Genomic DNA, 72089 nt, shown 5'->3' on the forward strand with positions numbered 1-72089 from the left:
CTGATTTCTGTAAAATATGGCTACTTTTAAAGCTCAGAAAAACTTAAAAAACAGCCTATTGTAAACGATATTCTTATACTTTTATATTAGTTTATCAAAGTATCAAAAATTAAAGGAAAAACTGTATTTCATTCACATATGTGTTTTTTTTTTAAACTATGCAACATTCCTATTGTTGTCTAATTCGTATAATTTAACATACTAACTTTTATATTTACAATAATTCAATGTAATATTTCAATTTCCAGTGGAGCACTGCCCCATGGCCTGGGACGGGATCATGTGTTGGCCCACCACGCTGCCTGGAGTGCTCAGGTCATTGCCATGTCCTGGCTATATCGTCGGCTTCAACCCCACTGTGAGTTGTAATCACATCGGTACAATGTTTAAAAAGTCAGACATTCCAAGTTTCACTAATCAAAGTAGTTAATTTTACTTTAAAATACAAAATATTAGACCCTTTCAACCATTTGAACCGGAACAAGATAAACATTCTTAGAAAACATAACATTTTAAAGAGGATCAGTAATGAAAACATCAATGACGATAATTACCAATCCTACAATTATTAAGGGTAATTTGTTTTAACGCATAAAACTATTTGAATGGTCAGATAATGGTGATCAAGCAGCTTATTCTATCAGATAGAACCCCATACTTGTTATTTGTTTAGTAATTACTTGTGTCAGATGATGACCTCTTACTTGTTATGTGTTTAATAAATATTATGTGTCAGATGATGGCGTTCAAGCAGTTTATTTTGTCAGATGGAACCTCTTACTGGTTATGTGTGTGATAAATATCATGTGTCAGATGATGGCGTTCATACAGTTTATTTTGTCAGATGGAACCTCTTACTGGTTATGTGTGTGATAAATATCATGTGTCAGATGATGGCGTTCATACAGTTTATTTTGTCGGATGGAACCTCTTACTGGTTATGTGTGTGATAAATATTATGTGTCAGATGATGGCGTTCATACAGTTTATTTTGTCAGATGGAACCTCTTACTGGTTATGTGTGTGATAAATATCATGTGTCAGATGATGGCGTTCAAGCAGTGTACCGCTGAAGGAGAGTGGTTCGTGAGGTCCACAACCAATAAAACCTGGACCAACTACTCACAATGCTACAGCAGTAGTACAACAAACATAGTGGTACAATACCCGGAGATAGAAAACTCTTCTTTAATAGCTGTGAGTAGGCCTAGGCAGGCATGCCTTTGCATAAACTTTGCTTGTGTAGAAAATATTTTCATTTTTATTTCTTTCCTTGCAATTCAGATCTTCAAATCATTTCTTATCGTTGATAACTTATATTTAACTCAGTAAGATAAAAAGTGCTGTTTATGAGAGTTCAATTTAGTTTAATTTACCACCATGAAACTCTGGACAGAGTTGAACCAACCACAACTGTTAGTTTGCAGTTGTTTGTTGTTAATACTTGAGAGTTTAAACTTAACTGTTGACACCAATTTCCAAAGCTCTTTCTTAATTTTCTATTTCAGTCTACTGTAAGTGTACTTTTTTCAAAACAATGTCAAATGTTTGTTATAAATATTTAAATTATTTGTATTACGAAGGATTATAAAGAAAGGAGCGAGAAAGACTTGAAAAAATTGATTTTTCTCTTATGACGAACACATCTATGGAATAAATGATAACGTTATCACGTCATCAGAAGCTTGGATCAAACACTTACTACTAACTTCTTCACCAGGAAGTGTACAACTAGTATGTTACATACTGAAATGTAGTCGTAAATTTATTAAAACAATATTTCATATGTCCTTTTCATTTTTAATCTATCCTATTTATATATCTAACCTAAACAAAATCTAAATACTTTCTAAATCAAGGCGTACAATTCTTAACATAGAGGGGTTCTAAGATACAAGGACAAAACAACTTTTTAATGGTCAATAGTATAAACGTTGGGAGTTTAAAAACATTATTACGGTGCGTGATAGTAAAGTTCAAGTAGTAAGCTTAAGCTACACATATATTACTTGGTGTCCAAAAAGTTTAACTGAATATGTAGGCCTACAGTTTGCATGTTTAATTACCATTTACAATATAAAATAGTAAATTAATTGTCAGAATATTAAACAATAATTTGGCTCTAAAAGTATACTGGTTTTAGATTGTTGAGAAATATACTATGCCAAGATATAACACTTATAGTTAAATGTTGAAAGGCAACGTATAACCGTTATGACATCTCTATACTTTAAGCCTCTAGTTATTAACAATTTTTTGTTGCAGCAATATGTTCCTATAGTGAAGGCGGTGTCACATGTTGGCTACGGCGTGTCGCTGGCCACATTGATGGTAGCGTTCTGTATATTTGCAACTCTGAGGTGAGTACGAGATTATCACCAGTCTTAACTACAATGGTAAATGTATATAAAACAAGGAAAACTGTTAATTAGTTTTTTTACTAGGTTTGCCAAGCTATTTAACCAAATAATGAAGTCAATTTTCCACATTAGTATACATAGTACATATGACAGTATAACGTTAGTTTAGTACATTTCAAACCCATCCTGGAGAGAAAAAAAGTCCTAACTAAAACAAAGTAAACAAGTATGTCGTATATTATAGAAATAAAATAATAAATAAAAGGTCATATTCTAAATGTTTTATCCATTAACATTCCCAGTTTCCCACAATAATAACCATATTATATGTTGATATACATTGAAGCGGTTGTTAAATTATTATTCAATTAAAATACATAATTTTTAGCTATTAACGTATTATTTGTACGCCTTTTCTTATAAAATATTAGATAGTAGATTTATACTATTTAAATTTTCAAATAAGGCTGATGCGAGTTGTAACTTAAAGTCTAATAAAAAAAATCAGAAAGTATCTCACTTTTAAATGTCAATAAAATAGATAGCATATGACCTACAAAGTGTTACCAAAAGTAGTTCATATATTTCCCATTGATAGCTTATAACCACAGTTACCATACTTTGATTAACTAAAAATATATTTTTATCGTAATTAATGACCGTGATAAGTATGTTTGTCAAACAAACAACGCCAATGAAATTCTAATATATCTTTACTCTGCTATTCTTCGATAGTTTTAGATCGTGTATAATGATGTTCAGAAATTTGAAAAATGTGAAGGTGGAATTTTTATTGGAATGTTGCTCATCGGAAACCATGCATTGCTCCTTACTTCTGCAAACAATCCTTTCTCTCATACGAATACCTTAGTAATTACAAAATATTTTGCTGCTTTATGAAAACAACTCATTATGAATATTATCCACCCTTCAAATATTATTTTAACACAATTATTTTTAGTATTTTTTATACATTTAGGGAACATTAAGTACGACATAATAGTTCCTTTCTTCAGAAACGGCAATGTATTATTTATTATATTTTATCTTGACCCTGTTCATTAGAATTCACTTACAATAACAATCTAAATACAAACTGGTTTTAGTGTTATTAAGATACATACAGATCCCATACAATATCAGGTATGTACACAGTAGTAGGTTACAGCTGATGTGTTTTACAGGCGTTTAAGATGTCCACGCAACAAGCTACACATGCATCTGTTCGTATCGTTCATGTTGAGAGCGTTCACTACACTCCTCAAAGACTCGCTGTTTGTGAAAGGGATCGGGCTCCCATCGGACTTCACTGTCAAAGACGGAGAAAGCTACTTATTACATAGCAACCAGGTAAGTTCTATTGCCGTGTATAAAACACATAAGAATATCATGGCATATTTACGTTTGTAGCTTATAACAGTTAAGTACATACTGTAAAAGAAACATTTGGTGAATACGTAAGACATTTATATCACACTCGGTATTCCTTTTGGTAATTATAAACAATTGTCATTTACAAGAAATCTGTCAATTTGTATTTGCAATGTTTTTTAACGAATAATCGAGCAGTTTCTTGACGATAAAGTTGACATTATTTTCCTCCCAACTCACGTAGTGCCATTTGTCTTCCAAGTCCATCGAGGAAACTCTCTACAAATGACAGTCTTAAATCTCCCTAGAACAGCAACGATATGTCTGATGGGTGACATACAATAGTCATTAATGCTTCTCGTACAATGATTATCATAACCACCGGAGATGTTCGTAGCTTATAGAAATTTGGTTACGTTTAGAGATGTATTGATATTTTTACAGATGCTCTCTGACAATAGATAAATATTCAACTATATTCAAATAATCCCTTTAATACTTAGTAATCATCTCCTAAAACACTAAAATAATTTTCGTTTGTTTTTATCAGGTCTAGGTCAACCTAGACATTCTAGTATGAAATTGTGTAGTCAAAAAGTATTTATAAAAAAAAATCATCAATAATGCAGTTTATGTGATGCAGGAACGTGTTTATAATATTAACTTTACTAACTTTAGGCATTAATGAATTATATATTTTAAAAACATCTTACCTGTGACATATGCTATATCATTCCCTGACTTATGTAACTTTATGTTGGAGGTAGAGGTATACACTTCTACTAGTATAGTAGTAGTAGTAGTATACTATAGTATAGTATAGTATAGTATACTAGTATAGTAGAGGTGTATAGTCAATGGCTATATTTATGATAACTGGATCATAATAAACTCCAGAATATGTTCCACATTCTGGGGTTTTTATGATCTAGTTATTTTTTAATCATCTATTAATTAAAATTTATTTTATTTACATAAAATAAATACATTGTATAAACTGCTTTTTATTCCATTCAGGCCTATATAATGGCTTTAGTTAAATTATAAAGATATTAGAGCATTCATCTTATAAATGAACTACATTATAAACAACGTCCACATTTTCACCACTGGTAAAACGCTGTTTCATGCACTAACCTGTACTGTATGTATAGTTTAGTTGGCAGTGCAAGATGCTGGTTTGTCTCTGGCAATACTTCATCATGGTCAACTACTCGTGGATCCTAATGGAAGGACTGTATCTACACAACCTCATATTCGTCTCCGTGTTTTCCGACACATCGTCCATAGCTCTCTACGTCGCCTTGGGCTGGGGTAAGTAGACCATCACGTGTTTGGTGTGATGGAAATCCAACAAATAGTTCAACAAAATATAATTACCAAAAGGGAAAATATGTTATTCATTATATGTTATTCATTTTATTCTGTATCCAATAAAGCACTTTTCTATTCTGTTCTATCCTATTTATTTTATTTTTCATAGTGTGTTAGACAATTCTGGTAATTATTTGATTTGTAATAATTAAGTTTACATCATTTTACAGTTATTTAAAATAAATCTTATCCATTATCAGTAGCATTCTATGTAGTTGTAATACATATTTTATTTTTTAATTTATGGTTAAATTGTTTTTCAGAACCGTGGCATTACTTAAACAGGTTTAATTATGTAAGCCTGTAAAAATATGTTTCTCTTTTATCAGTTTTAAACTATTTCTAAATATAACTATTGTAATCATAAATCATTTAGTTCTACTTACCTTGCAAGAGAAGCTTCTGAAATCCTCTTATGTATTTATGTAACCACATTGTCGAGTCAGAATATTAATTTTGTGAGAGATACGACACAATATCTCCTTTCTTCAGAAACGGCGATGTATTATTATATTTTATCTTAACCTTATGAACCTGTTGCATATTCGTGCAACTATTCTATATAATATAACTAAGATATATTATACAGGGTGATTCAAAAAGGACTTTACAACTTTGAAAATTCATATAAATCTTATTAAACAAGGTACAGAGCTGGTTTTGGTGTTGTTTTAAAGGAAAACACTTCAAGTTTTTTTACCATAAACTAAAGATGTTCTATGTGACTTACGTTGGATTTGGGGAAAATAATTATTTAGGTATGAAAAAATTGTGAAAACCGTTAAAAATTTGAGAGAAATTTACAAAATTTTGAAAGTAGGGCGTTTTTTGACGGTGAAGGAGTGCGATTTTCGAAAAACGCTTAATAGTGTCTTGTAGGAAATTTAATTCCGAACCTACGTTTTTCCCTCAAATCTTTTCTAGCTCTTACCGTTTTCGAGCTATAGCCGTTTGAAAAAAACGCGTTTTGTCGTTTTCAGAGGTCCGCCATTTTGGATTTTTAGGGGGTTTAAAATTTGAAAATGCAACTTTTTGGAATTTTATTGGTGGTTTGGGACCAAGAACTACAAGTGTGCGAAATTTCAACTCCCTAGCACATCTAGAAGTGGGTGTATCACACTCCTTCACCGTCAAAAAACGCCATACTTTCAACATTTTGTAAATTTCTCTCAAATTTTTAACGGTTTTCAATATTTTTTCATACCTTAATAATTAATTTCCCCAAATCCAACGGAAGTCATATAAAAAATATTTAGTTTAAGGTAAAAAAAACTTGAAGTGTTTTCCTTTAAAACAACACCAAAACCAGCTCTGTACCTTGTTTAATAAGATTTATATGAATTTTCAAAGTTGTAAAGTCCTTTTTGAATCACCCTGTATAGAGGGTTGTAAATAAATGTTTAACTGTCCATAAATAAATTGTTTGCACGGACAGTAAAAATTTAATCATACTTACATGAATGTAAGAACTCATCGACATGTAACTATATAATTTTTAAATTTACACATAAGAAATTTTTGAGCTATCTTACAGTATATACTTTACTCACATTTCTGTTTAGAGAAAACCAAAGTAATATTTAGAGATATAATAAGGTAACAGCTTTATGTTAGATCGGATAGAATATAAATTGTTTCTTAATTGACAAAATCAAATGAAAAATTTCGTAACGTCCTTTTATATCGTTAAACAGCTTAAAAGTCGGTAAAATTGTATTCTGTTCCTAAGCCCATGTTGCTATTCAGTACTGATTTGCTCTTTTTACTCTTTATTAACAATCTCTTATGGTAATAAATTGATATTTGTTTTTGTCGGGTATCTATTACTGCGCTTGGGATATCTTTGATAACCTTCAAAATGACTTTCGTTATGACCCTTACAATGAATCAAACTTTAATTCAAGGAATTTTATAAGCAGCATTGACACCTTTAATATTTTTACTATAGGTAAGACTTTACTTACTTTTGCCTAAAGGTGTCAAAATGTAGTTTATGCTGTACATTTTTCGAGCTACTTACAGCTCGTCTTCAGCAGCATTCTAATGATTTTGTAAAACCCCTAAGTCTTGTTCACTATGAGGCGGACATAATTAAATGTAAAGTCTTTGATTATGAAGCCATACACATTGACATTAATATCATCAGTGTGACTCATTTGTTTGTGTCAAGGTCTACCGGTGTTATTCGTGGGTCCCTGGGTGATAGTAAGGGCTCTACTAGAGGACACGCTATGTTGGACAACCAACGACAATCCTTACTACTTCCAGCTGATCAAAGGGCCCACCACAGCCTCTGTCTTGGTAAATAACTAGAGTTTTATTTATAAATTTGTTACCTATATCATCCATATAGGAAATAAGCTATTACCGTAGTACTAATGGTAAGACCTGGACCCGGGACTGATTTACTTTTCCGTTTTGAGGTTCCTAGAGGCCAAAAACACCATCCGTTCGAATATATATATAAACTAGTGTAGTTTGCTTGTTTATGAACATATTTTGATCAAATTTGGAAGATGAATTTATTTCTTACTAAACTATTAACATAAAAACACTTTTATACCCTCCCTGTTGCAGCAAACCTAAGAACTTGTCAAACTAATTATATTTAGAGAATAAATGTGATATTTTTAAGGAGACGTTTTAGTGTAAATCCAAATAGGCAAATGGAAATTCACTTAGTCTACAGGTTGGCTGCGGCGGGGTATTAAGTTTTCTTATAATTGCAAATGTTATTACAGTAATACCTTAATTGCTTAATAACGCATATATCAATACAGTAAGGACTACGGGTATGAAAAGTATTTGAGTATTTCCTAAAAACATATCAAAGATTAAAAAAAATCCTTTTAACTTGATATATTCTTGGTTCATCCTCATATTTCCAAATCATGATTACTTCACAATCCTTATGGTTAACTTTTATCGAATACATGAACGGAATTGCGGAATTGAAAATAAAGGTTTATGCTTACCCTATGTCAACTCAATGTTAGATCGTAATAGATTGAGATTAATTAACTAATCAAAATTATTCTTGTTCAGATCAACTTCATCCTGTTCCTCAACATAGTTCGAGTGGTATTGTCCAAATTATTCTTGTCTAGATCAACTTCATCCTGTTCCTTAACATAGTGGGAGTGTTTCTGTCCAAGTATAGTCTGCGAATCGCAATAATTCTTGTCTAGATCAACTTCATCCTGTTCCTTAACATAGTGCGAGTGTTTCTGTCCAAGTATAGTCTGCGAATCACAACAATTCTTGTCTAGATCAACTTCATCCTGTTCCTTAGCATAGTGCGAGTGTTTCTGTCCAAGTATAGTCTGCGAATCACAATAATTCTTGTCTAGATCAACTTCATCCTGTTCCTTAACATAGTGCGAGTGTTTCTGTTCAAGTATAGTCTGAGAATCACAATAATTCTTGTCTAGATCAACTTCATCCTGTTCCCATAGTGCGAGTGTTTCTGTCCAAGTATAGTCTGCGAATCACAACAATTCTTGTTCAGATCAACATCATCCTGTTCCCATAGTGCGAGTGTTTCTGTCCAAATATAGTCTGCGAATCACAACAATTCTTGTTCAGATCAACATCATCCTGTTCCTCAACATAGTGCGAGTGCTTCTGTCTAATAAACACAATTATTCTTGTCTAGATCAACTTTATCCTGTTCCCTGACATAGTGCGAGTGTTTCTGTCCAAGTATAGTCTGCGAATCACAATAATTCTTGTCTAGATCAACTTCATCCTGTTCCTTAACATAGTGCGAGTGTTTCTGTTCAAGTATAGTCTGAGAATCACAATAATTCTTGTCTAGATCAACTTCATCCTGTTCCCATAGTGCGAGTGTTTCTGTCCAAGTATAGTCTGCGAATCACAACAATTCTTGTTCAGATCAACATCATCCTGTTCCCATAGTGCGAGTGTTTCTGTCCAAATATAGTCTGCGAATCACAACAATTCTTGTTCAGATCAACATCATCCTGTTCCTCAACATAGTGCGAGTGCTTCTGTCTAATAAACACAATTATTCTTGTCTAGATCAACTTTATCCTGTTCCCTGACATAGTGCGAGTGTTTCTGTCCAAGTTTAGTCTACTAATCACAATAATTCTTGTCCAGATCAACTTCATCCTGTTCCTCAACATAGTGCGAGTGTTTCTGTCCAAGTATAGTCTGCGAATCACAATAACTCTTGTCTAGATCAACTTCATCCTGTTCCTTAACATAGTGTGAGTGTTTCTGTCCAAGTATAGTCTGCGATTCACAACAATTCTTGTCTAGATCAACTTCATCCTGTTCCTTAACATAGTGCGAGTGTTTCTGTCCAAGTATAGTCTGCGAATCACAATAATTCTTGTCTAGATCAACTTCATCCTGTTCCTTAACATAGTGCGAGTGTTTCTGTCCAAGTATAGTCTGAGAATCACAATAATTCTTGTCTAGATCAACTTCATCCTGTTCCCATAGTGCGAGTGTTTCTGTCCAAGTATAGTCTGCGAATCACAACAATTCTTGTTCAGATCAACATCATCCTGTTACCATAGTGCGAGTGTTTCTGTCCAAATATAGTCTGCGAATCACAACAATTCTTGTTCAGATCAACATCATCCTGTTCCTCAACATAGTGCGAGTGCTTCTGTCTAATAAACACAATTATTCTTGTCTAGATCAACTTTATCCTGTTCCCTGACATAGTGCGAGTGTTTCTGTCCAAGTTTAGTCTACTAATCACAATAATTCTTGTCCAGATCAACTTCATCCTGTTCCTCAACATAGTGCGAGTGTTGCTGTCCAAGTATAGTCTACTAACCACATTTATTCTTGTCTAGATTAACATCATCCTATTCCTCAACATAGTGCGAGTGCTTCTGTCTAATAATCACAATAATTCTTGTTCAGATCAACTTCATCTTGTTCTTAACATAGTGCGAGTGTCCCTTTCCAAGTATAGTCTACTAACCACATTTAGCCTATTCTTGTCCAGATCAACTTTATCCTGTTCCTTAACATAGTGCGAGTGTTTCTGTTTAAGTATAGTCTACTAACCACATTTATTCTTGTCTAGATCAACTTCATCCTGTTCCTTAACATAGTGCGAGTGTTGCTGTTTAAGTATAGTCTACTAACCGCAATTATTCTTGTCTAGATTAACTTTATCCTGTTCCTCAACATAGTGCGAGTGTTGCTGTCCAAGTATAGTCTACTAACCACAATTATTCTTGTCTAGATCAACTTTATCCTGTTCCTCAACATAGTGCGAGTGTTGCTGGCCAAGTATAGTCTACTAACCACAATTATTCTTGTCTAGATCAACTTTATCCTGTTCCTCAACATAGTGCGAGTGTTGCTGTCCAAGTATAGTCTACTAACCACAATTATTCTTGTCTAGACCAACTTCATCCTGTTCCTCAACATAGTGCGAGTGTTGCTGTTTAAGTATAGTCTACTAATCACAATTATTCTTGTCTAGATCAACTTCATCCTGTTCCTCAACATAGTACGAGTGTTGCTGTCCAAGCTACAGGCGTCTATATGTGAGGAGACGCGCAGATACAGGTACAGGTGAGAGTTTTCCGATTCCCTCTCCTTCTTCCTTTCTTATCTCTCTCTGTCTGTTAATGCTTTACACGTTCTTCTCTGTGACCCTTTTAGTGTGACCTTCCTTAAACTGTCTCGGATTAGCAAACATGTCTGTGTTAAGTGTTAATTTTACATTTACAGTATATAATTGGCTAATTGATTAATAATATTTTTAGTATATGATTACGTGGTTTGCAAAACACTAGTGGTGTATGCGTCTAGTGTTAAACAAAATTTCTTTTTTATTCAAGTCAAAATAAGATTCTTAAGGGAAATGATACTTATTTGTCCAGCCTGGTAAACTATGTGTCAGTGCAAACCAAAACACAAGTTGATATTAAAGATTACTATTATACTACTTCAGGCAAAGAAAAGAAAATATTTATATTGGACTCAACTGAGTACAAATATAGCAATAGACTATTTATCACGCCGTCTATGTAAATAATATCCTTTTGGGAAACATTTTAATATTACAGGAAACAATTAATTTTAGCTATCTGTAAGTTGATCTATTTTTTTATTCTAATTTTCTATAAGTATAAATATATGTATCAGTAGCTATTATATGTATCTGTAGGTATGGCTATTATATGTATTGTATATTATCTGTATCTGTTATGTATCTGTAGGTATATATAGTCAATGGTATTAGTTTGTAGCAGACTTATAGAGTTACTTTAAGTAGTGAATGTCTGGTAGACGGTGGGCCAAGTCCACCCTGGTGCTGGTGCCGTTGTTCGGAGTCCACTACGCCGTGTATCTCACCACCTCCTACATAGGGGTGGAGGGGAAGGTTGAGCTGGTGTGGCTCTTCATAGACCAGGTCTTCGCCTCCTTCCAGGTAGGTACCTGGAAGATACCTAGGTACCCGCAACAACATCTAGATTTAGGCCTTACTGTTACTCGTGCTAAATTGTATTTTCACTTCTGTATAACTTGGACGAAAGCAACATATCATTATTCTTTCGTTCAAACGGCTTTACTAATCCTTATCTTGTAGATGAATAAGATTTTTATAACGATAAATACTTGATTCGATTAAGGTGCCTTACTAACTATACTCTAGTCTAAGACAACGGCAAGGCAAGTGCACAAGGGTAAACTTATTTATGTGCAGCGATAATTTTTTCTGTAGTAAAATGTTTTCTCATAAATTGGTTTTACACTAAATAAAAAAAAACTATAGACAAAATAATTAAAGACGTTTAGAACTCAACAATATTAAAATAATTTGTAAGTTAATTCTTAAATACATTTGCTTATCATTATCGTAAAAGACATTTAAGTTTTAGAGCTTTCGCCCTATTTAATACTTTACAAAACATCAAATTAACTCACAATATATTGCTATCCATCACATACTCTTACCTAGACTATAGATGCCATTGAGAGCTGTCTGAAAGTTTAATAAACAAATTGATTGCCCTGCAATATTACTCAAATAACATTAACATTAGTTCATTATTTAGTTATGTGTCCTTAATGTGTTGTCAATTTGCATGATGTTTTCTCCTAAATCTTTTGTTTTAGTAAAAAAATAAGCACCTTATAAGATGAACTATACATTTAATTCATTCCGGTATGTTTTTTTCTTGATGGTATTATTTATTTTAATCTTGATTTGTTGGCTACTCATCATGTAAATAAATTTATACACAATTTACAAAAAAATTTGTAGGTATATTTCGAGTTTACTTCTAAAACCATCGTCAGCCTCTGTTTTATATTTGTTGTTAACAGAGGCTGATTTACACATTTTTACACATTTTTTTTTGTAAATTTATTTACATGATGCCAACAAATCAAGATTAACTATACATTTATATCACAAACAAACCAAAAAGAATCTTGCATCTCACAGGTTATTGCATTTAGTTGTTAATATTCATCATTTGAATAGTTACTAACAATATGAGTTAGTTGTCATTTGAATAGCTACAATTAACAAAATATTAAGTTTGTTTGGATAACATTTTTATAACAGTTAATTAGTTAGGTTTCGGAATGTGATGTATAACAAATTATTATGATCTATCCCTCTATTTAAAGAGGTTTTAACATAAAAATTTTATTTACAAAACATCTCAAGTCATATGCATACAAACATTGTTTCTCAAATGAAATTGCAGTGACTAAAGACAAAAACAATAACAAATAAAAAAACATCGGTAGCGAGTAGTTTCTTCTGAAAATATAAAAAATTAACCTGTTTTTTTTTCCTACGACCTACACTATCTGTCGTTGAGCAATTTAACGCTCGTATACGGAGCAAAATACTCCAATCGTTATCGATCTAGCTCCGGTCCAACGCTAGGCAGCTCTAGCATAGTACTGGTACTAGGAGAGCACACCTCAGATTGGGCCTACTTAGCATATTTTGCACTAATGGTCAGACCTTTCTGTAGATAACATTCTATGGATGACAGTTGTTTCTTTATTTCTCATTGTTTTTTATTTAAATTAGTAGTGATATGAAATAAATTTCCAGGGGTTTTTCGTAGCGATTCTCTACTGCCTCCTGAATGGCGAGGTAAGGACAGAGCTGGCCAAGAAGTGGCGTAGATTGCCGTCTTGGAGGTCTAGGACGGACCACCGCGCGTCGCTACCCCTCAACTCTCTGTCGCAACACGCGGTCAAACGTACTTGCCTGGGCAGTGTGTTCAGCCGCCGTCCACGCCGCTACAGGCCGCACGAGAATGGCAACAAGCGCGGCAGTAAGTCTCACGGTTTATATTACGGCTAGCATAGTATGTTATAGAATGGCTAGCATGGCCATGTAAAGTAAGGCTAGCATAGTAAACCAAAATATAAATAACAAACATATGTTACTAATATAAGTAATTGGATTTTATATATAGATAAATAATGGTAATGAAAATTTCTCGTCTTATTTTTGAATTTAATGCAACAGAAAATTTATAGCTCGACTTAAGTTTTTTTTTATTAAAACCATTTGCATTTTCATTTTTTTTTCTAGGGAGGGGTTCAGACTAATGCCATTAACGGTTTATTCTATTACCAAATAATGCCGATCCATTTGTTAGATATTGATTACTTAATTAATTGATAGCGCAATGACACTATATACATCGATAACGACAAATGGCCGTCAGACTGAGGAAAAGATTTAGCTTGGAATTGAACCAATGAACCTACAGATTCGATGTAGGGCATTATAATCTCTTGTATACTTACACAATATAAAAATAATGAATATCTAACTCAACATCATCATGCTAGATGCTTGAGACGAATGTCATTTATTAATAATCATATCAATAAAACAAAACTCAATAGATCTAACTGCTCGTTGGTTTTAATACATTTATTTAGTGATGGGGGTATTAGCTGTAAACTTATTCCTAAACGTTTGGTTCAAACTGCGTAACTTCTCACTTGGTTGAGTTATACTTCACAATTTCTTAGAAATAAAAAAAACAGTTAACAATGTGTCACATAATCCAATGTTCAATTGCAGGTTCGGCAGACACGTGTATGAGTACGTTGGTCTCAAGCGTCACAACGGACGTAAACACTACGACGTCGCTGGTGTCTCAACACAAGAAGTCAATGGTATGTTTCATAACAAGACAAAAAAATAAAACCCCTACTGATGAGAGATCTAAGAGTGTCCACATGTGTCGCTGGATTCGTATTTAATGTACAACACTGCTACAATAAACTTGTCATATTTTTTTAATCGATATATATATATATACACTGGTAACAATACGACATTGTGCTTGGTTATGTTTTAGTGAATTTTTAAATCGAGAATAGCTGAGTTGAGGATTCTGTTTAAAAAATATACGATGGAATATTTGTTTAGGTAAGTTTTTTAACATTGATTTGAATTATTGAACAACCTGGATGGATGAGGAGGATTAAACCTAGAGAAAACCTTGATTAAAACCTAACGTTTGATTAACCTTGACGTAAACAGTTTGAGTGATGTTTTCCAATATTTCATCTGCAAAATTAAAAGTTATTGCATTGACATACTCTGCCATTATTATAACAAGTTTCTTATCAAACGTACCAGATTAATAATTGAAATAATATGGTATTACCATAGCTGGTTATATACCATTTTGCTCATAACGACTAAACTCCCAGTCATATTTCACATTTAGGATATTGTCGAGGAGCTTTCTTTTGATAACGACAAATGCGGAATATTTTTCCTTGCCTGACCACCCTTCTGTTGGAAAGCTTGTTGATTTATTGAAGGCGCTCAGCACCAACGGGCAAGTAACTTGTAACAAAACTGACTTACCAGCTAAACTTTCCGTAGTCTGAGATATATTTGGTTTAAACAAGTGTTTTCGAAAACAGTATAAGCCGTTGCTTAGCTTTTATAACATTAAAAACGTTGTAAATTGTAATATCAACAGAGCAGAAAAAAATAACTTAATATTTAAATTTCTATGGACTTTGAAATATAAACAAACATGACTGTCAAATTCACTTCATTTCACAATTTCACACAGCTGATTCGCACACATTGTCTATTCTAATCAATTTGTTAATCATGTGGTGGCTTTATTTGCTCTAAATTAAGATTGTGCCAAGGTCTATAATTTTGAATTGCTTAACATGTGTTAGGATAATATTCTTAAATATAACTTAGGCGTTTCTTCAATCAAAGATATGTAACACAAATGGACATTTTTTTTGTTCAAAAGAGGTAATGTTTACACAAGTTTTTGTTAGGCAATGTGTTAAATGTCCACCTTTTTGGGCTAGCTACCACTTGTCTTTTCTTTTATCATCGGTTTCGGATAGTCAAAAAACTACACTAAACTTCACATCTAATTTATAATCTGAAGAGTGTATGTTTGAGTGTATGGTGAAGAGTGTATGGCTTACACTTGAGTACGATGATGTTGGAAAAATACTTAATTTTATTATAACTTCTTTTTTTGCACTTGAATTAACTTGTTTAGGTACCTTTTCATTATTTTAGAGGTAATTGTTTACTATACAGCTGCTTAAATTAAACCAATGAGACTACCATAAAGATAAGTTTTGCCATTGACTATTAATACACTTATTCACTGAGTATATAAGTTTTAAACCTAAATTTAAGATATCAATAGTTAATTGTCGTATGCAGTTTACTTTTGTTACTTGTTAAGTGTTTAACTATTATTTACTATCTATAATCGATGGTAAGTTTGTAAATGTAAATGCAATGAACTATGGAACGCGTGAAATTAGATCTAAACAAGCTGTTCGTATATGTTGTTTGTTGGTGATAACCATACATGTTTTGGGGTTTTAACAGTGATTTTTTTTTTTTGCTAGCTGTTAAATTTATATAATTTGCTGAAGAGGCAAATAAAAGAATAACTTGGGCAAAACATCACTACTTTTTGTTACTTTGATGTCAACTAATTGATTTGTTCCTTCATTACAGTACCCTGTTGAAAGATTAATTTTCACCTACTGATTTTAAATAAGTTTCGGGTTTTCAATTAAATACAATTTAAGTAAGCGTACATTTCAAAATTGAATCATATATTTTCATACGTGCGTCAGGGATACTTATTTTGTACAAGATAGACTAATAAAATGTTTAACATTTTTATTTAGGTTGGATTAAAAAATATAGGCTATAGTTTACTCAAGCGATGCAGTTGATTGATTGATTGATTGTAAGAGGGTGGACAATTTTTTTTTTATGGTCCAAGCACGTCAACCGAAGCTTATTGTGCATCCCGCTTGCCACTAAATGGGTAAGCCTATGCCTGTGTCCATAACTAGGTGCAGGAGCTTTTGCCCAATGTTAGCGTCTGGTTCCTCACCTGGCTGCTTTAGACCAAACAGAGCCCTTCTCCTAGCCCGTAGTCCATCGCAGTCCAGAATAATGTGTTTTGAAGTCTCATCGGACTGGTTACAAAGTCGACACTCCTGCTTGTCATTGACAATTCCTAGAGTGTGGAGATGTTTCCTGAAATGGCCGTGTCCAGTGATAAGAGCAAGTACCTGCTTGACCTGCCCTCTCCCCAGCTTTAGCAGCCAGCGAGTGAAGAGGGTGCTAGGTTCTGAGAGCAGTTTTTTGCCAAGTGATTGTCCAGGATAATTACGCCAACGCTCAATATGATGTCCCCTGGACCATTTGTTTATTACATGTTTAGCAGCCGCTTTGCTGATGCCACAAAATGGCTCTGGTCCAAAGAGTGGCATGCTCGCACCTTTTTTTGCCAGCTTGTCTGCACTCTCGTTGCCGCCAATGCCTACATGGCCTGGGACCCAGCCGATAGTTACAGAGTTCTGTGATGCAAGTCTGCAGAGGGTGTTGAAACACTCCCAGACCAGTTTTGAAGTGACTTCATTTGAGTCAAGAGCTTTGAGAGCAGCCTGACAATCAGATAAAATCACTATCCTTTTGTCTTGGTACCGTCTGGCTAGTCCTAGGTTGGCACAAGCCAAGATGCCATCGATTTCTGCCTGGAAGATGGTACAGTATTGTCCCAGACTTCCTGATAGTTCTGTTCTGGGTGATCGACAGTAAACCCCAAAACCAGATTTTCCATCGATTAGGGAGCCGTCTGTGTACCAGACGAAGCTCTCCATATCTTGGAGATGCCCTTCCTGATGTTTCCACTCATCTCTGGAGCGGAATTCAACATTAAAGGGTTTGGTGAAAACTGCTTCCTTGCTTAGGAAGTCCGAGGTCATGTCAAGCACAGGACACTCAGCCAAAGTCTTAGCAATGGCGCAGTGGCCTGCCCCTGACAGGCCTTCCCTCCACAGATTTGCAACCCTCAGACGGTAAGCTGCCTTGAGGGCCTCAGATCTGATGAAGATGCCCAGTGGTAGCAGCCCAAGAGCGACTTCTAGAGTAGCTGATGGACTGCTCCTGAAGGCTCCAGTGGCCTGTAGCGTGCCGAGCCTTTGCATACTTTCTAGCTTGGCTATGACAGTTACCTGATTCACCTTTGTCCACCAGACTAGTGAACCATAGGTAATCTGAGGCCTGACCACAGCCTCGTATAGCCAGAGTGCTATGTGGGGTTTAATTCCCCAGGTGGTTCCTGCAAACCTCCTGGACGTCATGAGCGCCCATTTGGCCTTGTGCAGCGCGTTATTCAGGTGGTTGTTCCACGTCAGCTTGGAGTCAAGTGTCAGTCCTAAATACTTGACCGCACTCGACACTCCCAGCTGAGTAGTGCCAATTTTCAGCCTGGAAAGAGAATCCAGGTTCTTTTTCCTGGTGAAAGGAACTACGACTGTCTTAGAAGGATTAATGTTGAGTCCCTCTCTGAGACACCATTGTTTAACACATTGTAGGTTGCCGTTCATGACGTCAGCTACAATGTTTGTGAATTTTCCTTGTACCATGAGGACTACGTCATCTGCATAGCCCTGGACAAAGATGCCCTTGCTGGTGAGTTCAGTTAGAAGACCGTCCACCACAAGGTTCCACAGTAAGGGTGAAAGTACACCTCCCTGTGGACATCCTTTTGTGGGTGCGATCACAATTTTTTCACCAAGAAAGTCGGCTACGGTGCGTCTTGAGTTAAGCATAGACTCTGTCCATCTACACAGAGATTGCTCGAATCCACGCTCACAAACTCCCCGCACCATTGCTCCGTATGTTACATTGTCAAAAGCTCCTTCAATGTCCATGAAGGTGCATAGGGCTATTTCCTTAGCAGCCAGGCTGTCCTCAATTCTGCTGACCAACTCGTGCAGAGTGGTTTCGCAGGACGTGCCTGGCTGGTAGGCGTGTTAATTGCGATGAAGAGGTGTGTTGAGAAGTACACCCTTTCTTATGTGCCTCTCCACCAGCCTTTCCAAGGTCTTGAGGAGAAATAAGGAAAGACTGATAGGACGGAATGATTTAGCATCAGAGTAGTCTGCTTTTCCTCTTTTGGGAATGAAGACCACCCTGCTGAGACGCCAGGCCTGAGGGATGTACCCGTAGGCCAAGCTCGCTCGGAAGAGTTCACATAGGAGGAGCTTGAGGGCATCCGGTCCTTGCTGAAGCATGGCTGGATAGATGCCATCTCCCCCGGGAGACTTAAATGGACCAAACTTATTGATTGCCCATTTAACTTTAGAGAGAGTGACAACCCTTCTGGCTGTATTCCAGCTTTCACGATCAGTTCTCGGCCAAGAACTTGTATTCGTGCAACCGGACACTCCTGTGTCGTCACTCTCAAAAATGCAACCAGGGAAGTGAGTCTCAAGGAGAAGTTTGAGACTTCCTCCAACCCCAGTGGTACCCTCCTGGTACCTTAAGAGATCCCAAGAGTCCAATAGGTTTGGACGCTAGAACCCGCTGAAGGCGGGCCGCAGCACTGAGACTGTTTACCTCCTGTGTAAACTGTCTCCATGAATTTTGTTTAGCTTTTTTTATTGCAAGGCTGTATTCTGTAAGTGCCCTTCTATATGGCTCCCACATACGGCTCCGTTTGCATTGGTTGAATAGTTTCCTGACACCCGCCCTCATGCGAGTCAAATCCGCAGTCCACCATCTAGTGCTGGTACTGCGTTTTCTCTGTCCCAGAGGGCAGTTGTCATGGAAGCAAGTGATCATTGCGTCCTGTAAGTCGGTCGCAATTTGGTCAATGTCTGCAAAGCAGCTGACCCTCCTACTCACGGATCCCAACTGGAACTGTAGGTCAGAGTTATACTGTGACCAGTCTGTTCTCCTGGGATTACGGAAGGAGGGGGTGACAGTGTTACTTAGCGATGCAGTTGAGTTTATTCCTAACTCAATTATTAATTATGGATTTTTAAATATTTTATACAATGAACTTAAAGAGTCAACTTTTTTTCTTTCGCGTCCCCCTAGCGTTTCAAGGCAATGGCTAGTTCACTAGTAAAATAATTGAAATATTAGAACTGGTTAAGTTATATGATAAAGTAATGTTCTCATGTTTTAGGTCCCAGATAGTGCAGATTCCGGCTACATGGAGAGCCAGCTGACGTAAAACGAATATTCAACATTCGTAGAAATAATTAAACACTAAAATATTTACTGAAAAGATGGTGTTTTGAAGATCAATTTGTGGAAAGAGTTCAAAGTACTTAGTTCGTAAACACTTAAGTACCCAATTAATTCGACCGAAATGTTACCAAAAGAAAGATGAATGCTAAGGAATGTGAGTCTCGTTGCAAGGAAGAAAATACATGTTTTGAGATCTCATGGTTCTTTACTAACAGTGTTTTAATGTGAAGTGGTTTTGTACAATAGACATTAATCTATTTGGTTAGTTATAATTCAGTATTTGCATGCCAAATGTCTAAGACAAAATGCACTGCTTGTGATGTTTTAGCACCTTGACTATTATATAGTTTTTGTTTAAATAACGTGATATAACGCTTAAGAAAGTTCTTTACAGTCAATACACGTATTGCTAAGAAATTGTATCTTAATTTCTTAAACTGTATTATTCAAACCGTGCCCTAACCATTTGGCTTGAAATGATCACCTAATACATTGGAATAGTTAATAATAATAGCATAATTGTCCAAAAGCTATAAAATAATTACGAAATATTATATTACGTTACTAGTCCGGAAAATATGTGTTTACTGGACGAGTATGATCGTTCCCTCACGAGACGACATTTTGGACGAGTGGCGTACGGTATTTTCGCCATAGTCTAAACCAACCTAACAGTAAAATAAAATTGTACAAATCAGTTATATTTTCCCACCGACAAAAGGACTTTGTGAGAGGTTATTCGTTGACTTATTGCCGATAATTATAATCAGCTGGTGTCTAGTAAAAATGCAATACAATATAGTAACGTATGTAACGTATTGATTATTGGTCGGCCGCTTAGAAAAAGACCTGCGCGCTAATGTTAATTCTAACGCTAGATCTTTTTCTTATCGACCGACCTATAAGCAGGCGGCAAACACCTGTTTTCCGGACTAATTTCATGAGGGAAAAATTTGTTAAAACAGCAACTAAAGCCAACATGATTGTTGTTCTTACTTATTTCCATCAGGTCGTTGTTAAAAGATTATTTTAGTTTACTTATTAAATTGTGTACTATTTGAGAGAGTTAAAGTAATTTATTTTTATACTCAAAGCTTCACGGAGTACCTGCAGTTGTATTAGACTATGAATAATTGTTAAGTAAACCTTGATGTGTATATATTTTGTATTTTATAAAATAAATTATGGTTGGAAATATAAATGCTATGTTTTTCGTCGTGAATAAAAATATTAGTTTTTTAAAGATTTTTCTTACTTTCATCAAACATATCGTCTTCCCTCGCATGCGAATCAACCAGTGGGTTTTATAGATGTTTATAATTTTAAAAATGCTTATCTGAACGAACACCTAATCAACTTACGTAATATAAAAAAGATGCTAAAAGAAATCACTTTTCCCTGCAACATTATTTTAAAAGTACATATGCCATACAAACTTTCGATGGCAAAGTTGACCTTACTTTAATTTATTTGAAAACTAACCCCAATCAGAATCTCAAAGCCATTTAGAGGCGGACAGTTTGTAGCTGAATGGTGATGGTTACTAATGGACCGGCAAATACTTGAATGAGAATCGATAATATAGAGAAACGATAATCGTTGGCATTAAAAAATATTAAATATAATATGTATTCTAATCATCATATTTTAAAAAGTTAATAAAGCCTATAATATTATATCTGGTTTGCTATGAGAATATTTTAATGGAAACATAATATTTTGATTTAATCATATTTCTTACCTACATATCATGTTCGTATATTCGCAGAGACTTTTCCAAATAGCAAAAACCAGGTCGTTTCATTGGTTTGCAATACGATGACAGAGTTAGTTAAGATATATTTAACAGTATATTATATTTCTGATGTTTAAACTTCTATTAATACAGACATACGGATAGGACTACTACTTCAACAATTAAAAACATAAAAACGTCACCTAACTCAAGTAATTAGATCAATGCATAAAGTAAATGTATACAAATTTGAAATTGGGAAGAGTATTTTTTTCGCTTTAGTATCAATTTGTTAATCTTCAATGGAATTAATTTAATTAAAAATAAAAGTTACTAGCATATGAAAAGATGGTACTTCAGTATTAAACGGAGGCCACATTTTGTCAGCGCGCTGCGGCGGTTATGTTAGGTTGGGTTATCATAATAGAAAGTATCGTTCGATTCACAACGAAGCGAGGAAAGTCCTACACACATAATATTTACGATAACCCAACCTAACATAACCGCCGCAGCGCGCTGACAAAATGTGGCCTCCGTTTAATACTGAAGTACCGAAAAGATTAAATGGCAAATATCTATATAAAAATTAGTTTACTCTAAACATGTAATATATTGGCTTGGTAAACTCCTTTTCCTTGACGGTTATATATTTTGTTTTCAAGTTTTTTTTTTTAAACACCAAACCCTGTTAAATGTTACAATTTAAATATCTATAAGTTGTACTAACGTGTGTGAGCTACAGTTTGTATGAGTCTCCAGGGAGAAAGTCATATCATAACATGTCGCAGTTGAAATTTATACCCTCCCTGTCCCATAAGCCTCGTGGGTTGATTTATTGAAACCTTTTGGCCCATCTGGTCTGTCAGGCATTAGCTTTTTTTATATATTAAATATTCTACAACAGTAACTAATCTTATACAGGGGTAAACAGCCAAACTCCGTGAAATGGTTCTATGGGTCAAAATAAATATAAAATCAAAAATAACATATTTTTTTCAAAAATCGCTTCGTTAACCAGATATTTGCCTTTTAATTTTTTTTTTAACATTAACATTTTTATCCTTAAAGGTTTTCAATCAATCATTATTAATTGATAAATAACAACTTGGTATGTATATTAAGGTAATAGAGACCCATGTTAGAAAAAAAACTCATCTTTATTCGTCACAAAAATTTCAAAATGTTTGCCATTTAAATTTTATTTAATTTAAATTTATAAAACAATGGCTGACTTTATGAAACAATAACAAGAACATTGTTTTTATTTGGCATTTTCAATTCCCTATGAAACGATACAAGGTTCGAAAAGATTAAATAAGATATAGCTGAAATATTATGATTTTTAGTTGTAAATGGCTCACTTCTGACTAGTTTAGCCTTTTCTACCCCAATTTACAACTAACAATCTTAATATTTAAGCTATTTCTTATTAGATCTTTGAAAATTTGTTTTAAAAAACGAAATGGTAAATATCCGGTTAACAAAGCGATTTTGGGAAAAGATACTATTCTGGATTTTATCTTTATTTTGGCCCATAGAATCATTCCCCGGAGTTTGGCTGTTTACTTACGCGACTTTCTGTATATATTACACTACGTTATTTTTGTGTGTTGCAGTATGGAAGGTACGGTTTATAAACGATCACTAAGTTTGCTTTTCATACAAAACTGTGTGACTACAGTTAATCGATGGAAAATTTCGAGACCAATTTTATTATATCCTAGTTTTAATTTTAGGTTAGTATCACAAACGTTTACATTTCTGCACAATAACACATCACTTTGTAATCTAACTTTCTAGGCATTAATCTACTAACATTTACATGTTTTATAGTAAATATAACATGTTACAGATTCTTTTGAGTATATTAACTATTTGCTTTAGAGAATTGAATGGTCGATTTAAATTATTACATTTCATGAAAATCGTAGCAAAAAGCTTTAGGAATCTTTCTTCATCATGGCCCTAAAATCAGTATCTATATGCAGTCAAAACAATACATGTTGTACAATACATTTGTAGTGGGGATCTCCGTCACATTGAGGCTATCCTCTTCTAAGATACTCGTCCTTATTTATCTTCTTTGATTGTGGACCTACACTAGCGACTAGGCCATCAAACCGTTATCGCATGGATAAGGTTCATTGGCGACTGGCGGGATTCCAACCCAAGCTTTCAGGCCAGAAGACCCAGGCTCCCCCTGCTGGACCAGCACACCCACCGCGCCCCAACATCCATTACTCTCAGTACAAAGGTAATAAATAACTTAATAGGTTACTAAATTGTTATATATTTTTTTATCCATCTTCATTAATGTTTATTTTGAAGACGTACTAAACCCTAAACGCATACAATAAATCGTACCTTGATTCAAGATTGATATGAATTGAAGAGTTAGCAAGCGTGTGAGTTCAGCACTATGTATCGTGTTACGGCGTCGTTATGTCGACCAACCGTTTACAGAGAGGCGGATCCGCAGGAAGAGGTTTTAACTACGCTGGGAGATAATGTCCCTACAGGCGATTACGAAACTCATTCATGCTATCACTATAGATGTAAGTATATACAATGTTAAATCACGATGATTAAGTATTGACATGTGATTACTTTTATGTGCGTGTTTATTAATTGTAAACATTGATATACACACGAATTGCTTAAAAATGTAACTTTTATGAGTAAACTACAAGATTTTTGTTGAATTGCCTAAAAATGCATTTCCTAAAAATGCACTCCTTAACTTTTGATTTGTTATTAGAAAGAAGGCTGTACATAAGATAAGACAATTTGATTATTAAAATAAAAATACTCTTAGTAAGACATGTAATAATTTGAAAACAAGGAACATTCATACAACAATTTTTTCTGGTTGACTATTTGTCTGTTTGAACAAACTTTGAGTGTATTAGACAAACTAAATCAATTAGGTCAAATATACATAAGAAATCAATTAAAATAATAATTTAGACATTCAATCATGTCCATAAAAAAAACTTGGGAACTTTTCAACTACAATTATTACATAGCTAATAAATAGCATTTATTATACTACGAACAACACTTACTAAAACATTTACGTTATATTTATGGCCAAGTACCTCAACAATGTTGTATTAATCTATAACGCAATATATTCATTTATTAACAATGAGAAGATAGCAATCATTTAATAGTAACCAACTTAATGAACTGTAATTAACTTCAATTGAAATGGTATGCATGGATACGCTATCGAGTATACATAGCAAACCCGTGAATTTAGCCTTGGTTGAAACATTAAAGGTTATATAAACGACACTTTATTTGAAACTATATATCGTTTTTATAAATGCAAATTGTCTATATTTTTACTTGGTAACTTTTAAGAGGCCACGATTTCAATAACAAAATAAATGAACATAAATGCACGCAATAGTTTTTTATCGACCTTCTTTAAAACTCCACGTTACAAGATACAGAACATGTATGATATGATAGCGCTTAAAATTTAGGTTAGCTTAAGAAAAAGGTTAGGTTTATAAATAGAATATTAAGATGAAAAACGTTTAATATCACTGTAACATGTCGTGTTGCAGTAGATGGCATCTTAGAAACGGTAAATAATATCAAAGTATTACTACTCAACACTGATATATGGCAACCTACATCCCCTTGGTTTGCAGATTATTTCTCGGGTGGAGACATATAAGCCCAAGTGCAGTAACATTCCATGCCAAGTTATTTTCTCTTCCCGAGTAATTACTATTTCAAACTATAGTGAAATCACGTCAATATAACTAACACAAAGGTGATTTTGTTACAATAAGTATTTATATTCATACAACACGATACTTACATTAAAAGGAACGTCTAATAAATTTAGAGCTGAAGAGGAGCAGATGTGGATTTATAGAGTTATCAATCAAATCTATAACAATAGACCAATCTTGCACAATGGTTGAGAATACAACAGCGGTAGCGTCTACAAGCTTATCTCGCTATCAAGATACAATGCATAACAGAAACCGAGTACCTATTATTCCATCAAGATACGTTATAAGTTATCAATGCTAATACTTGAGTGTTCAAAATTTAACTTAATATTCGTAATAGGCTTAGTTATATCATATCGTAATAATGTACGAGTAGATTACTTATTACACAGTATAACTGTTTTCGGACAATATGTATTACTACTATGAGGACCACCAACTACTACTACTAAGGGGTATAGACCAAAATGAACATAATACAATACGGACTTGGTTTCTGCTAAAACCATGACAAAATCCCTTTTCAAATTTCACACATAGAAGAACATATTATAGTTCTACTATCCTATACTAGCACCTTTAGTACTACTATCCTATACTAGCACTTTTAGTATATAGTTTTACCCATGCTAAGCAACTGGTAACAAGAAAGAAAATCAGGCTTTTTAAAAACACAAACATAATTAATTCTAGAAACAAAATTCAACTCTACGCATCATTTAATTTACTGTGTGTTGAAATCAATCTCACCATAAATGTAATATTATAAAACAAAGTAAAGTTAAATATGAACATTTTATGGTATAACTAGCTGACCCGGCGAACTTCGTATCGCCTAAGTTATAGGTTTCCCCTAAGACAGACCGATGGAAAGAAAGTACCGTTACGTTTAATTTTCAAGATGATCTCGTTCGCATCGCTCAATCACGTCCTGGTTGAAGTTCGTTCGCTACGCTCACTCACCTTTGGGTTGGAGCTCGTTCGCTACGCTCACTCACCTTTAGGTTGGAGCTCGTTCGCTGCGCTCACTTGCCTTCAGGTTAGCTCGTTCGCTACGCTCACTCGCCTCCAGGTTGAAGTTCGTTCGCTACGCTCACTCACCTTTTGGTTGCAAATTAGCTGTTGTCATAAATGTAAAAGAAATAATAGTGCTGCACCCTGTTGGTAATCCTTGTAACTTTAATGCTATTGAACATCATAGAACTTGTTTAATTGGAACAGCTGTTAAGATTCATTAATTTCATTTCTCATAAGGTTAACATGGGAAACTCCAGAGCCACTGGGGCGGAGCCCTTTTAAGAATTTCGAAACGGGAAATAGTTTACGTCCGATTCGCATACCTACAGAATTTACACACCAAATTTCATAACGATCGGTGAAGTCGTTCCGGAGGAGTTTGCAGACAAACACTGTGACACGAGAATTTTATATATTAGATATACAGGGTGACAAAAAAGTCTGGAAACGGTTTGATATCTTTTTAACTAAATCCGTTAGAAAATTCAAACCTTTCACATCAACTACTTTTTCCAAGCATTAACATTTGTTTACGACCCATGAGGAGAAGGTACATAATCTTTAATGAAAGCATAGGTTGATATGCACATCATTTTAAAAGGGTTAGTCAAGTGGAGTTCATTGCCGGAAACCGTACCTCAAAAGGTTCATCTGTTATAAAATGGCGGCTGTCCAAAGTTCTTGTGGAATATACCTGCACAGGCCTTAGTATTGGAAAATACTCGTATTAAACATTAGCTTGAGAGCTGAAACTGTATTTTAAAGCCAACTAGCTCATAAACTAATATTATTAAATCTTCAAAACAAATTTAACCGGGTTTCAAATTTCCCAGCTAATGTTGACTATGAGTATTTACCAATACTAAGGCCTGTGCAGGCATATTCCACAAGAACTTTGGACAGCCGCCATTTTGTAACAGATGAACCTTTTGAGACACGGTTTCCGGCAATGAATTCCACTTGACTAACCCTTTAAAATGATGTGCATATCAATCTATGCTTACTTTAAAGATTATGTACCTACTCCTCATGGGCCGTCCCCTGGTGAAGGTAAAAAAATGATAATACTTGCAAAAAGTAGTTTTCGTACATATGAGTTGATGTGAAAAGTTTGAATTTTCTAACGAATTTAGTTAAAAAGATATCAAGCCGTTTCCAGACTTTTTTGTCACCCTGTATATATACTGTACATCGTATTCTAGAAATACAAAGAGGCGTCAGCAACAGAGAGAATAATGGTTTACTCTTATTGTAACATAAGCTAAGAAAACAAGCCAAAGAAAGAAAACTATCAGAAGGAGAGACAGTTTGAGCTAGATGAACATTGTAACGGGTATAAACAGACAACCATTACCTGGATCATAATATACACAAAATAATGTTATATACAAGTTGTAAGGTGAGTGTCGGGATAAGAAGACACGAGTTATGATGGTATTCAAATACAGTATCTCCATATAAACAACAACGTATGTTAACTGCACCATCATAAGGACGAAGTGACACATTTCTCTGGCATGACAAAATGGATTACGATTAAATGTGAAACACGGGTTTTTTAATAGTCATTTCTGATGTATTGCCTTCTGGATTACTTAACAATTACTTCTGCCAACCTCCTAGGAGTGACAACCACGTATAGGCTTGACAATAAGACCTAAAAGGGTGTCGAAACTGGTAGTTATTAAGACTGCCAAAGATAAAGTTTGAAAAAAAGCTTTTTAACCTCTATATTAGTACAAGGAACTATTGCTGAAAATATTCAGTCAGGACTATGTCACAAAGACCTTATTTTCCTTGTTATTATAACGTACACAGAGGTGTTACTATTCTTACATGTGCACGTTAAGGTAAGCTCCGAACCACCATGTATCATAGCTAAAGTAGCCTTTAGTGACCGTGATCTAACTAACACCACCTTACAGCTGTTTGCAGCATTCTTTATTTAAAATTGTTTAGTTCAAGTTGAAGTTTCTTTACATATTGCATGTCTAATACCATTTTTTAATGTCCATTTATAAATAATAACACACAACGTAGACTTATGTGCTAGGCCGTTATCGGTTATGTGTATTGAAGGGGATAAATACAAGGGATTATGGCGTAGGATAATGTATGTATATACATATTATTAATCTTACTAACTGAGCGGAGCGAGCGAAGCGAGCGAAGCTCTTATACGTCGACTCTTATGCATTTCGTAATACGCAAACTCCTCCTAGACGGATGAATCAATCGTTTTCAAATTTTGCATGGTGATAGAGACCATATCGGTGAGTGCCAACATCTATATGGCGTTAAAAAAGTCTCTCAGGAATCCGCCCCACTGGGTTTCAAAGTTTCAATGTAATCCTTATGGAAGCAGTATTTGACACATAAACAAAAACATATGATCAGCTGTTGACTTTTGAATGCAGTGGAAAAGAAATAGCTGATAGCATTAATCCACAGATATTAGAACAGAAACGGTATGGATCATAAATATAATCAAATGACGACACTAGCTTGAGGTCCGTGACGTAGGAAGTGGTGAAGGAAGTAGTAAAGGAGAGCAGTCTGGAGTGTGGAAACTGTTTATGACGATAAGATTTAGGTATCTGCATTCCTAAATATTTATAGGAAGGGAGGAAAACTGGTCCGCGACGTAGGAAGTGGTAAAGGAAGTAGTCAAGGCGAGCTGTCCAGAGTGTGGGGACTGTTTATAACGATTAGATAAAGGTAATATTAAAGGCATTCCTAAAATTCTATTGGAAGGGAGGAAAAGGGGTCCGCGACGTAGGAATTGGTGAAGGAAATAGTCAAGGTGAGCTGTAGGGAGTGTGGACTGTTTAAGACGATTATATTAAGGTATCTGCAATCCTAAAATGCTATTAGAAGGGAAGAAAACAGGTTCGCGACGTAGGAAGTGGTGAAGGAAGTAGTAAAGGCGAGCTGTTCGGGATATGGAATCTGTTTATGACCCTTAGATAAAGGTATTTGCAATCCTAAAATAATATAGGAAGGGTGGAAACAGGTCCGCGACGTAGGAAGTGATGAATGAAGTAGTCAAGGCGAGCTGTCCGGAGTGTGAAAACTGTTTATGACGATTAGATTAAGGTACCTGCAATCCTAAAATGCTATAGGAAGGGTGGAAACAGGTCCGCGACGTAGGAAGTGATGAATGAAGTAGTCAATGCGAGCTGTCCGGAGTGTGTAAACTGTTTAAGGCGATTAGATTAAGGTATTTGCAATCCTAAAATGCTATGGGAAGGGTGGAAAACAGGTCCGCGACGTAGGAAGTGATGAATGAAGTAGTCAAGGCGAGCTGTCTGGAGTGTTGGATCTGTTTATGACCAATAGCTTAAGGTATCTACAAACCTAAAATGCTATGGGAAGGGAGGAAAACAGGTCCGCGACGTATGAAGTGGTGAAGGAAGTAGTCAAGGCGAGCTGTCCGGAGTGTGGAAACTGTTTATGACGATTAGATAAAGGTAATATTAAAGGCATTCCTAAAATTCTATGGAAATGGAGGAAAAGGGGTCTACGACGTAGGAAGTGGTGAAGGAAATAGTCAAGGCAAGCTGTCTGGAGTGTGGAAACTGTTTATGACGATTAGATTAAGGTATCTACAAACCTAAAATGCTATGGGAAGGGAGGAAAACAGGTCCGCGACGTACGAAGTGGCGGAGGAAGTAGTCAAGGCGAGCTGTCCGGAGTGTGGAAACTGTTTATGACGATTAGATAAAGGTATCTACAAACCTAAAATGTTATGGGAAGGGAGGTAAACAGGTCTGTGACGTAGGAAGTGACGAAGGAAGTAGTAAAGGCGAGTTTTTCGGAGTGTGGCAACTGTTTATGACGATTAGTTTAAGGTATCTGTAATCCTAAAATGTTATGGTAAGGGAGGGAAACGGGTCGTGACGTAGGAAGTGGTGAAGGAAGTAGTGAAGGCGAGTTGTCCGGAGTTTGGGAACTGTTTATGACGATTAGATTAAGGTATCTGCAATCCTAAAATGCTATGGAAAGGGAGGGAAACAGGTCCGTGACGTAGGAGGTGGTGAAGGAAGCAGTAAATGTGAGCTGTCTGGAGTGAGGGAACTGTTTATGCCGATTAGATTAAGGTATATGCAATCCTAAAATGCTATGGAAAGGGAGGGAATCAGGTCGGTGACGTAGGAAGTTGCGAAGGAAGTTGTAAAGGAAATGTTGTTCAGAGTGTGGGATATGTTTATAACCAATAGATTAAGGTATTTGCAATCCAATAATGCTAAGGGTAGGGAGGGAAACAGGTCCGAGATGTAGGAAGTGGTGAAGGAAGTAGTCAAGGCTACCTTTTTGGAGTGTGGGAACTGTTTAAATAACGATTAGATTAAGGTATCTACAATCTTAAAATTCTATGGGAATAGAGAGAAACAGGCCCGCGACGTAAGAAGAGGTGAAGGAAGTAGTAAGGTGAGCAGTGTGGAGTGTGGGAACTGGGAACCCTTTGTAGCAGTTAGATTAACTTATCTGCAATGCTGAAATGCTATGAGAAGGGATGGAAGCATGCCCACGACATAGAAAATGGTGAAAGAAGTAGTAAAGGCTAGCGGTGTGAAGTGTGGGCAATGTTTGTGGCAATTATATTAACGTATCTAAAATACTAAAATGCTATGGAAAGTGATGAAAACAGGTCCACGATGTAGGAAGTGGTGAAGGAAGTTTTAAAGGCTGGCAGTGGAGATTGGGGGAACCGTTTGGGCAGTTAGATAAATGTATCTAATACCATTATATAGTCAATATACCAATATATAGTCAATTCTAATACTTAAATGCTACGAGAAGGGAAGGAAACAGGTCTATGGCGTAGGAAATGGTGAAGGAAGTAGTAAGGCTTGCAGTGCAGAGTGTGGGAACTGCCTTTGGCAATTACATGAATGTATCTGCAATCCTAAAATGCTATGGGAAGAGAGGGAAACAGGTCCACGACGTAGGGGGTGATGAAGGAAGTAGTAAAGGTGAGCAGTGTTGAGTGTGGGAATGGATTAATGTATCTGCAATGCTAAAATGCTATGGGAAGAGACTGTAGACTGTAGGTTAAAATGATTACAAAGCACAAATCGATACATATTTTGATACATGCAATCGTTTACAATAGAAATTTACAACTGAGTTGTCAACAACTGATTTTTACTCCGTAGAGGCTAAAAACGATCTTTACTCCTTAAAGAGTAAAAATGCTACTTTAGACCCGCAACGCATGCATTAAAAACGACTGTTTTTACTGCAGTATGACAAAAAAAATATAGTATGAACCCCTGATGACTCCGCTCAATTTTGTGGATGCCTCTGCAAACGCCACCTAGTATTATAAATGTGAAAGTTTGTGTGTTTGTTTGTTTGTTTGAAGTTCAATCACGCATAAACCACTGGACGGATTGGGCTGAAATTTTGCATGATGATAGCTTACATTCCCGATTAACATATAGGCATATTCTTATCTCAAAAATCCTTTCGGGCTCCGCCCCATTGGCTCTGTAATTCCCCATGTTAACCTTATGAGTATTCATATTTAAAGGGAATTAAAGAATTTAGTCAGTTGTTTCAACTAAAAAAGTTGGTTCTATGATATGGAAAAGCATAAAAAAGTTATAAGATTTACCAACAGGGTGCAGCACTATATTTTTTTGCATTTATGAAAATAGCTAATTTGAACTAAAGTAGCAACAAAAAACTGTGATTCGCAATGAGAACTGTCAAAGTAGTATTGTTTACAGTTATGATTATGTTTTTCATTTCATGAATAATTTGTGATATTTTGCAAATTGTTGATAATTTATTCTTCTCTATTGTTTAGGTGAAGTGGTAGAACATTATGGCTATGGTAGATGTGTAATACTAAAAAAAGCAAATTTTATCAAACTGTGTCCTCCCTTATTGCAAACGCAAAGCTTGAGTATAACTGCAATAGGCCTAAGCATTTTATACTTATATTCCAACCCCGTACGAAGGACGGGTACTCTGCTAGTATATATGCATATTTTGATATAGTATGAATCTCTTTTATGATTTATGAGGTAGAATAATTCTGCTACTCTATTTGTAATAAAGTGTTCTCTGAAAGGTATATCCACGAGCAGAACACTTTGACTCTGCTAGGAATTTAATTAAGAGTTCTACAGTATCTATAAGTTTTTCATAACAATTTAAAACAAGGTATTAGATATTGATTTTTGTGTGGGAAACGCTGAACTTACTTGTTCCCTGAATTTCAATCAAAATCTTGATTTATAATATTTTACAAACCCTAGAATAACTTGTGTATGTCTACTTTTGCTCCATAAATTTAATTTTTTATTTGCAGCGAAAACTCTTAAAATCATCCGCTTAAACATATGCTTAATATGAATAAATACATAAGGATATTAATATAAACATTTGGTAAAACGTATGAGCCTGCAACGGAAGTACGAAATGTAATTTATGAGCATACAGTATATCATATTCTGATAATACGGTCGGTAAGGCAAATATATTAACTATGAGCTAAACACCACTGAAATAATATGAACTTCGATAAAAAATATAAAAAAATAATTGAAAGTTAAAACCAATATTTTTATCGGGATAATTAGACCAAGTGTACTTTAGACTCATTAAAATAACTATCCCGTTCACTTCAGTTCTGTAAAAGTAATAAAAACAGTTACCAATCGTTAGTAAAAGGATTGTAGAAGCAAGCTGGACGAATAACTGAAAAGTAATAAATGTGGCGCTATCGTAGCCCTCATAACTTTGTTTACTGTTCCAGTAAGTGCACCCAAAAAGGGCGGAATCGAAATGGTTCCATTATTAGACACGTCCTAGTGTGGACCTTGTTAGTATGCAAACTACGGTCTTGTCACATTAATATATTAAAAAGGACCTAAATATATGATTACATTTTAACAAGTTTATTTCTCAAAAGTAAAATAAAAATGTTAAGAATATTTATTAAAACAGTCGGAAAAGACGAACAAAGACGAAATCATACATTCCCTAATTACTCACAAGGATATTGTTGCATTAAGTATACTATGTTAAACGATAAACTGAAAACTTTGATCACTTTGTTGTGATATCAATAAAGATAACTCATTTTAAAAGATTTTAAAAGATAGTTTTATTATTGTACAGCATAATGCAAAATGTGTGAATCAGTAATTATGTTAGATGTAAACCAACGATCTCATAAGACCATTGGTCATGTAAACGTACCATGACGTGGTTTGAAAATATACGTAATTATATATAAATCCTTGATAATTACCAAGAGAAACTTGTAGAAAATTATATTCGTATAACAAAGTGTAAATAATGGATTGTTCAGTTAATAGTATTTTCAATTCTTAAAATAGTTAAAATAAATTTAAATCTAGTTAGATTTAAATTTTTTATAACTAAATTAAATTTTAAATTTTATAGTAGTTACTATAAAACATTTCATGGATGAATTGTATTTATTTACAAAGAGGTTCCTTTCCTTTCGCGAAACCTTAGAATTATTCTTTACTCCGATATACTGAACAATCTCAGTTATGAAACTAAATTTGTATAAATTAGTTTAATGCTTTATCAAGTTCCTGTTTGATGTTTTGTTAGTAATTATTATATTCTATTTTAAAATTTGAGAGGGATCTGACCCTCTATTAGTTTATAGCCTATGTACCTTAGTACGTAGCAGCCATAACAAAGTGTACATATTAAATTTAAAAAAATGTATTGATAATACATATCCCCATAGCTAAAAATTATGGCCTCTAAAAAAAGTAAATATAACAACGGCAAGCTAAAGATGATGAAATTTACCATCTTGCTGTCATCTCACGTCGTCACATCTAAAAACAATCTCCACGGGTCTAAAGAAACATATTGGACGACAGCCTTCCCCATAGTAAATGTCTGTAAAATAATAACCAGCCTCAATATCCTAAAATAGTCCAAACATAAACTCCTATATTGCTTACGGCCAAATATGCTCATGTTAAAGCTTGTATATAAATTGAAAGCCTCTACATGGTTTATTGCTTTGATACATTTCAGTGGTCCATTATTAATAACGTTTAGAGGAAGCAAATGCATAGTTACTGCTTACTAACACTTTGTAAAACTAATTTTGATTTGTTATGTTAGACAGTTTAGGTAAAAACGACATAACTAAGTGAGATTAAACGTAGTATTAGTAGACAATATATATCGTGAGTTACAGAGCTTTAATATACATTAGAAGACGTGAAATTAAATTGGTTAAAAGCAAATAGAGTTTTAGTTCTATTTCCATTTCAAAAATGTAAATAACGTTTTAAGATATTTTAAGTGGTAAAATCAATCTTTCCTAATAGTAAACAAATTTTGAACTGACGTATTTTCAATTTCGATGGCGTAGGAAAAGTAAACCAGTATTATAGTGTTAAACTAGTCCAAGATACATATCGGCACATTCGACACTGACGGCCGTTTTAATACATGCGTTGTGGGTCCAAAGTAGCATTTTTACTTTCTAAAGCCTTTTCCGTCCCTAGTAAAGGTCAGCTGTTATAAATAGTTGTAAATTTTTCACACACTTAAACACACGGCACTTTTTCACACGGCATCGTTATATTTTTACGAGGTGACACGTTGTCGTCTGTGCCCAAAATACCGAGGTGATGGGTTGTCGGGGTGACACATAGACGGCGACCCGGTCTATTGACTGACCTACTAACGATTACCCTCCACCCCCCCCCCCCCCCCGAAAAAAAAAATAATCCGAACATGAGATGCGTCGGAAGCCTCTCATGTTCCGGAAAACTGCCAGTGAGGGGGGGTAAAGGGAATCTCAAAGTGGCCCATGTCAATATAAGGTCTCTAAACACAGCCTTCAATGAGCTGTGCTCAATTGTTGATGACTTTAGTTTTGACATATTAGGGGTTACTGAGACCTGGCTCCACCCAAACACACCCACAGACAGTTATGCTATACCAGGATATTCAATGCTTCGTTGTGATCGAATTGCAAAAAATGGTTACCCAGGAGGTGGTGTAGCATTGTATGTGAAAGACGGCATTGACTTTCAGCTGTACCACTTACCTGATTTCATCGATCCTGGTATTGAGCGTCTCTGTGTGGTGGTGAGTTTCAAAGGGAGTAAGTTTGGTATATGTGTGGTTTATCGTCCTTCCTACATTGGGTACACTCGCCTTTCGGATCTGTTTCGCTCCCTTTTTATTGACCTTGCGGTTGAAGTTAAATCAGTCATTTATTTGGGGGATACTAATATTGATATGCTGTCACAAACCTGCGAAACAAATTACTTGCGTAGGCTGATGAAAGAATCTAACACTATACAAATTGTCAGCGAGCCTACAAGGGTGACAGAAACCTCGGCAAAATTGATTGACCACATCATAGTAGACAAATCAGCCGAGATTGAAAGAGTTGGAGTCATAGACACCCCCAGCATAGTTGACCACAGAGGAATGAGGATGACTGATCATAAACTAATATATTGTTGTATATCTTGTAAGAAAGACAAAAGGGGGTCGAAGCTAATCACATTTAGAGATTTTTCTAAATTTAATGCAGATACTGCATTAAACATAATTGCTGATACTAACTGGAATTGTGTGTACAAGCTAGAGTCTCCTGATGAGATAGAGCAATTTATTACTGATCATATAAAGAAAGTGTTTGATGAGGTTGCTCCTATTGTTTGTAAGAAGGTAACACGGAAAAAAGCTCCCTGGATAGATGAAACCATTAAAGAATTTTCAATTGTTGAAAATAAACTCCGTAACAAATATTGGAGGACCAGAGATTCTTCAGACTGGTATGAGTATAAAACCATAAGAAATAGTTTGAATTTCATGATCCAAGAGGGTTATAAGAGGGGGTCCAAGAGGGAGTTATCGTAGACGACATATGATTTCCTTATAACATTTTGCTTCTTCTTTCTTATTTCTTTTCGCATACATAAATGTATTACTTTTATTTATAAACATTATTGTTGTAAAATTAAATGAAATCACAATTTTTACTGTTTACATAGTACCATATAAACAAGTTTCATTAATTAATGGTAAGGAATACGAGTATTCCGATTTATAATTGGAAGTTTGAATGGATGGTGATTAAGAGTGTGCTTCAGAACCTGCCCGTGCATTTTTATTTCATTGCATCAAATGTAACTGATTAATAACCAGACTCAAGGAAATAAATGTTTTTAAATATTACGAGAGATAATTGCTATCCAATGATTTACTACTGTATACTATTTTTTTATAGAATTTGGCAAATATCTTTAATCCATCGTAGGCTCCTTGATATTTGATCAATAATGCAATTATTTCAGTTATACGCTGCAGTAAACCTCAATACCTTTGCTAATAATAACGTGCGTGGGTCTAAAAGTGATTTTTTTTAAGACCAAACGATCATTTTAGAAAAATCGCCTATTTTGCGAAGATGCACCGATGGGGTTTTTTCCTTCATACAAGTACGTCATAGCGCTAACGGGTTTAACAAACTGAATAGTTTTAATTGGACAGTGGTTAATCCAGAAATGAATATTTATACTTCGACTGCTTCCAAGAAAACTAGGTTGAATGTAAATTTCTGCTTTAGTAAGTTTGTTGATTGCATATGTACAATATTTTGAAACTACAGCTTTTATAAAAAAAAAAAAAAACACGTAGCGATTTGTTTATAATTCTGGAATGATTTATTAAATTATTAGTAGCATAGTATATTATACAATTGTTATCATCATATAAATGGCTATGTGATTTAGGATATACGAGTAATTATGTAAGGGTTTAAGAAATATCACTATATCACTTTTTGGCCTTAAAATTTGAAAGCAATACCGTTTTATGTTTCGTTTACAACTTTAAAAGTTTTATATTCTAATAATGAGTGGTGGATTGGTAAACAATTTAAATAAAAAAAATATATATTCATTATTTGAGTAATTATAATATACAACCTAGTAATAATATTATATTATAATTATAATGTTACTTTATACGCTGGGTGTATAAAAGATATTTGTTGACTCTTTGTGCAAATGTTATAAGCACAAAAAGGAAAACTATTATTTTAACGTACCTCTTAAAACCCCTTTTATCTCTAACGTTACCCTTTTAAAAAGTACACCACTTTGAACTATTTTACACCTTTTTTAACGAAGATAACAAAATATAATAATCACAGGGAAAGCTGCATTTTTAAAATATAAACTAACCAATATTTCAACTATTAAGAAAGGTTTTATTGAAAGGTTAGAACCTCATCTTCCTTTGTAACTGGGATTTTTAAGGTTTATCTTAGCTTAAGGATTATCTGGTCAGAGTCAGTAACAAAGGTTGGTTGATATTTTTCATAAATTTCCTATTCTTTGAGATCTTACCTATTCCTCATCCACCTATTCATCTTACGTTACAATCGACAGCCTCTTATACTGTGATATAGTCAATTACACGTTATATTTTTTAGTTTTTGTCAGTACAACAATGTAATTTCAGTGACAGTTTTTAGAAAGTAAACTAGCTGTTCGTTCAACTAAATTATGTAACACTTTACAAACTTAACGTGTTAGCAGCAAACAGATTCCGAATCTTCGAATATTAAACACGGTTGGTAGCTGGTGCCTCATGTTAATTACTTTTTTGGTGAGATAGGAAACTACGAGTAAAATGTGTTTACCCTATGCTATGTCCTCTCAATAGTTAGTTTGGTTCCCTTGAGCTAAATGTTCGTCGGACTCAACACAGTCTCGTATTCTAGAACACTGGAAATGTTCAGATTATAACTACTCAGGACAAGGCCTTCTTGTTACGTCATTAGGGCTACGTTTAGTTTTAAAAGCCAAACAAGATCGACCTTCTTAGCACGTCTGTAGACCTCTTAGACTCAGATGCCTTCTCCAGAAAATCATTGAAAGATGTCATATTTAATTAGAATCTATGTACTGTAAATTACGCGTATTCTTTAGTATATATATTTGCCTGACCTATAAAAATGTAGTATTAGCGAGTTTTCCTAATAATTTGGTCTTGATCATGATGATGTTTGGCATGAATATGTAGGACTGGGCAACCTTGAATAACACCTTGAATAACGGTTTGTAAACCAGCATGATAACAGGAACGGATTCTCATAAGAGTTTAAAATTATTCAAAAAGTGTTTGTTTTTTAATATTTTACTTCTAAAACATGAAAATGCCCTATTATTATTACATCGACCGTGAATAGCTAAAAAATACTAGTTTTATATATTGATCGATCGAAATGTTGTCTGTTGTACGATTAAAGTAGTTTGGAAAAGGTTCCAAGAAACTGCAAGTTGAAATACCAAATGGATTAAAAGTACTGTAATTTGTTTTAGTTTGATTTATTCCTTTCCTGTAGCAGCAAACCTACGTGCTGCTTAAGTCTAACGTTCGGGCGTGTTTAAGGAAATTATAATTTTTTAATCCAATCATGCAAATGGCTTACTAAAAGTGCAGGTTTATTGAGTAGTCTTAGCTTAGTATAACTAGTATTGCTATTCCCTGTACTTTACACAGCCATTTTCAAACATCCATAAAACTTTCCAGTAACTCATAAAATTTATAATTTAAATAACCCCCTATTCATTGATAGGTTAACTCGATACCGTTAAAATGGTAAGACCATTCAAATCTAAGTAGGATAAAATATTTTTGTTTTAGATGATTTATATTTATACCTTTGTATAATATGAACATTTTTGTTTACGATTACCCAAACAAAATTACGCTTGTTTTACATCTGTTAAAATAGTATTTAAAAAATGGTATTCTATATTTACAAGTACAAAATGCCTTTTGCTTCTGCCTATATCTTGTAACCGTCTTTGAAAATAACCAAACATCCTTGAACATGATGAAGGCAAGTTAACTAAATGTATAAACTGATCTCATTTTATATGGCGTAGTGATATCACTTTTATAATCAATAACCATGAGTACCAATAATACGTAAGGGCACTTTTCTCTCGGAATAGATGTAATAAAACAATCATTACGGTCCTTTCACAACCTGGTTTGTTTTCAATATCCAATATAATCAATTGAATGGGAATCAATAGACACTAGTTTTATTTAACAAACTTTTTGAGCGTACATTATTTACCGTTTCATACCGAAGTATAGGAATATGAAGTGGTCCTTAGCCATGTAAAACACGGCTATTTGTGTTACAATCCATATTTTAAACCTTAGACTAATTAAAGGATAAACATAACTTCTTGACTCCGTCTGTAGTCAAAAATCTTCATCAGGCTAATTCAGCTGATTAATGTAATTGTTAAAGTAATATTGGCAAAGTGTGCAATACGTCATTAAAACACCAGAATACACCAGAATTGCACGCTTTGACATAAATTACGTAAGCAAAGAAATTGGTCAGCACCTGCCGACTACAGGCGTAGGTAAGATAGCATAGTTTGTATTTATTACACTTTTGTAAAATACTAGAATTAGGTTACTTCGAAAATCATCTTTTATTTTTCTTCACTCAGCTACAACGAAAGTATAAATTAGTTACCCAATAAATAACAGTAAATTATGTTTTGTTTCGTACATCAGCAGAGGGTGACACACAAGGCAGCAGCTAATGTGAGATTACATGGGTGTAGGTGTAGTAGTTTATTTTAGATTAGATTAATATGAAAAAGTCTTCAATCATTGCCTAGAATACTACTTCATGATAAGATTTTTAAAAACATTTTCATTGTTATCACATTACCACGTTTGTGTAACATAAATTGGGTCCCAAAAATCTATATCTTACTCTTGCTACAAGAGAAAATGGAACGGCCTTACATTCCGTATCGACACGAGTAGAAAATTTGAGGCACGAGCCTTCTCTACGCGTTGTGTTATTTTACCTACGACTCAATTGAAAAGTTTTTTATAACAGTTTACTGTTCACTTACATAGCAGCATAGTTTTACTCATAACAACACTGGTAACGGACCAATGAGGTTCAAGGACTGAGGGAGAATAATTAAAATGCTATTTCCGCTATTTAACTTTCTCTGGTTAATATTATTGTTCTGTGCCCCAAAGATGGAAGATGTTTATTATGTACACAGTACTTGTAGTCTCAGGTCTCTAAATGTTCATTTTGTAATCAACCAACTCTCCACTCCACCTTTACTGATTAGAAACTCTCCTGCTGTGTTTATGATTGTGTATATTTGTTTATCTGGAAAACCAAAAACTAATTTGATGTGTTTGTTGGCACAATAATTACAAAACTGATCACTTATGCAACTATACATTAAAAACTGTTGTAAGTTTAGTCATACATTACATACATCGAATATTATTGATAGATCTGACAATGATAACATAGACTAAATATGTTTGATCTATGATGATAATTTCAGCATACAACTTGTTATGTCGACTCTTATAATAAATAGCTTCTCATCATATGAAAATCCAAAGAAAAAAGTAAAACTGAAAATTGCTGCTCTGTAAAGCTTTAAGATAAGCAGCTCGTTCCATAATTAATTGAGCTGTGTACTAATGAATGTTCTTTCTTCTAACGTGCATGCTCTTAAAACATTTGAAGTACCAGTGTTCTCAAACTACAAAACAGCACCCGTTGTAGCATTTGATTAGCAAATATCCTTTACAAAATTATATTTAAAAATGAAAATTGACATTTTCAAATTTTCTTTTTCGAGTGCAAAACGTATTTTACAGACGGCAAGGAAACAATCATTAGTCTTTGTAGAGTTTTTTTCTGTTTCTAACAAAAACGTCTCAAACAACTAAAGACTTTAAAACATTTAAATAGGCACCGAAGTTTGAATTATAAAATGATGTTTTAATAATGCAAACAAATTTTGTAAGCTTACATTGTAAAAGTATTTACCATGTATACTCGTATGATCATTTACTTTCAAGTATGTAATTGTTAATCTTGAGATGTCGAGTCCTTACTGATATATCGAGTTTTTAAGGTAACATGAAAGGTTGTTTACTGAGGGAGATAGAACATTTCGAAAATGTTTGGTAATAAATCCTCAATCTTAGAATATATTTTACGATAAAATAATTTAAAAACTGCCAGATTGGATCTTATATGGGTTTTTAAGCTAAACCAAATAGAGTAATTTAGTTCCATTAATGTTGAGTAAATATAACCCGCATCATATCTAACCTAATTATTAAACTTACATTTTTTTTTGCATAAAATAATGTTTTGTATATAAAATAGAAAAATTTATTTTCGATGAGTGTTTATATATTATTAAATTTTCTCCTACCAATGATTGAGGAATGTACGTTGTAGACGGTGACACATTGATGGATGATGGCCTAAGTGGTACGTTTTCAACACAATTACTCAACTTTATAACTGCAATCCCTTTGCTATATGACATCAACGACAATCCAATAGGCAATGTTCTAAATGATATTGAGCGTACAGTATGATATTGAATCCTTTCACTGTAATTACTCGCATTTCTCATTTTGTTTCTCAATGGTCTATAAGTTATGACTAATATGAATAACATTAGTATCCTTAATGTTGTTATATTGATTACTTTAACCTTTTTATTATGATAATAGAAAAATGAATACTGTATGATGTTTATGTTCTACAAACGGATCTTTGTGTCACATTACTAAAATCAGTATTTTTATAGAAGGCCTAGTTTACACAACGATTACGTAAGGATAGTGTTAACGACACGAGTTTAAAACTTATTAAAATCATTTATTAAAATCATTAAATTTTATTTCTTCTCTCTCATTCCTTGAACCTCGTTGGTCCATTACCCGGGTTGTTATGAGTAAAACTATGCTGTTATGAAAGTAAACAATGCTGTTATTTGAAACTTTCAACTCTTAGAACTGAAATGAAACGGCTACTTAAAAACGGTCATAGGTAAAATATATAAGCATATTATTACAAAATACTTCCAGATAGGGCTAGGGTAGAAGCTAGGGACTAAGCTGGTGCTTGTTAGGGACTTTTTTAAAGCAGCATTGGCTTACATTATACTTTCATAAATGTGTGGCTTCTCTATACCTTCTATGCAAAAATGGAATTTGATAACATTTTAAGCCAACGCACTGCCAGCAAAATTATCGTTTTTTAGTTCTGTTCTCACATTATTAAGAGAAAAATGAAACTTAATTCTTACTCAAATTTAGATTTTATTTAATTTCTCTGAATGCCTACAGTACTTTATTTATGTTTAAATGAAAAGCTTGTAATACTCTAAAAGTAAAAGTAACCATTTTTGCATATAATAATAGTCAATGATAATAATTAATGCTAATAACAATTATAAATAATGTAATAATAATTATCAATTTTTTTGTATTGTAGCAAATTGTATTGCATGAACGATTGAATTATTTTTATAGAAAGCATTAGACATTTGTATTTTATTTTATTTAATAGCTGTGTTGCTCTCGTTGTTTTGTAAACCAAGTTTTTTAGCAGAATCATGTGCACGATGAAGCGCGTGTTTTTGTACAGTAATTTCTAGAATAAATTACCTTGCGTATAATATTGTTTGACCCAACAAAAACCGATTAAGATAACGTCGTTGGCCGAAGTGATTATTGGCAGTCAGCAGCATCATAGAAGTCTTTGTAAAAAAATATATATATTATATATTTAAATATCTTATCCAATCACATGTTAAATAGTAATTTTCTTACCTTTTCTACAAATTTCTATTAATAAAATAATTTATAAGCTTAACTTTAAAAATAGGATTCATAGCCTTAGTTAACACATCTACAGTTACATAATGTGACTTATTTCACAAATCAATGACACAGTCAATCACAAATAAATTAACCCACCACATGGTTGTGTAATATAATTCACCAGCTGTTTCCTTAATAAAAGTATTCATATTTTCAAATACAAACTAATTTTCTGCATAAGGATAACATGGTAACCTTACAGACCACTAGGGCAGAGTGCTGATGGAGTTTACAAAACTTGTAATTCACACAAACATCCCAGGATGCATATAGATCAACTTCCTAAAGTTTCGTGATGATCGGATGAATGGTTAAATGGTTAGTTTGGCATCGTATAAAGGACAGACAGATTCATTTTTGTATAGAGAAAAGATGTTAACCTAAATTTTTCGGCTTAGGTGAAAAATATGTAAGTTAATTTAGTTTTGAGTTGTTTTAATAATTCATTACAAAAGTATCAGGGTATTTTTATGAAACTCGATTAATTATTTCAATGTAGTTTTAAGCCTGATTTATTTATGTTTTCATCTCAAAACGTTAGCTAAGATTATTACCATTAATAACACCATTAAGATCAATAACCCATTAATCTATCATTACAAAGAATCTTTTAGCAAATAGTCGTTCAGAGGCACTGGACTTGATGTAGAAGCAGTGGACTTGGAAATAAATTATGTAGACCTAAATAAACTATGTGGAAATATTTTGGTTAAAGAAATTGGAGTAAATGGTCCATTTTAACACACAAATGAGCTTTAAGTTATTAAATGTTGGATTTTATTTTAATTTAACTAATGGTAGTACAGACTATTCTAGTAAGCCTTTTTTTCAAATTTTCTTTGTAATGCATATGCTATAGTGATTATACCCTGGTCAAGAATAATTGTCAAAATAATTTCTTTTGGTATACGGCTCAAACCGGAGATATTCACCCCGACAGTACAACTCGGAAGAACTGTTTTGACTGTCGTATCCATTATAAAGAGTGATTATAACAGTAATTCCAAGATACTTATCCCATGTAGTATTGCTCAGTATCGTAGCAGTGATACTAGTTTTGTATTTTTTTTTCGTAAAATGATTATCATACCTCCCATCAAACGGGGTTTTTTACATGTAGAACAAGGTTGTTCTTGATATTTTTTCAAACATGTTTTTTTATACTATTTAATCTCTCACACGAATCATATACCTAAATATTTATACTTTGATAACTCCTATCCAAAATATTAATTAGTTACTAACTTACTGCATGCGATAAATTAGTCATTACATAAAATGAGACATTTAATGTCTTAAATAGTATTTGCGGGACCGAACAGAGGTAGACATTTTATTATTACAGTGGTAGATTACCTAATTACTTAAGTCACTTACATCAATATGTTACAAGGTATTGTATATTATGACTTGTTTGTATTTATTCATTTATTCATTTATTCATGTAAATTGTCACAAATTACACCATATACAGAGGAGTTTCCTCAATGGTAGATGACATGTCAAAAATATGATACAAAAATGTTAAAAACTAAATTAATGTAACTTAAACATAATGAGAAAACAAACTCTCCACATGAACCATTTTACAAACCACTTTTACTATATAAAATGAAATCCTCTACTGAATAAAACATATGGCTCTTTAGATAGTTAACAAGTTTTCTTTTAAATGCTTTGGCAGAAGATTCATTGCGAATATGAGAAGGTAGTTTATTAAATAATCGGCTGCCTGTATAGAATGGTGTCTTTTCAAAAGCTGCTGTTCGATGTATCGGCAAAGAAAGATTACAATTACGTGTAGGATAGTTATGTGTAGATTTTAAAAGAGTGAATTTGTGAAAATTTTCTTTAACAAATAGAAGGGTATGTAGAATGAAAATGCAAGGTAAAGGCCGAATATCTAGTTTCCTGAAAATTGGTTTGGATGATGCAGTATAGGGGGAATTTGTCATAGCACGGACAATGCTTTTCTGAATCTTAAATATTGCTGGAGAAGACTGTGAGTTGCCCCAAAATATCACTCCATATGTTAAGTTTGAATAGATATATGCATAGTAAACCATTTTCAAAATGTTTATCTCCAGGATTTTTGATAAGTTTAGAATTAGAAAATGACCTTTATGGAGAATTTTTGATAAACAATTTACATGCTCATCCCACTTCAAAGAAGGATCAACGTGTAACCCTAAGAATTTATAACTATCTGCTGTCTGCAAAAAGGGTTTGACATAAGAGTCATCAGAGTATTTTGAATTGGAGTAGTTGGAATGAAAATTAATAGCAAAAGTTTTATTTTTATTTAAAAGAAGGCCATTAGCTTTAAACCAAGAATTCATAGCAGATAAGTCATTTTCTAGCATTTTAAATAAATTAACCCGGATGGGGTGTTTACATAAAAGAGTAGTATCATCTGCATATGTTATTAATTTGGAGTTATGAACTGCATTTGGTAGGTCATTAGCAAAGGCTAAGTAAAGGAATGGTCCCAGAATTGATCCTTGAGGGACACCAGCTTTAACAATGGAATAATTACTTTGAACAATATTATTTATTTTGACTGATTGTTTCCTATTATCCAGATAGGACTGAACCCAGAGAAGTGCATTACCACTCACCCATAGTGATTCAATTTTTTCATGAGCAAGTCATGGTCAACACAGTCGAAGGCCTTCGACAGATCACAGAACACTCCGACTGTGTACTGCGATCTATCAACAGCCTCCGAAATGCCCGAAACAAACTCATAAATTGCCTTAGTTGTATTTCTACCCTTCCTGAAACCAAACTGGTTTTCACAAAATATGTGATTGCTCTCAAAAAAATAAGATAATCGGTTTAAAGCTACCTTCTCAAATACTTTAGAGAAAGTAGGGAGGATGGAGATAGGCCGATAATCGTCCAAAACTGAAGAATCCCCTTTTTTTAAAACAGGGTTAATAACACTATATTTATATATCTGGGAATTTATGATGGTCAAAAGATCTGTTAATAAGAATTGATAAAGGATAACAGAGTTTATCAGAACAAGCTTTGACTAAAAAAGATGGAATGCCATCCCAGCCAGCCGATTTTGAAGACTTAAGACTTTTTATGACATTAAAAATTTCAGATGAAGTTGTTTTCTTAAAATGAGACATATTTACTAATGGAGTATTCACATTCGCAAGGAAGGCTCTTACGTCATCTACATCCTATATGCTAGTTTTGTTGTTACCGCTTGTCGTCTGTGGAACGGCCTACCCCTACACATTAAGACCCTTGAAAAACGTTCCCAGTTTGTGGCGGCACTGAAAAAGCTCTATTTTGAGAAGATGGTCTCGGCTGGCGTGTCCTAGGGCTACTGTTACCTTGCGCGTTTGCTGATGCGTGTATGCGAGAGTGTGTGAATGTGTTTTTCTATTTGTTAAATTTTTATGTTTTTTTTTAGATATGTAGGTACTTGAATTGTTAAATATTTTATGTTTAATTAGATTAAGTTATCCCTATGTTACATTATTTATGTTATATTTTTAATGTCAGGTTAAGTGTAAGAAAGGGCCATGTGGCCCTAACTTTGCCTGAAAAAATAAAGGATTTTTCATTTCATTTCATCTGTACTCAAGTTCAAATTATTACATGTATTTACAAAAAAATTGTTAAAAACTATTGCAATATCATGAGGCTTCTTATATGTAATGTTTCCATGATGAATAGATGTGATTGTTTTGTCTTTACTATTGCCTTGCTCAGCTTTAATTATATCCCATGCAGCCTTTGTTCTGTTATTTGATTTTTCTATAAAACTATTGTTGTAATTAAGTTTTAATGATCGAACACATTTTTTGAAAATTGCTTTGTATTTCTTAACATATGCTAGAAACTCTGGGTCTCTGTTGATTTTACTGAGTTTGTGCAGATATCTTTTTTTCTGACTTGACACCTGAATACCTTTAGTAACCCAGCCTTTAAGATTAAAGTTCCTAGCTTTCCTCGAGGTCTGAAATGGAAAAGAGTCATCAAAATAACTTATGAAAATTTCCAAAAACATTTTGTATGCAGTGTCAACTTGTAAACTACAATCAGTTAAAAAATGCCAATTCTGAGATGCCAGATGATGTTTAAATTTATGGATGTTTTCCTTGGAAAAATTTATGTTCTTATGTTTCCTATTACCTAATGACCTTTTATTGCTAATTAAAATTTTACTTAAAGGAATACATAATAACTGAACCTCATGGTCTGATAGATCAGTGCTAATTACACTAGTGTAATAGTTATCGGAGCTGATAGTACAAAATATGTTATCAATACATGAATTAGTCCTACCAGTAATTCTAATTGGAACATTCACACTAATATTAAGATTAAATGAGCTAAGAATTGATGTAAACTGTTTACTAACTGTATTACTCTCAAATAAGTTAATATTAAAGTCACCACAAATCACTATATGACATTTTGATGTTTTTGCATACAAAAACTTTAACATACATTGCAGTTTTGAAAAAAACATGTTATAATCCTTTTTCAATTTACTAGGAGCTCTATAAATACATATAACAACAATTTTAAACCCTAAGGTAAGTTCAACACTACAACATTCAAATATCGACTCTTGGCAAAATGTATCAAGATCAGCTCGCCTATTTGCCTCATAATTTTTGTTAACTAAGATACAGGAACCACCACGAGTTTTACAGCTCCTTGAAAAGCTGGTTACAAGACTATATCCATAAATACGATTCAAGGCACTTTCATTAGATTCATTATACCAATGCTCAGTAATACATAACAGACTCGGCTTGCATGTTATGGTGTCTAAAAATAAGTTAAACTCATCGATTTTCCCAACTGAAACCAAACCCTGAATATTACAATGGTAAATTGTTAGATGTTCTGTTTTGGCGAATTTACAAGTTAAATCATTAAAAATATGTGAACCATTGGCAGTATCAATTTCCAAGTTACAAGAGATTATGTTTGATTTGGTTTGGAGTGACTTTCCATTAAAAAACTATTTTGGCTAGAATTATTACTACACATGACGGTTTCATCTTGAGTGCTGGCATCACTTTCCACTTCACCACCGACCCCAGAGCTCTTATTACCCCCCTCACTACACTTCACCAATGATGAATCTGCAGATGAAGATGAGGCGGAACACGCAGATGACTTCTCTTCCAGTGTGAGGCTGGAACATCTGCTACTGGCGACTGATTCTAGTATACGGACGGAGGATCCCAAGGTGTCATCTACCGCTTTGTCACATTGCCCAGAGGGAGGCTTATAAGCTTCTAAATTTATCAGCTGTGATAGCAATCTAATGAACGTTATATGAGATAGTCCATTCCTCAGCTCCTTCAATATATCTTCATCCTTAGTAACAATCTTGACCAAGGCTCCAGTATCCCGTTGAAATTTTACAACTTTTGCTGCAAAATGGGCTGGCGAAATCCGGTCACGTATACAACCAAGTGGAGAACAGATCAGTGTCCGCAAATTTTTACTCTTGAAATGGTTGGTTAGGTGTAGAAAAGCCTCATCGTAAATTACAGTTTCAGGTTTCCCATAATAGTGGGACTTTGTAATGAGGCTATATATAGATGCTCCGTTACCGGCATGTTGATATGAAAGATACCGACTACAGCGATCCAAAGATGTTGGCTTCCCAAATTGTTCTTTGAAACGTACAGCCACACCCTGACTCATCTGCTTCTCGCAGCCAAAGTCAGCAGAAATACAGTGTGCAAAACCGACACTGGCATCCGACTTGTAATTGTTTATTAACATTTGCATGTCATCTTCAATTATCTGTATTTCGGGGGTGACTGTAATTTGCTTACTTGTGTCCTTAGCACTTGATCTGGAGAATGTTTTATCTGAGGAAAGAGGTGCAACACCAGTGAATCTTGATGAGGGTAAACAGTTAAGTAAATTCAGTAAATTCAGGATCATGTGCGAGAGTTTAGTTTTTCCCCCGTAGTTCAGATGAATACCTTTCCGGGTGAAATGAGTTCTCCTGAAACCTTCCATATCAATAATATGTATATTATGCATACGTGCGGCTAATTCCTTGATATAATTATTCAGTTTAATCCGTTCATAGTGTTGCTGGTGATGATCTGGTAAGTCAAAACGCCGAGGTATGGTAGTTAAAATAACTTGTTTATTGGCACTAACTGTTTTCATACCGGCTTCAAGTTCCTTATAGATTTCTGTAGTTTTCATATTCAGCAAGTTGTTAGTACCTGAAATAATGACCAGCGGACCTTTCTTAGCTTTAAAAGCATGGGATAAAACTTGCTTGGTCGATGCGTTTGGCAGCACAAATCCAGTGGCATTAACATTTCGACCACCATTGTCTCGTAAGATCCCAGACATGTCTCTACCCTGACTGTCTGCAAAAATCAAAACATCAGTTTTTTTCTTCAATGGCCTGGATTTGTTTTTAATTATATGTCGACCCTGGTTCAATGACTTCATATTTTTCTCCTCTGACTCATGTGTTTTAAGTTTTGTATCCTGATTTCCCAAATGAGTTCTGCTTTCTTCATATAAGACATCAAACCTATTTTTACAGATTAACAGTGAAGGTAATATATCATGCTGTCTTGGGCTTAAAGTTTTTGATTGCTTTTTTGCTTGAACAGTGTTCCATTTCATTTCTGGACCGTCCTCAGACACATTTGTCTTGTTAGGCTGATCATTTTGACTAGTAACAGGCTTATACATAAGTGATTCTATAGTTTCACTTACTATATCATCCCTCCTATTAATTACATAGGCTAAGCAAGACCTTTTACGCATTAGTTCCGTTTAATCCAGCACCAAAGTCGTTAGATTTACAGGTATACCAAGTCCACTGATTATGCTATTGACAACTACTTCAATTGCAATGATAGAGTAAACACCACAGTCGTAGTTGTTTATTTGCTTTGCACAGTCCATAATATGCATTTTTGTTGTAGGACTCTTCAAGTTGAGATATTTAGTAATTTTATTCATGACTAAGTCAGCATGGGAAGCATTATGATTGTTGAGGGAGTCATAGTGAAAAAAGGCACCTGCTAGTTTATCAAAGAACAATACACTCCAGTGTGAGCCCTCAAAATCATTCAAAACGCTAGCATCAGTAATAGGCATGATTAAAAAATTATTGTTATTGAAATCAATATGCTCAAGTAAATGAGAGTAGTCATCAAATATCTTAATACCACAAACAACTGCAGGATCCAATATCATAGTTTTCAAATTTGTCTTAAGAATATTCAGATTTAACATTTCAAAATATATATGCAATGTCTGGTCTGAAAGCCATTGCTTGCTCAAAAGCTCCATACAAGATGTTATTAGTGGGGAGGAAGCATCAGTCTGAGTCTTAGAATCTTCTTTTAAAACTGTGTTAGTTGAATGTTCTGAAAACAGAACAGTTTTATTTTCACATGTTATTTCCTTTGCCTGTGATGTAGAACTAGTCAAGCTTAAGGAATCAAAACTCAAATTTGAATCAAGCGAACCAATTGAAGTGCTCAAACTAACATCTTTAATAATTTTACTGGTTTTTGTTGTAAAATTAAATTGGTCGATATTATATGGTAACTTCTGTTCTTTAAGGTACATTTGAAGAGATTTTTTTGAGCGAAAGGATTTCCCACCAGGGGATGTGACATATATGTCAACTTTTCCAGCATTTATTCCATTTTTACGGACAAACTCAAGTCGTTTCCATCCTTTGGGGAGGCTCATATTAAATATACTTTAGAATTATGTTAAAGAAAAATCTCAAAAAATGTTCCTATTAATCCAAATTTAGCCACAATGATTAAAATAATATTAAATAGTCAGCAGCTAGCTATTTAAACAGCACTTAAACTTAATTCAGTCAAAGCAGAAGTAAACAAACATTCAAGCTGACAAACCCTTTGAGGTCAAGTTTTAATCCCTAAAACATTCTCTTGATAAGGACGTTAAATATTCTCAGCAGAAACGGACTACAATATTGGGCAAGATAGCAGGTCCCAGAGTTAGCTCTTATCAGTAGAAGTCAAACTTCAGGTGGACGATAAGTTGTCAGTGGTATCAGAGAGAGGTGACGTCATGCTTCAATAGTTGTGCTATTTCCTGATTATCCTTGTCCACCAAGGTGCAGTGATATATAGTGATCTATTTAACATTAAAGTAGTCCCAATAGTTTTAAACCTTTTTATGACCCAATGGTGAGTTGTATAAGAGAGTGTTATTTCAAATCAAATAAGAATATTTCATGTATCCTTACACAGTGTCTGATGGTTAGACTCAAGTAATATAATTTAACCAAAATGTCAATGCTTCAACAACTGACTTGTGAGTAAAACTTTAATCAACAAATTGTCCATTTTGCAAATTACTAAAATGACTTACTCTGCATTTAATTAATTTAAGTTAATTAAAAGTATTTATTTACACTCACTCAATACACATTACAGTCTTGTATTCCTTAAAATTCACTTTAAAATAAGAGCACTAACAAACAAACCAACTCAAGGTAGCCATGTTGTTCTCCCTTTATCTAACTATGTATAACTATATGTATAACTATGTATAGTTGATTATTAATTATTGTCAAATAAATTTACAATTACCAATTACATATTACACATGTTACGCAAATATTTTGCATCTTTGATCATACGGTATTTTTTTAAACTGGGAAATAAGTAGAACAACTAGATAATTTTGTTATGATTTTGAATTGTAATAATTTTAAGATTAAAAGTACAATATTGATAATTTTAGAAGATCAACAAAGTTTTTTGTTGTTTGTTTTTGAGTTCGGAACTTCTTGTTATTCAATTCTTCTAAGTAAGGGTGGGGTCTTCTTTTGGGACAGCAGCGTACACTTTATATGATTATAGAATCAAGGTGAATCTTTTTAGGTTGACCTTGTCTTGGCGTTCAATGATAGATAATGGATTGGACTTTCCTTTTCCATTGTGGTTCGAGTTAGTTGACTTGTTTGTAATAAAAAAGTAACAAGTTTCTTTTTGTATAAAATGAAATAGCTTGTCATAGTTAAAAACCAAATCATTGATACCTAAACAACTGAATGGTGAATTTATTAATAATTGTATAATAAACTGCTAATATTTAGTATAATAGTTTAGGGAATTTCCTCAATGGTGGTAGCTTGATTTATGCAGTAAAACCAATCTTCAGAATCGTTGTATTAGGTAATTGAAGCCAAAAACACGGTTATTCAACGTTTACAAAATAAATGTTGCATACATAGTTAATCTATGAATTAAGAGGAGATTAAAACAACAATCTTGCTACATTATAACGTCGAATTTGAGATCCTTGAGATTTTTCTAGATTGCCTTTTGTTTGAGTAAAGACACACACCCTTGTTCAAATTGCAATAATATTTTATAATTTAGCATGACAACTGATTATGTTATTCTGGTGTCTATATGATAACTTAAGTTTGCACCTTTATTTGCTTGTTAATTTCAATGGTATACATCTGGAATACGCTTTGAAAATTAAAGGTGATTTATCCTTCATTGATTTAAGGGTGACTATGTGTACGCATATTAATATTATACTACTTAGTAAGTGATTAATTGGCACGATATTTATCGTAAGATTTTTACTCAATTTATTTCCATTATCTACTTGATTGGATTTGTAAATCAGTTCAACTAGACCATAGGACACAGTTATTTGGGAACAATGTCTTTTTGTTATAAAACACACTGAGTCGAGTTACTTTTAATATACTGTTATAAAGCATGTTTGTTGTCAAATAAGTAGTCATCCATGTTAGGAAATTTTGTTTCCTAAACAAGTATGACTTTACCAAATAAGTTTTATAGTTATGAAAAGGGTTTGTTTAGTTTACTCTTCTTGGTACTTAAGTTGAAATAGATTGCAGATTTATAGGAATCCAAAAGCTAAGCCCGTCAAGCCGGATGGGCCTAAGGGCTCCAATAAATCAACCCGCATCCGTTAAGGAAGTTTTGGGGTAGATGGGTAAGAAAATAAATTTACCCTCCGTCAAGATATGATGTAGCTTTATCTCAGACACGTCATAGCTACATTTTATAGAAGGTTTACTTTTTGTGCAAGGATAATGAACATGAATTTAGTATGATAATTCCTACATATTTACGAGTGTTTAATAATTTTACATTCCCTTTTTGAAATGGGCTATATAGATTCACAATAACTTTCATCACCGGCATTTATTATTGGAGTAAGATGTTGATCCATAATTTTGTTCTATATTTAATCTTCAATACAGACAATTATAATAATGTGTTGTTTGATAAAGATTGACAATTTTGCGACTAATGGAAAACTGAACTGTGTAATACGCTTCCTTTTTCGTACATATAATATGCATCACTATTTTATTTATCCTACAGCAAATGATCGGCCTTCCTTATTGACATAAGCGCAAGAATTTGAATAAAATAGTATAATAAAACCATAGGAATAATCAAACACGAATACAAAAGAGAAACTACAAAAATATGAATGAGAAATAATTTGTTCTTTGATATCTTTGTTATTTTGTACTCTTTTCATGTAGATAATGAATGAATGATAATTAATTAATTATTAGTCTACCTCTTCCTTCTAAGCTGATTATTATTAAAAAATATACTTGTGTACTTTAAAAATATTAAACTTGCAACCTACAAAACATAAAATGTAATATATAATTTACAAGCTATTCAAATGTGGCATGGATACAATTTACATAAATACAATAAATATTTTGCCAAGAAATACTTATCAAACGTAATTTGTATTATATTGAAAATAAATTCAAACAACTAACGACTCATTTTGCTATTGTTTGTAATAGCTTTTGAGATATACAATTGGGACAATCCAAAATAAATAAAAGAGTTGTTATACGAACATAAACAGTTACGAGGCAGCCTAATGCATTTGCATTATTATTAGTTGCGCTGAATACCCTAGTATGTAAATTACTTTCACTCCTAATGCATCCTGTATTGTTAACTACGAACCAAGTATTCAAGGATTGTAACTGTAAATTATCCTTAACAATTGTACAAGCGCTAGGATATAACGACAGGGGTCACTTTTCATAATCTAACGTGGGAGGATTTACCCCAAAACCTAGTTTATGTATAGTTTTAAATAACATAAGGGTAACCTTAGTATACAAAAGATCCAAATAAAGAAATATCTATGTTTGTATAATTTTAGTGCTTTTAGAAATATTTCTTACCAAATACAGTATTGAGTGCAGATGCATAACGAGTTTAAACTTAAGCCACTCATAGTGTAGTTATTTATTGTAGATTATAGATCAGCATTTAAAAATCCCAGCTCCCAAACCAATAATCAATTTTTGTCGAAATTAAACTTAGCAAGCTTTCGATTGGTCCTAATCGTCACATGACTCAATAATTTACTATTATAGAGTGGATTATTGTTAAGTGTAACCCTATGAGATTTTACATTAATCTCTTTACAATGTCATCTAAAGTATGATAGTTTAAGGTATATTATTTTAATATGGTTAAAGAATTGCGTCTAGTTGGGTAAAGCATTTACTAAGTCATTTAATTCCTCATTTTGCATCTAACAATAATTTCATGTGTGTTTCGTAGATATGACGACAGTTAATGACAACCATTTATTTCATCTTTACAGGCCACGCTCTCATATAAGATAACTAAACCCAGCAAATATAATCAAAGTATTCAATTATATGTGGATATAATATATCTTTAGAAACTCTCAATTTAATAATAATCCGTGGATTTGTATGAAAAACTAAAACACAAGGTGCAAGAGAAACGGAGCGTGGTGATAAAGACATCACCTTGAATAGAAACCCTGGCCAATTGTTTGAAACCAACATAGCGTATTGCAAACTAAATTTGATTCGCTATGGATTAACCTCACACAGTTATATAAGAAATGATGCTACTGTTTGTTGTTTGTAAGCTTAACCATTAGAACAAGAATCCTAGTGTTGTATAATATAATGTAATAATGATAGTTTAATATAATAATAGACTGGTATTTTAGCTTTAAAAAGGCATCTTCTGCAATATATTTAAGTTTACACAAGAAATTCCTTACAGAATTAGAATTATAGAAGATAACAGTATTCTGTCCCCGAATAAATGTAGTCATAATTATTGAAACCATGAATAATTAATTATAATCAAACCTATCAGAATTTACCGTCAAACTGGTCATAGTGATTGTCAACCTCACAACGTACAGAGGGGATTTAAAAAAAGTCAAAGAGAATGAGCAATTGATCATTTTTCTGCTTCCCTTCTGTTTAACCAGTACAATATAATGTAATGAACGATAAATATTTATCGTTCTTCTACTGGTATTCTATGTTCATACAGTATTTATTTATGAGATATTTATTGGTTATTTATTGAATTATTTATTGCTTGTTAATATTTATATGATTATTTATTTGCCTAGTTATTAGTAAAACTTATTTACAAACCTTGGTTATTTTGCATGTAATTGTATTTTGAAAATGTATTTTTTTTTATGTATCCCTTGAGGGAAAATCAATAAAAAGGATGATGATGATGATGATTATGATGATATAATGTAATGGAGAACTATTTTTTTTAATCATGTTAACCAAGAACGTGTATTACATGCTGTATAAGGATACAAGTGTATTCATGATATTACCAAATAAGGAAAATATTCTACTATTGACTTCAAACAGCGTTCGTTTTACATTTTAATAAGTTTTAATTATTAAAATGGAAGTCAACTTACATACAGTGGTCACCTATAAAACTTAAAACACGTAAACAATTGTATATGATGTTTTAACAATGATTAGGTTTTCATCCAAACAGCAAGTTTCCTAATGCAGTGAGTAAGCGTTTTAATCCAGTTATGAATATAAAGCTATCTACATCTCTAAAGATTTTAATATAAATGCTAATGCTGCTCTAAGAACTGTCTTAATTGCATGATTAAAACAAAAATATTCAAACGTTTTCACGTAAATCAGGATCATTTATTTAATAACATTTTAATAAATCACAACTGTAACTGTGTGTACTTTTCTTGAGCTTATATTCAGTGATAAAACGTATTTCAGTGTATTTAATCGTATGGAGAGTAAAGGTAAATCACTTATCCAGTTTCAAATATATAAAAAAACACTACAAGACAATTGCCAAATAATAATGCTTCCAACTTAAAAACGACTACATGAAAAACAATGATTAAAAAACAACATAAAGTAAAAAATACCCCCGCCACAGCAAACCTGCCGACTAAGCGAATTTCCATTTGTCTGAATTGAATTTCAATTAAATATATTTAAATAACATTAGGTTTAACGAGTACCTAGGTTTGCTGCTACAAGGAAAAAAATAAAGTGTGTTTTTTAATAAAATATTGATAGCTTAGTATAAAATAAATAAATTTGCCAATTTTGTTTAAAATGCATCCATAAACAAGCAAACTACAACATTTTACAATATTCTCCTTAAGAATAACGTGGGAATTTTAAATTAACAATTTGTTTAACTTTCCCCGTTACCAATTATCAATAAATACTTTTATATACTAAATTATTTGTTTTTTAAGCTCTTTAAAAATGTCTAAAGAGAAATTGGGAAATTTTGAGTTTTGAGGGTCAAAAGTGAGAAAACCCAATTTTAACCCCATAAAAGTAAAGCCCCGTTCTCATGGTCTGATCATGCTTGTTCGCGAACTCATTCAAGTTTATCCCGCTTTACACCTTTAAACCAAATTTCATCAAAATCGGACGAAGATTACTCAAGTTATCGCGTTCACGGAGGTATATATATACATCACTATACATAATATCAATATTTCTTTACATATATACAAATTTGAACGAAGTGTGTTTTTGGCCTCTGGGGACATCAAAATTAAAAAGTAAATTGGTCCCGGGTCTAGGTCTTACCGTGCCACCTACGGTAATAGCCGCTTCCCTATAGGGAAATTCGCTAAAATTAAATTGTACAAATCTTAAACAGTAAGCTTAGAACGGTAATGTCTCATTTCATCTGTGTATCTAGTAAATCTAGTAAAAAAAAACTTCGAAGACCCTCATTTCCCCTAAAGTCGGTTTAAGTTAACTCTGGACCTCTACTAGAAACAATTGAAGAGCAAATTTTCTACCGTGATCTCTAATATAAAATCCACTTTGTCAATTTGTTAATTCATATTCAAGCAGAAACCATCAGGCTGCTAACTCGTCTTCAGGGAGCATTAATCTCTGGGGATTTTTGCTTTCATTGGGAACCCCATCCAAGTTAAGAGACGGGTGAACACTTCAACAGCTGTCAGCCGAATCTATCATTCTCCTATGCAACAATTCAATATTTTCACTGTTATTTTTTTATAGAATAATTTAATTTTCAACATACTTTTTCCTTTTTATTAATATGTCAATCCATCTCCCTTTTCAAACCATATGTAATCATTAATTGTCCATGCAGACCAATAGGTAATCAATTTAATACAATATAGAAAATTTTCAAATAACCTAATTTCATGTAAATATATAATAGCCTATAATTTTTGTAACAAAATTGCTTCAAATTCAACATAATTTAATTATTTAAATAACTTTTCAAAATTATAATTTAGCTCTCTAGCAAATATAAATTGTTATAATATAATATATGTGAACCGTGGCTTAAAATTTTTTTGTGATTAAGTCAGCATTGACATGTGTGAATACAACAATGCATCAAACCTTCATTACTTTCAAGAGAGCTGAGCTAGTATGAAGATGTAAATTGGATACTACATATTTTAATATCAAAATTTATAAAAAAAAGTGCCTATATTTGGACCTAAATGATTGAAATTCGATTAAAGAAGAACCATCCTTGTTAAGAACATTAATAATTACTACATCAAGAAATTTACCGTGAAGAAGACATCAATTTTTGGTGAGATCACTCCAGTAGACATTTTCTATCCTTGGAAGCCATTGAAACATTTTAGGCCTAACTGTTGAACATTTACACCAGAATTTAAAAGTCAAGAAACACTAATCAATTCATTAGTTCAACCAATCAGAAAATAATTTGAACCTATTTTATATTTCAATTTAATATTCCCCACCTGAGATAAAGATCCATGCAATAAATTATAACACCTGAACCTTTAGAACTATTGTAATAGGCTTAGCCTAAAGCTTTCATTATTGAATTCATTCCCCACTCATTGTAAACTTTATTGTGAACCCCTTATTTTCTTTTACCATCAATTTTGTATTTTAATTAAATAAATTTAAGTTTCAATACTGTACATGGAGTTTCCATTGTATTCTTAACTTTAAGGTTGATTACACCTTTAAAACGTTCTTTGCTCTTTAACAACGGTTTCTTGGTAAAAACGATATTGGTGCTTTATTTTATTATATCTACAATAATTTGCACCTTTGCTCATTATTATAAAACTAATTGAGTTCCCAGTTGAAATAACTCCTTTGTTCGAAGTCAAAAAACACCGTTTGTTGTAAAAATACCCCCGCCGCAGCAAACATGTAGACTAAGCGAATTTCCATTTGACTGATTTGATTTACACTGAAATGTTACTTAAAAATATAACATTTATTCCCTATTTAAATAGAATTAGTTTAACAAGTACTTAGGTTTGCTGCACCAGGCAGGGTAAAACTGTTTTTTTTTGTAAAATGTTAATTGTTAGTAAGAAATAAAAACATTTTCCAAATTTGATCAAAATATGTTCATAAACAAGCAAACTACAACCGTTTACTTATTCTCCATAAGAATAACATGGGGATTTTAAATTTAAAATTTTTTGGAACTTTCTCCGTAACCATTAGGCGCATAATAACGCTTCAATATACTAAATTATTTGTCTTTTTAAGCTCTACAAAATGGTTTGGAAAGAAATTGCTAAATTTTATGTTTTTTGGGTCAAAAATGCGAAAAACCTAATTTTACCCCATAAACCCCCCGTAAATCAAAAGTCTACGTTCCCGTGGTCCGATCATGCTGGATCGCGAACTCGTTCGAATAAACGTAGGTTTACACGTTTGTACCAAATTTCATCAAAATCGGATCATTTTTGCTCGAGTTATCGTGCTAACGGACACACACATATATATATATATAAGTATATAACTATATAAATATATATATATATATATATATATATAATTTGATATATAATTTGAACGGATAGTGTTTTTGGCCTCTAGGGACCTCGAAACGAAAAAAAATCGGTCCCGCGTCCAGGTCTTACCATGAGTACTACGGTAATAGCGTATTCCCTATATGGGAAATTCGCTAAAAAGTCTTTGTGTGAAATAACTCATTGATGTTATTTCATAGGATGATTATAACTATATTCTATTAAACTTTTGCAGTACAGAACTAAAGTTGATTTGCATCATTTAGTTGCTGATTATTTATTTCATTATATAACATTATTTATAAATCTGCGATTGCTTGGTGTAGATTGTATGTATATTTGTAAAAAGTTTGAACCTGGGAACAAATAAAATGGGCCTTTCTTCATTCGTTAAATATATGTATTGTCGATAGGTCATACATTAATATTAGCCATTTAATTTCCGAAAGTCATCCATCTGTAAATATTTCCAATCGTGAATGGATAGTATTTCCGTTCAGTAATTAATTATTGATAGCAGCACTGCACGCTCCCCATGATGTACATCAATTCGTGGTTGTACTTATTACGGTATCGATAATCATATATACGAGTACGTTGTTACATAGGATGATTATCAAAACATATAAATATTTATGTATTTTCACATTAGAAATATTTAAAATCGCTTTACACGTAATGTACCTCGTCACTCCTTAGCGAAACGACGTTTTTATGCAATGACTGCCAAAACTAACTCATTGGCCCATACAATACTCTAATATATTTTATGTCTACAGTTCGGTCTGAAATAGATAACTTTAGAATATTACGTGAACTTTATATACATATATAGAACTTTATATATTATATTATGTGTATTCGTTTTTGTAGTTCATTAATTTAACTAAGCTTTTGAAAATACTTCACCATAACACATCTATATTGAAGTAGGTACGTTGTTGTCTACATTGTTGATTTAAATATGACGATGAAATCAAGATTAAACTTTGTATATCATTGAGATTAGTTAAACCTGTAAGATCAAATATTATCTAATTAGAACAGAGTTACAGCCATAAATGTTAAATGGTTCTTTAGAGTTCAACGGTATAGTAGTAGACCTATTTAGAGTTGGAGTATGTGAAATAAATTAAATCATGCATATTAAGTATAATCACATAGTAAAGAGTGATATTTCACATTATCAGCCATACACCATAATTATTTTTATGTATGTCTACTTAGATACGTAAGGTGAAAAAACTTGTATATATAAATAGTAGATTATTCTGTAAATAAATCTGTTTGGTACGAGGAAAATGTTTAAAAGTAAAAAAAAACATTTTCTTATGTAACCTACCTCTGATGTTAATGTGCCTGAAAGTTTAAGAAGGGGTTGATAAATTTTATAAATTGTATATTTTCTAGGATAAACTACACATAATTTTATTCATCTAAAGAGTACCTACCATTATTTAGTTCCTTTGCTAGGTAATATTTTCATTCATTAGCTGCAATCAATTAGATAGCAAAATGTTTATTTACGGTGAATATGATTTTTAATGCTCTGTAGATATGCGTTGAGAGATTTTTTGGTTAAGAAACAAACCTTGACTGCCCTTTAATTTGCTTTATACAAACAAATTATATAGTAAAAAATAAAGAAGATTTGCTATAAGAGATATCTCCCTATTTATTTTTCATTCGACTCTAACTAGGACTGTAACATTCATATAAATAAATTGTTTTGCAAATAAGACTCTGTATTAAATCAAGACAAATTCGAATCAATATCTGGAATTGTAAATATGGGTAATACCCTTGTGTCCAAAACCTGCAGAGTAAATGGACCCGAGTTGGTTCATTATGTTTTTTTTTTATTCGAAGAACAATATGGAAAGAAGTAACTATTTTATTCAACTAATGTTATTTACTACTGCGACAAACACCAGAAACCTTAATGACGGGAGAACTGCTTGTCACTTGGTTCTTTAGAAAACCCTCTGAAACATTATTTCGGAACTTAGATTTATGCGTTGTCAATCTTTTGATCCAGACAAAAGGAACGCCATGCCTAAGTTTCCCGCTAGACCTAAACAAACGATTACAGTGTTTTAAGAAAATAAATCCGATGTATTGCATGCTTAATAGGTATGTCAATAGTCAATCCATATAAACATTTACTTCAATCATTGACTGAAGACATCCCATCTATATGGATCAGCTGTCGCCAATTTTTTACAAAAAAAGAATGTAGTTGCGTGAGCCAGTCACAGATTGCGCTAGTGTCTAAAACTCTATTTGGTACCTTATTTTTTGTTACTGACATAGTTGCTGGGTCACAACAGTTGCTAAAGCTCATCCTTATATATAATACGTGAAGGCGATTTCTACAAAACACTACTCCTCCGTTAATAATGGACGGATTTTTACAAACGACGTGTCAAAATAAAGTATTGTTTGTGTAGACGCCCCCTTTCACCAATTCCTGTAATAAAAATCCTCGGGCTTTGCCCCACAGGCCATCAAAGTTGGATTTTCTCCCATAAGATTAACATGGGGGAATTTAAATATTTAATTGGAAACTTTGTCCCCACTAATTTGAGAGAACGGCTGAGCGTAGAAACTTGGTAGAGGTGTCCAAAGAAAGGTCTTGGTCTGTAGATGAGTTATCAAAAGAAAAACTAAGCAAACTCCCTTAGGGCTCTGCCCCAGAAGCCTTTAAAGATCCCTCCACAGAGTTGTTTACATTTTGGCCATGTGAATAATACTTTTTAATAAAACAGCTGTTCATTTTTAAATTTTATTTCAAACAGCACATATTTGGGAGTTACTGAATTGTACCAAATAAGTATTTGCAATGTTATTTTCTGATTATAAAATTGATTTTCCTCTTTATCATGTCATGTTTTGCAATATAACGTTCCATTACGAAATCAGTGGAAAATCCTTTTATCACATCAATTCTTAAATTATTTCTTATTGAACTATCTTATATCTATTGTACGGGTTGGTGTCTGCCTTTTTCACCACTTTTGCCCACATTTTATCATATTATTCTACACATATCAAAAATTTATGTAGAAAAGTCTGCTCTTATCGTGTCTAATAAAATCCAAACATAGAAACCTTGCCTAAAATGGTACCCATCTTGAAAAATTATTTGCACCTGCCTATATTACAGACTTTGGCGCACTGGGTTGGTAACATTATTGAAAATAACACGACATTTTGGCTGTAAAATAAGGTACAAAGAGAAAATACGATTTAAGAAGCTACCGTCATGATAGTAAGGTCATATTTCTTTTAAACTAGATTACATAATCCTTTATAAGATACGTTGATTACCAATATGTAAACGTCAATATATACGTAACAACCAATTTACAGTATTTTTGCTTTTTGGAAATGTCTTTTTGCTATGTCATTTGCATTATTTGTTGCCAATGCAGCCGCCAAGACCATATAAATGAGGAGGCCCCTAACAGTTCAAGAATAAAAGCCAACTTCACTTCAAGTATTCCACCACACCTAACATTCCGTGGAGAGATTATTTTGACAACTTTATGTTATTGATAAGGCTGAGACAACTAACTGACATCCCCCATGTCAAGGAATTTCAGCTTTAATAGTAACCCCACAATCAATTTCTCAAAACTATGCTAGAGGGTTCATTCATTGGCACAGAAGTACGATATGAACTGACGCGACGTGACGAAGGAAAAATCAAACTTACACTGTAACGGATGTACTTCCCTTTGAAGTTAGAATATGTCTTCCCAAAAAATATTTTCTTTTCAAATAAAATCATATTACACTGATGAAATCACAGAAGAGTTTAACTACAAAAGACCCACCAATACGATTTTAATACTATTTAAAGGTTCTTCCAAAGGAAGAGATATCATATAACATACTAATAATAACTCCGATGACGTAGGGTATGGGAAATATTTTAATCATAGAATGATCAACCAAATTTGGCAACTAACTCAATTAAAATCATTATTGTTTTTACACTTATTACCCTTTAAACAATGCTAAATGCTCAAAATATGTATATTTCACCCAATTTATCGCAGTTAGATGAATTAACGTAAGCCTTGAAAGTAACCGTCGATTTCGACGGGTTTCACCTAGTAATAAGTAATTCCATCAGTTTGACTTGGTAAAAAACATCATGTAATCGGCAGAAATCTGAAATTTAGATCAGCGCAATCTGTATGTGGCTCACATCAACTAAGACAAATTGTATTAAGAACCTGGCTACAACTTTAACATGGGGATGGATTGTCTAATATTGTCCGAATAATTTGGTCATGTATCAAACATACAAATAATGTATAAGAGGTAACAGTTTTCAATTACAATATTATAGGATTATTAATATATTTATTAGGTCTTGTATCACTTTACTGATTGGAACAAAAAGATAAACTACCTAAGGTTATTATTTTAAATATCAATTAATTATGTTACAGAGTCTAAGTAAAATACATTTTTGGTATTTAACAGCGTTGACAAATAAACCTCAAGCCGAACACGTAATGCACTTAGGTCAAACAATTTCAAAATAAAATAATAAAAAAGTTTTCCTATTTGATTACATACCCATCTAGCTACATAATATTTTCAAAATAAATTGCTGTTTGAAACCGCTCGTCATACCTAAAACAAACTGCTTATGCTTCAGTTAAAATTGACTATAGCATGGTTAAGCTTACTTGAATTAAATTGAAGTTATTTTATGTGGCCCGTCATGCTTCAATCAGAATCTGAAAGCAGTTGAGAGGTAGAGAGTTTGGAACTGAATGGTGATGGGAACTAATGGACCAGATAACACTTGAATGAGAATCGATAATAGCAAGAAAGGTATTGCATTATCTAATAATATTAGTACCTACTAATATTTTGCATTATGTTTAAGTTAAATATTGTATTGTCAGCCAAAATCGAAAATCCTAATTATCCTTTTGTATTAATGATGTTTTTCAGTTGCATACATAAATCAACGTATTAAAAAATAAATTGGCAACATGAGGGTAATTAGTTGAAACATATATGCCATCCTACCTTATAGTGAAGAAGGTAGTAAATAAACAAACATCACTTGCTTAGGATAGATTACTCTTTCACCGACAATTCAAAACCCATTTCTTTGTAATTGCTCATAAAATCTCAATAAGGGGATGAAACCCATTTTGCCTATCTAAGACTTTTAAAATAAGTCATATACAGTATAATCAAAATACTGAAGATTTATGGTTAAAAGTTATTATAAGAATCATCCGTCTTATAGAAACATAAACAATTTGGGCATGGCCAAATCGTTTATATCCAACCTTTATCTAACCTATTGCATATTTTTTCCACTGTAGTACACGAATCACTGTTAAAATTAACAATATAAATAGATATAACCAAACAATACGACACGTATTTAAGTTACAGTTTTTATTAGTATCCAGGCAGAAGTTTCATATCATAGTGACGCAGATGAAATGTTTACCCTCCCTGTCCCTTAATGGGTCCATCTGGTCCGTCAGGCATTTACATTTACTTTCAATAAATCTTCTACAATGATTCTAAGTATGTAATTATATTTTTTTGATGGAATTATCACAAACCAGTAATTATTAAACTGTTTATTTTATTATCTTTGCTAAAGTAAACCAACTATTTTGTGAAATTTTGTATATTTGCAAAATTCAAGAGTTATAAAAGACGTAATGTGTGTAATTGACTCCAACAAAAACAGTTTTAGGGTGTTTCAAGTTGACTTTGCAATCTGTTATTGCCGTAGATTGGTTACTAACTGCAGGCTGTTTGCGTTTTGATTATGCTTTTGACCAGCCTGCAGCTAAGTTAATTGTAGGCGTAATAATCTGTATATTTTCTGTTCGGTTTAGTTGATTCAAGATTGATATGAGTTGAAGAGTTAGCAAGCGTGTGAGTTCAGCACGGTGTATCGTGTTACGGCGTCGTTATTTCGACCAACCGTTTACAGAGAGGCGGATCCGCAGGAAAAGGTTTTAACTCCGCTGGGAGATAATGTTCCTACAGGCGATTACGAAAATCATTTATGCGATCACTATCGATGAATTTAGAAAGTTGTATACAAAGTGAAATAAAGCTGATGAAACTTAGACATGTATTTAACTGATGGTTTTCATTCTGTAGTTTAATAGTAGCAATGTTTCCTAAATAGCAAAATGTTTTGTTTGTTTTATTAACTAAACTAAGTTTTATCGTATAGTGTCAATAGAATATTTCATCACTAGGGTGAAAAGTGACTCTTTTCGACCCAAGCTCAAGTATCGCGATCGATGCGAAGCCGAGGTCGGAAAATGAGCTATAACCTTTCAAAAGACACTAAGCTTGTTTTCAGTTGTTCTATTACAAATAACGCTGTTAAATTAAGGATTCGATCATTTCGTCTATTACGATTGTCTTACTGTAAATTATAACATCGATACATCAAAATACTGACAATAATGCAACGATAAGCTACAACCTATTAAATCGGTAGATAAATAATGTTGATACATGTGATTGCTTACTACCGAAGTTTATAACTGTTTACAACAGCTGATTTTTACTCCTTAGGGACTAAAATAGTATATTACGTTACTAAACCGGTAAAGCTTTCCGGGCGAGTGATACTTTACATCATACTAAACAGAACAATTAGTCTATTTTAAACTCATACTACTATTTATTTAGGACATAACATTAATTATAATATTTTTATAATTCAGAAAATAAGATAGGCCGTTGCAACTAACTGTTTATTTCATCAGCTGACTAAGTGCATGGTAAAAGTACATTATGTTACTTTTCCGTGTGTAGGCACGGCTACGTTCAACTTTCCAGCCTATCAATACTAATGGAAAAGTACCTGTTTCTGTGTAGTATGATGTCAAAGCTGTTTTGTCATACTGTAGAAAAACAGCCGTTTTTAATGCATGCGTTGTGGTTCTAAAGTAGCATTTTTACTCCCTAGGGAGTAAAAATAGTTTTTAGCCCCAAGGGAGTAAAAATAAGATGTTGTAAACAGTTGTGAATTTTGATTGTGGCAATCGTATGGATCGAAATTATTTATCGATTGATTTATATGTAAGGTTTTAGCATATTGTTGTCAATCACTTGACATGTCGATGGTATAATGTACTGTAACACAATCTTGATAGACGAAATGTTTAAATCACTTACTAAACAGCTGCTTATTTGCAATAGCAGAATTGAAAACAAGCTGGAAGTTGTTTTGAGAGGTTATATTTACGTAAAAAGTATTTCGTTCTCTAGTTTAGTTTGTTAATTAATTATGGAATATGACGAAAAATAAGGTTCATCACACGGGCAAAAAGTGTATTTTTAACCACCACTCATTTCTCCGACCTAGGCTTCGCCTCGATCGTAAAACTTGACCTCGGGTCAAAAAAAGTTACTTTTGTCACTAGTGATGAAATGTACTATTTACCCACTAGGGAGCTGCTTTAGACCCGCATCGCATGTATAATTAAAAAAACACCTTTACAACTAAACAAGGCAACATCACTTGTTTAAACCGTTATAGTAAATTGTGAAATAATTTTATAAGGCTGGGTTAAAAGTCTTACCAATAGATAGGGTACAAAATAAATGTGTAATCATAATCAACTAATATATTTGTTGCGGCAGTAAATGAAGAAATATACTTTCGAACTCGGCCTCTCTGGGTTCACTGACTGTAAAATCTGAGTTATGAGTTGATCATAACACATTTATTACGTCTCTGACGTTTATATTACTTTACTTATTTATATCTGTCTTAAATAACGGAACGTATGCTTTTGTTTTGCTTAAGAGTTGAACTGATAGACTATGTTGACATTTTGAGAACAATTCACTAAGACAATGTTGTATTCATACTACACAACTTTGTTTAGGTCAAACAACGTGCTGTATTTAATCCATTATGCAGTAATATACAAGGCCCTGTAAAATTGATAATTTGGTGTTAAAGCTCAATTATTGAAATACCTTTTACACAAAATAGTTAGAGGAGTACTCCATTTTTATTTTTTATCGCCATTTTGGAACTAAGCATCGTCGGCATGCGGAGACATTAGATTTTCTTCTAGCTGACTTCCAATAGGTCTTATTGAACAGAAAATCTCCTCGATCATCAACTGACTGCATTATAATTTTATTTTGTGATTTAACATTAAGTTGTGTTTTTTGGCTATCCTTCTAGCTAAAAAACACTGTCACACTGTGCATCCTGAATAAAAATTCGAATTTATGCGACTGTTAAAAATTTATTATACCAAAAATACTTTACAAGGTCTGTGTGAAACTATAATGCTACCTTTCATTATAATCTGAGATAAACGCTTATGAAATTTAAAAAGTTTAGGCGTAAGGATATAAAAGGCTTGACCATAATTTTTTTTTTAACTCACCCTACGATATAGAATAGCATTATACTATTACACTATATAAAAATAATGTATATAAAGTTTCTCTTTAAATTTCAATTTGACATAATATATTTATTAAATTAACATAGAACTCATTTTATTGTAAACTCTACTAGAAGGTTGCCAATTCCTTGCCAACAGGACAACCTTGTTAAATATAATGATCCGTCCCCATTATCTTGTTCAAGAATTGCGGAGAAAATGTGAAACAGAGCCAGACATATGATGTAACTTTTTTATGCACTACTTCAATTTTGTTAGTATTAATTATTAAAGTGAACTATTTTAAGGTAGTGAATGATAATTTTGATGATGTTTTAAGTTTCGACATTTTATTTCACATGCCTGGGAACTTCTTTTTTTCTGACATTGTTATTATTTTGAATGTGTTTATTTTTATTTTAAACACAACATAGCAAACATTCGATATCCATTACGAAATATGTTAAAGGTGTTCAAACGCGCGCGGTATATGTTATTTTTAAGCAAGGTAGTAATAAAAGTCACAACTTCCTCCGATTTACATGGAAACTTTGATTGAAAACTGACATAATTAAAAAATGTACACCACGTTTAAAATTGTTTAAGAAATTTAAGAAAATAAATGTGTATAATGGTGTTGTTTACCTAGTCCTTGCCAAATTTACGTGTCGTTTTCTAGTGTCTTATTATAAGGATACCATAACCGCACGACCAGGCTCATATAACATGGATTTTACCAATGTTCATTGTTAATTCTAAAGCACAGACAATAAGTTTTCATTGGAAGTTTACTGATTAAATTTGAGAGCTCTTATAATTCTTCTTGAAAAATTATCAGTATAAACATTAAGAATTTGCATGAAAAGCTGATGAACTCACACGCTGTATGATATTAAAAAGTAAAATAGTTTTAAAATCTAAATGTGAAGCTTAAACCTTTAAATTGTATTATCATGGTGAGTGTTACAAAAACTGATGGCAAAATTAAGAATGTCAAAACAGCATGTGGATGTGATGTGGTCTCTGCTCGGTCGTGTTATTATGCCTTTCTCTGTAAGTTTGTTTCACAAACACGTTACCCGTTTCACAACATTTATTAATCTCATTATATACTAAACACATAGTGTTTGTGCAGACGCTTTTATTTCAACCCAATCACAAATAGTTCCATGAATTCTGCACATCTTTCGCACTTTGAAATTAACATTTTACTGTGTGTATCTTATATTAGAAAACTACTACACCTGTATCTATGACCTCAATTACAGTTAATTATTTTAATGTTTTAAAATCGAGCGATTTAACGTTGCATGTACTGCATGGTATTACTATTGTTTTATACAGAGAGTAAATAAAAATGCATCTAATAACACTTTAAACATATATTTACACTAATAATGTTTTAAACAATGTGGTATATATATAAATATAAAATATGGTAATGTGTCATTCGCGATGATTGAAGTGTCCAGTCGAAATTGATCACCATTACCATATTTTATATCTATTTACAGTCTTGTTTAAAACATTATGGATGTAAATACAAATTTCTTGTGTTTATTATACGTATATGTATTTAATATCCGTAAATTAAATAATACGTATTATGCCGATAAAGAAGTTATTTAATTGTTTTCTATGAATAAAATATTGTTTATCCTATTACTATATGAACAAGACATACTAATTCGTAACAAGTAACGTCTATTTAAGTTATCAATCATTTTAGCCTCTGGATTGCTTTTATATAATCAATTAATAATGTAAATTCTTACCTTAGCAATCCTTATTGTGGTTGTCCGATATTAATTTCGGAAACGTAGGTCCATCTTCAGTCGGAAGTTTAGGGAGACCAAATACTTATTATAGGATCCACCCGATGGGTTTCGTAGAAAGTATGTTGACATTTAACACGATACACATTACAGTTGACATAAATAATTTACAGAGGTAAGGGGTATAAACCATGGATTTAAAAAAGTGGGATAACCCCCAGATGTCTATTTAAGGATAAATGCAATACTAGGCTACTATATCTTTGAAACGGTTAGAAATATAGCTCATGGCTTTGATGTCAACACACATTAATGACACATTATAAATTACGGTTTGCCATAATTGAGCTTTATTATTTAAATAGAATACAAGTGTTCTAATAATGTGTAGAATTATGTTCAAGCTATGTGCATTAGTGATTAAAATACACCACGAAACAAGTTTGCCATGTAATGTTTCTTGTTGATAAATTTCTGGGTTGAAACGGTTTAACGTTTGGTTCATTGATATCACACATATAACACACTATTATTCAGAGGTCAGCTGCAAGATTTCAGGACCACTTTATGAGCTGCAGCATTCTATCACTAAACAATCTTATGTTAGATAGTTTCAACAAATTACAACATACAATAACGCTTTGTAATTAAATCCTTATAAATTTCGCACATTATATAAAAAGTAAGTTCCACTGCATAGGTTGTGTCGACGTAGAATAAAAGCATTGTAATTTGGGGACAAAGACAAAGAAATAACTAAAATATGTAAAAATATATGTTTTAAATGTTATTACATAGAAAGAAGGCAAAACAGAACTGGTCCTTTTATTAAACTTGAAATAAATAAGCAATATAAACAGTATCCGTCCTCCAGCCATGATCAATTCCAATAATCACAACTCGTGTATATTTATCGGTTTTATTTCAACTACAGTTGATTAAACATTTATAAATACATGTTGTAACATTCATGCTTAAAGTTTACACTACTTTAAAAAGTAATTCAAGAAAATTAAAACCAAAATGGACCATGATAAATAAATGCCTCTTTATTTCGTTATTTTGAATAAATATGCATCCGAAACAGTGATTACGTATTTTAATGCTATATTTTTTTCTTATTAAGGAACTAGAACAAATTTGTTTTAGGAAAGCAATAAACTGTTTATTATTGGTTTTAAATGAATTATTTACTTCCAGTGATGTGCCAACTAAGCACTTCTGTTGTCATGACAATTTCCGAGAGGCAAGTTTGCTGAACAAGAATTTTTGCAAATAGGAAATATTTTAATTTCATGATTTATATATGAAATATTTATTCTTGGTTTTGTGCATATAGTGTAGTGAGATGCATAAATTACACAATAAAATCTAAATCCCTGACCGATAACGATTTTTAGATCGACGGATACGTGACTGTTGAAATTGTTCAGGATAACTTGGAAATTAAAATTAAACACTCAATACATATATAATTTATAATTTTAATGTGTTAGTGAACAGATTCTAAGAGATAGCTGTTTTATGGATGTCCTTTAATACTATATTAAAATGCACACTAAGGTTAATAAGTGGTGAATGTTGTCCAAATGATCTTTATTTTTGAAACCTTAATTTTTTTAAACTTCTCATGCTCATTTAAACAATAAAATAATACGCTTAAAACAGACATTATATACAGGGTGTCTCCCCTGAAGTGAACCAATAGCTAACATTTTTATTGTGAGATATATAGTTAATTTCTTAATAGGGCTCCCCTTTGTTTTTAACATGTATTTGGGATGGTTTCAAATTCTAAAAATATGTCCACCATTTTCCAATCCGGCCGACAACTTTGTTATTTTTTATGGAACACTCTAAATTTTATTATTGTTTTAGAATATAAATGCGATTTAAATGTGTTTTTATTCTTGACATTTCTTCTCTACAACTACTCATTTAGGAGTTACAAAGTTATCTGACTACCAATATGTTACATTTTAAAATTTATTATTGTAAACATAAACATAACCTTCGGTTTTTGTGATGTGTCTGATGATATATTAACAGTATGTACATAGCTGGCGAAACGCCTCATCAAGATACAAATTCTAAAATATTGGTGAAGTTTTAATTTCAAATTTTATATAACAGTAGTTTGGTTTCAAAATTTCCATTGGACATTCAAAACGTAAATCATCTTTTAATACATAAGTTTTTAAGTTTCTCCCTTTACTTTATTAAAAGATAATGATGAAACCTAAGCCAAAAATGTAATCTTTGATCCTTAGGTATTGAAGAAGTACTGACATAGAAAGGGTTTTAAGATAATATCTTTTAAGATTGTTTGGTTAGGAAGATGGCAAGTCTCAAGTAAGTAAGTTAATGCATTCTCAATCTCGTGTTTTGTTGAATATTAAAGTATTGGCATATTGATACTTGGAAGTATAAGCTTGCTAAAATAGTATTTTTTTTAAGGTTTAACAAGCTTGTCTCATGTCTATAATCACATGTGTAGTGAAATAAACCCTTAATATGGTTTATATTCTAATCTTATCTTAAACAATAATAATTTGAGGACAGAGGTTTTAAAGCATGAGGTTTAATGGTACATAAGTTAAATGATTAATATAGGGTTACAAAAAAATTGTTCAGGGGTGGGGATTCGTGCTGGCCGAATCAAAAGATTTCCAATTTAAATTTTCAATGAGTATGGTAAATTATAAATTTAATAATCTTTCAAAAACAATAAATTAAATAGGAATGATTTTGATTTTAATTAATGGAGGTAAATAGGGTCCAAATGGATGCTTGAAGAGTCTATAAGTTAGTCTGAGTTAATAAATGGAATGTTCTCACCAATCTTCTG

General features: G+C 33.0%; 1 protein-coding gene across 2 annotated transcripts; it reads left to right on the top strand.

Annotated features, from left to right (window-relative positions):
• Window positions 1–250: 250 nt before the first annotated feature.
• LOC128986970 (parathyroid hormone/parathyroid hormone-related peptide receptor-like) lies at window positions 251–20438 on the top strand. Of its 2 annotated transcripts, none has more exons than XM_054407605.1 (11): window positions 251–358; window positions 1045–1197; window positions 2266–2360; window positions 3545–3710; window positions 4886–5045; window positions 7276–7406; window positions 10579–10670; window positions 11391–11532; window positions 13180–13405; window positions 14170–14264; window positions 19589–20438. In XM_054407605.1, exons 1-11 carry the CDS (start codon window positions 263–265, stop codon window positions 19634–19636), a joined length of 1404 nt encoding a protein of 467 aa, XP_054263580.1. In that variant the 5' UTR covers window positions 251–262; the 3' UTR covers window positions 19637–20438. The 2 variants fall into 2 exon arrangements, with proteins under 2 accessions (XP_054263580.1, XP_054263581.1); XM_054407606.1 differs by having other exon boundaries at window positions 10579–10664.
• The last annotated feature ends 51651 nt before the right edge of the window (window positions 20439–72089 follow it).

This window comes from Macrosteles quadrilineatus, unplaced genomic scaffold (genome assembly GCF_028750875.1).
Source record: "Macrosteles quadrilineatus isolate MER2022 unplaced genomic scaffold, UCM_ALF_1.0 Scaffold_2__2_contigs__length_208266976, whole genome shotgun sequence".
NCBI classification, from domain to species: domain Eukaryota; kingdom Metazoa; phylum Arthropoda; class Insecta; order Hemiptera; family Cicadellidae; genus Macrosteles; species Macrosteles quadrilineatus.

Bases quoted from the DNA above. Each gene is read 5' to 3' on its own strand.
- LOC128986970 (XM_054407605.1), top strand. From the start codon at position 263: ATGGCCTGGGACGGGATCATGTGTTGGCCCACCACGCTGCCTGGAGTG. The intron at 3,711-4,885 runs GTAAGTTCTATT...CTGTATGTATAG, and splicing joins ACTTATTACATAGCAACCAG to TTTAGTTGGCAGTGCAAGAT. The intron at 13,406-14,169 runs GTAAGTCTCACG...GTTCAATTGCAG, and splicing joins GAATGGCAACAAGCGCGGCA to GTTCGGCAGACACGTGTATG.